Source organism: Oryza brachyantha, chromosome 4, assembly GCF_000231095.2.
Source record: "Oryza brachyantha chromosome 4, ObraRS2, whole genome shotgun sequence".
Lineage (NCBI taxonomy): Eukaryota > Viridiplantae > Streptophyta > Magnoliopsida > Poales > Poaceae > Oryza > Oryza brachyantha.
Genome location: NC_023166.2, coordinates 7,838,907 through 7,910,995, shown reverse-complemented (window position 1 = coordinate 7,910,995; position 72,089 = coordinate 7,838,907). Strand labels below are relative to the sequence as shown.

General features: G+C 37.5%; 5 protein-coding genes and 1 pseudogene across 6 annotated transcripts; all 6 read right to left on the bottom strand.

Moving 5' to 3' along the window:
- Positions 1-19,517: 19,517 nt before the first annotated feature.
- On the bottom strand, positions 19,518-23,250 carry LOC102705249 (protein ALP1-like). 2 transcript variants are annotated; one of them, XM_040523492.1, is made up of 5 exons: positions 23,166-23,250; positions 22,808-22,942; positions 21,969-22,517; positions 21,651-21,876; positions 20,997-21,570 (listed from the first exon to the last, which is right to left on the bottom strand). In XM_040523492.1, exons 2-5 carry the CDS (start codon positions 22,826-22,828, stop codon positions 21,422-21,424), a joined length of 945 nt encoding a protein of 314 aa, XP_040379426.1. In that variant the 5' UTR covers positions 22,829-22,942; positions 23,166-23,250; the 3' UTR covers positions 20,997-21,421. The 2 variants fall into 2 exon arrangements, with proteins under 2 accessions (XP_040379427.1, XP_040379426.1); XM_040523493.1 differs by lacking the exons at positions 20,997-21,570; positions 21,651-21,876; positions 21,969-22,517 and adding exons at positions 19,518-20,383; positions 20,623-20,981.
- A 4,885-nt stretch (positions 23,251-28,135) lies between these two features.
- On the bottom strand, positions 28,136-34,075 carry LOC102704976 (annotated as a pseudogene).
- Positions 34,076-49,264: 15,189 nt separating this feature from the next.
- LOC107303423 (quinone-oxidoreductase QR1, chloroplastic-like) lies at positions 49,265-51,646 on the bottom strand. Its single transcript, XM_015836433.2, has 4 exons — positions 51,566-51,646; positions 50,656-50,794; positions 50,303-50,394; positions 49,265-50,173 (listed from the first exon to the last, which is right to left on the bottom strand). The coding sequence occupies exons 1-4, from the start codon at positions 51,644-51,646 to the stop codon at positions 49,484-49,486; spliced, it is 1,002 nt and encodes a 333-aa protein (XP_015691919.2). The 3' UTR covers positions 49,265-49,483.
- Positions 51,647-53,480: 1,834 nt separating this feature from the next.
- Positions 53,481-55,668, bottom strand: LOC107303408 (quinone-oxidoreductase QR1, chloroplastic-like). Its single transcript, XM_040523054.1, has 4 exons — positions 55,588-55,668; positions 54,821-54,959; positions 54,492-54,583; positions 53,481-54,390 (listed from the first exon to the last, which is right to left on the bottom strand). The coding sequence occupies exons 1-4, from the start codon at positions 55,666-55,668 to the stop codon at positions 53,674-53,676; spliced, it is 1,029 nt and encodes a 342-aa protein (XP_040378988.1). The 3' UTR covers positions 53,481-53,673.
- Positions 55,669-56,517: 849 nt separating this feature from the next.
- Positions 56,518-63,357, bottom strand: LOC102704700 (DNA glycosylase/AP lyase ROS1-like). Its single transcript, XM_040523053.1, has 18 exons — positions 62,755-63,357; positions 62,328-62,718; positions 61,489-61,579; positions 61,166-61,394; positions 60,755-61,036; positions 60,535-60,614; positions 60,288-60,371; positions 60,102-60,194; positions 59,932-60,000; positions 59,804-59,840; positions 59,649-59,731; positions 58,085-58,528; positions 57,619-57,655; positions 57,425-57,511; positions 57,199-57,264; positions 56,955-57,081; positions 56,842-56,880; positions 56,518-56,711 (listed from the first exon to the last, which is right to left on the bottom strand). The coding sequence occupies exons 1-18, from the start codon at positions 63,355-63,357 to the stop codon at positions 56,554-56,556; spliced, it is 3,000 nt and encodes a 999-aa protein (XP_040378987.1). The 3' UTR covers positions 56,518-56,553.
- Positions 63,358-71,118: 7,761 nt separating this feature from the next.
- Positions 71,119-71,737, bottom strand: LOC121054301. Its single transcript, XM_040523711.1, has one exon. The coding sequence runs from the start codon at positions 71,698-71,700 to the stop codon at positions 71,329-71,331; it is 372 nt and encodes a 123-aa protein (XP_040379645.1). The 5' UTR covers positions 71,701-71,737; the 3' UTR covers positions 71,119-71,328.
- Positions 71,738-72,089: the final 352 nt, after the last annotated feature.

Here is a 72,089-nt window from a genome sequence, read left to right as displayed (position 1 = left end):
GAGCCAAATACAGAGCCATCAAACAATGTTCTTGCCACTTCAAATACATTTACTAAAATAAGCCGAAGAAATTACTGTTAACACAACAAATAGGTTTTAGTACTAATTTTGCCGAGTTAATGCAATCTTTTAGGTTGAGTTGTTTTACCGTACTTTTAATATATCATATCACAAATTGAGAATTTTGGGGATTGAACTGTGACATCGAATTAGTATGAAAGATATATATGTGTACATAATACATGTAAAATTGCTCTAATACCCATAGCATGCTTCCGTTCATAGCATGCTGCTCTAACAGCTTGAGCAAGAACGCTTGTTTCATGTAAGGAGAACACACAAAATCAATAAATCCTCCTACTTACCAAATTCCTAATACCTTCCATTCCGAGTTGGTGGTTGCATGTAATTTTTTGTACAAACACATAATGCTTGTATATATACAGTTTGTACTGTGAGCAGTGCCTGTTGTTGCCAAGCCTAGAGAGTGGCTAGGTGCCTGATAGTTTGCTATTTATTCATAGTGATTCTACACTTGCTATTTATGGATCTAGTTCCCATGTAGTTGGTAGTGTTACTGCAACTTAGATGCTGATTGTTTTAGCTTAAAATCTGGATTATGCAAATAATCTAAAACAAACAATTAGCTTATTGTGATAGCTTTTTATAATCTACATAAAAGTTTACTGTAATCTGATAAGCTTATTAAAGATTATTTTTATTTTTAGATTATTGGTTGGCTAAAATAATTATTATAACTAGTGGTATACCCTTGCCGACGTTTCCGCTCAATTTAGTAATACAAATAAGATATTATAAATTCTTCCAAATCTAATCATATAAATTAAACATTTGAAGTTGATTGTCTATCAAAAATTTGTTAATATGATTATCTAAACAATCTTTTATAAAATATTAGCAAACCACTAATTAATTATAGTTTGACACACATTGCAATTATAAGTTTTCAAGTTTAGAATGTGATTGAAGAGCTTGTAAGGCCAAGTTTATATACTAATTTTAGAAACATTGCGATAACAAATTGCTACTGCAATATCAAGTTCGCACGTTGCACGGATAATTTTAGTTAAATAATTTATATACATCATATAATATTATCATAAAATTTAAACTTTATAAAGATGAATTTAATGAAAGTAACTATATATACACATGTGTTGCATGTCATATAACCTTCCTTCATCTTATAATAAATAAAAATTTATTGACGTTTGTATATATCGAATGAACGGAGCAATGGTGCAACTGAAATAACACATAATTTAAATTCTAAATTTTTTATGAGTTCAAAAACAAATTTCATTGTGTGTTCTTTAAGTACATAAATATATATTAAAATCAAATATTAAGTAATCATATAATAGCAAGTAAATATATAATAATGTATAACAAAGTGAATTTACTAATTTTTTTCTTATGTTGGGTTTCCCATTCTTTATAGATTATGAGGTGCACATATCTTTCAATAATTAAAAAATATTTTGTAGTACGATTGTTGTAGGATTAGTAAAGAAAAGGTAAATGAAGCCACTGGGCGACGGACAAAAAAAACTGGCGGAAACGTTATTCCTTTTTTTATAAATAGTAAAGATTAAAAGATTGTTTCCCTTATGCTTATCATCAAACATTTGAATCAAAATAACTCGAGGTACCAAATTTTTCAATGTAAAAGTTTAGTAGCGATCTCCTCCATTCTCATATATATATATATATATATATATATATATATATATATATATATATTGATACATGGATAAATCCAAGCAAATCCAGAAAGTCTTCTAGTATGGAACGGAGGCAGTAGAATTTGGCATTAGATTTTTTAATACCTAAGATAGGTTGGTAGAATAAAACCTTGCTGCATGCATAGCGAGGACTGGAAGCTGAAATACTTAGGAAACCAGCCGGATACATATATTAATCGATGCAGTTTTTCATTAATGTGGCGATCCAAATTAAAATTGCTTTGCGATTCATTCCCTAACTACCAAACAAAATAATGTGAGACCGATGATACGAGAAAGCATGTGAGAATTGTATCATTCTGGTGACTTTCCTTCACTTCATAAACTATTGTCTGCATGTCTGATTTATTAGACTCTTCCACGCTGTGATTTTAGCAAAAACTTAATACATCAGAGTTTCTTTCTAAAAGTCGATTAGTTCATCTGTGCCCTTGAACAATTATCACAAACTCAAAGTCATAAATCATGGTCACATGTCAAGTACGTAGATTGAATAGGCTAAGATCGATATGAACGAAGCCAACCTCTGTACATCCTATTGCATCAGGGCCTTAATTATTTCTGGATACAGCATATTCAGTTATTCATACCATTGGATGGTGCTACGGAAAGATTACCACGAATTGTTTATAGAGCAGGTAAATAATTTCTTTTTCGTTGAACCAGGCACAATTAATCCTTGGAATATTTCCGTGATATTCTCGGGACAATTAAATTTGCCACTTGACAGTTATTCATGCCATCTCTGTATCTCAATTTCACAACAATGAATAATTATCTATCAAATATACTGCAGCCAAGCCAAGTATATTGCATAATGCATATGACCCTTGTGTAGATCTAACAGCAGCCGACGTGATTGAAAATTCAAATAAATCAAAAATCAGCTACAACTGTCTACATAAGTGCCTTTAAAAATACAATTGCCTCATGTTTTCGTTTCTGGTTATGCTTATATGCGAAAATTTGAATTTTTAACTTTAAATTTGTAATTGATTGTGAGGTTTTAATTATCTTAGTTTAATTTTTTTTATTTTTATTTTTATATCACTAAAAACACAAATATAAAATTTTTACTTATAAATTATTTTTCACTATAAATATACCATTTAGTTTTTCTTTTGAAAAAACTGACCGATGAAACCCGGTACCAGTGCCAACTTCCCGGTTGAGACTCAACTGCAACTGACTCGAAACTATGAAGCATATCCTTGCCCGAATTTAGCTATTATGAGCCAAAGGTACTCCTGAATGGTTAGCTAGATTCATGCCATTGCGGAAGCATGGTGTAGCTTCCAATATGACCTTTGTAGATTGAGATTCCATTCAGAGGAAATATGTAAAAACATGCCCTAGAGTTGGAAGACTTGAATTGCCGACACCTCTTATTCCCACTGGTATATATGTATCTACGACCATCATGTTTGTATCATGGCAAAATCGATCCTTACAACCACGCAACTCTCATTCTAGCTGGAAACTACCTAGTAAAATTTAGGTACCTAAGTGCATACTTATAAGTTGTTTTCACTACATCATATGGTTCAACAGGTAAGCAGTAAACTATCATAGGACAGAGAGAGTACTTCTCAACCGCCCAAGAATTGTTTCTCCAAAATTGTAGGTGGAGATGGTTGTATTTTATAATTAATTCTGAATACTAAAAGTTGTTCTATTATGGGACAGAGAGAGTACTTCTCAACTGTCCAAGAATTGTTTCTTGAAAATTGTAGGTGGAGACGGTTATATTTTATAATAAATTCTGAATACTAAAAGTTGTTGTATTATGGGACAGAGAGAGTACTTCTCATCCGTCCAAGAATTATTTCTTCAAAATTACAGTATATCTTAGTAATTTAAAAAAAATGAATTGGAAATATCTTTCATTACCTGTTCATGAAGTGCAATTGATTGGATCCTATACTATATTTGTCATTGTGTGATAATAGTTTTGGTAGTTTTTGTAAGAAGTATTATTTAAAATTCTACAGGTAGATATAGTTTCCATAATTTCTTGCATGGGCTTTAAAACAGATATTTTCTATCATGAATTTATGATTAAAGTGGTTTATAGAACCCTAAAGGTACAGTTGAGATGACCCATAAATTAATATAGAAACCGAAAACACACAACGTGACCAAAATTTTGGCCATCAAAGATCTGAATGGCTCACAAATCCATCTGAAGAAAGGTGGTGAATAGCGGGATGGGGACTCCGGGACCTTGGTAGTACTCAAATCAGTTTGCTTTTCTTATGTATGGCAATGAGAAATACACAAAAAGTTGGATCATTCCCGCAGCAGAAAAATCCCATGTTCTTGAGTTCATCTTCTCTGTTTTAAGTTCCTGGGTTTGTCCAAGTGAAAGCGATCAACAGTTTAAATTTTTATTTTTAAATAATACTTGCATCAAAATTGTGATGTCAGCATGCGTTTTATTTTTCTGTTTTTATCCGATGCTTCACTGTTCGTCTTATTTACATTTTTTTATGATTAATAATTTTATTGTTATTAGATGATAAAATATGAATAATACTCTACTCGTGACTAATTGTTTTGAACTTTTTAAATAAGATGGAGAGTCAAATGCTGAACAGACAATCCGAAAAATTAAACTTTTTTGGGACGGAAAGAGTACCACGTAATTTATTGTTTGAATCCCTAAGCAATTAGATGAAACAAAACAACATAGCTGAAATAACTGACTGTGGCTGACACAAGTCAGCTTCATTGATCGAACGAGCCAAATGCAGTGCCATTAAACAATGTTCTTGCCACTTGAAATACATTTACTAAAATGAGCTCAAGAAATAACTGGTAAAGCAGCAAATAGGTTTTACTATTAATTTTGCTAAGTCAACGCAATCTTATAGATAAGGTGTTTTACCATACTTTTGACATGCCATATCACAAATAACATATACGTGTACATTACACACACAAAATTACTTTAGTACCCATGACACCTACATACACTACGCAAAGCCAACCCTTAGTCGTATTCTCCATGTGAAAAAAAGAAGTGTTTGCCTCAATTCTCTAGAGTCATGCTTGTATTTCTAGCATGCTGCCCTAACAGCTTCAGCATGAATTCTTGTTTCATGTAAGGAGAACACACAAAAGCTATGCATATTTCTGCTTACCAAATTCATGATGCATTCCATTCCGAGTCGGTAGTTGCATGCAATTTTTCATACAAACCCATAATGCTGGTACATATATGATTTATACTATGAGCAGTGCCTGCAGTTGCCAAGCCTAGAGCGTGGCTAGGTGCCTGATGGTTTGCTATTTGTTGATAGTGATTCTACAGCTTCTGCGAAGCATAATCTGAACACCTATTTATGGATCTGGTTCCCATGTAGTTAATTGGTAGTGATACTGCAACTAGATGTTGTTTGTTTAGCTTCAGATACTCTTAATCTGGATTATAGAAATAATCTAAAATAAAAAATTAATTATTATGATAGCTTAATATAATCTATAGATAAGCTTCCTGTAATCTAATAAGTTTCTAAAAGAGAGTTTTTTTTTTCAGATTATTAGGTGGCTAAAAGACTCATTATCACTGGTATATGAAATAATTACATGCCTTGTCATTGATTGCCTCGCTTAGCTTATAATAAGCCAGCTGATAGTATTTTGACTCAATAATCTAGGACAGAGTAATACTAACTGAAACAAACAAAGGCCATGCAATGTAAATCTATCGGGCGACTAAGTTCCTACACCTTTTTTCACAATTGTGATTGTACCTTTTTTTAGACTTTCCGTTTTTTCTCTATTTCATGTTTTAGTTGAAGCAGAGTTAATGCCCTTGTGTATTTGTTCTAATATTATGATCTTGTCAATGCTTTCTCATTAAGCATTTTGACACATTCGGATAGGCATTGTGACACTTTTTCCACCTTAATTCATACGTTTCGGGTAGGATAGATTGCAATATTGGAGAATTTTGACTTGTGTTGAAGACTTGAAGGTATGAGTATGTGTGGTCGTTCCCCTCTCCTTCTAGTTCATTTGATTTCGACCGCTCAGAGATGAATTAGATGCTTAGAGGCCAGACGAATTGTTAATATTTCTAGCATGCTCAGAAGTCTCTATCTCTGCTGGATATGCTATTGTGGGTGGCTAGATTCAATTTCCTGATGGCTTCCATTCCGAGGAGCCCGCACTACAAAGCTTGTGGTTGTGAGCCAGTGGTTTTGCTCGATCACGGACAAATAATTTCCTTATATTAGTAGCCAATTGTGGATTACATATGACTATAAAAGTAGGGTATTAATTGATATCGTAAATATTAGAGCTTTGTCATATGATTTGTTAATTTGAATTTGTTAAGGATAGTATGTGAAACACATATTCCATTTTTTATTAGATCCTGTTGACCTTTACTTATACGTTTAACAATTCGTCTTATTTAAAAAATATGAATTGATTATTTTCAAATGATTTGGTTTGTTTCAAAAGGAGATTTAAGAATGACTTATAATTTTATATATTTGCACAAAAAATTTGAGAAACATAAATGATTAAACATATATCCAAAAGTCGATAAAGTCAGACAAAAAAAACAGAGGGAGTATGTAGAGTCCAAGGTAGGTGCAACTTTATATTACATATTTTTAATTCTCATGTTTGGGATATTAAGATTCTCACGTTTCAGTTGGAGGCTCAATAATCAAGTTTTAGAAATCACCCTATGTTCAAGTAAAACAAGGCGAACAAGACAACACGAACTAGAATTAGAGAAAGCTTCTATTCCGAGTTACCAATCTACCATCATCATTTGAAAAACGCTAGCAGTATGTCCGTTGGGAGGATGGGCTCCCCCTCCCTTTTTCGTCCTCATGCCGACAATCCTGCAAGCAAATTTTTGGTGTGATATTACGCATTTCTTTGTGAGTCTGGCTGAAATAGGCCATTTGTGTAAGCATTGATCTATGGTAAAAGGGGCAGCTTTTTGTTTTGTACAATAAGAGATGCACATGGACTGTGACAAAATACGGTCAAGTTATATTTTGTAGTTGTTTTTTTACCATAACTGTTATAATGTGTGATGAATTTTGTAATGCTAAACGTTATATTTTAGGATAGAGGATGTTTAACTTAGTGGATTAAGAAATGACAAAGTCACGTGACTTTGACTAGAGAGGATCCTGGTACCAACTGATCACTGTCTGATTGTCTGTCCACTGGCTCTGCCACCATTGATTTTGCTGCAATGACAACACTGGCTGCTAAAATAGATGATGCACTGATGAAATATCTCTGCAGTGGCCACACATGATGTCGATGTAAGTTATTTTTTGTCAGGGCAGACTGCATGAAGTTTCCTAAATTTGAAATGAAAAATAGAAACTGAAACTAATTCTGGTTGAATTTAAGTATTTTTGTATGTTTTTTTAGAAAGATATCTTGCGCGGAGTCCGTGAGAATCAAAGATCCACACTTGTAGAATTTCAATCAAAACATAGAAATATGTGGAACTACATGGCATCAACAAATCTGAGTAATTTTTTATATAAACAGCTACTGAATGGACAGCCAATTTCTGGACCCGGTTTCCTGTGCAGCAGCAAGTTAAGCCATCACCAGATGTAAATCTAAGTGGCAATTGTTTTAGTCATATCTTGTTTTAATTGAAGCAGTTTTAATTCCGTAATAAAAAGAAACTTATGCCATTGTTTACTTCCTCTAAGTTTTTGATATTGTCCGTGCTCTTACATCAAGCATTTTGATGCGTGCCAACATGTGTTTTGACATTGTTTCCAGCTTAATTCACATGTTTCGGACATGGCCTTTAGAAAAAAAAAATGATTGAACTTTGTGATAGACATGTCTTTCTTAAATGTATTTTTTAACTCACTGCTCTAGGTTCAACTAATGGACCTAGAAACCATGGGCAAACAAAACCTTCAGTTTAAAGAATGTAATTGCCCCAAAATGTAAAGGCCCAAAATTTTCTTAGCATCATTGGTACGTCAAATTTACTGTAGTGTCACTGTACCATTTGATCTGATTGACTAAATTCAAGGAAGTGCAGTCTAACTCCGGGCTGTTGCAATATGCCACAGAGCCACTGACACTCGTATACAGAATAATCAAAATTCCAAAACTTGTTTACATTTAACCATTGGCATTGGAAATATTCCCCATTGAATCAGAGATGGGCCTCCCAAGCATGCAACTGCTATGGCTCACGAAAGAGGAGCATCATGCCATCTAGAGTTGCAATCTTATATCTTGTACATCAAATCCCAATGTCTTCCATTCCAAATACACACCCAGTGGTGGTTCTATTCAATCGTAGATACATGCCACTAGCTATGCATATATCATGATGTTTGCCTCAGGTTGGGAAAATTCCATCAACCAAGCTCTCATCCTAGCTAGAAATTTAAGCATCTGGTCCTAGAACGGTTGGTCTAGTCTATTGTCGATTTTTGAGCAAGTAAATGGACCCAGGCACCAGCTTTCTAATGTAACATCCAGCTGGCTACATGATATATTGATCGCATGGTAGGTCCAAACAACAAACGGCATTTTTGTTATCACATAGTTGAATTAATTACTATAAGATTAAAAATCTATAAAAATATGAGATGATCACCTTCTATATGTGTTTGTTTTTCAAAAAAAAAAACACTGTTTAGAGTTCAGAAAACTTTTGTGCAAAAATCAAAGGAATAATCTAGCCAAAAGAATATAACTGATAAAACAAAATGTACAAAGAAACATTGCTTTCGATACCATCAGACAATGTTTCCTTTATTTGGCTCTATGTATAAGCTGCAGCTGATTACACTTAACCGGCCTTATCTCATTAGTGGTGGCCATTCAGGTGTTAACATCACGTGTACATAGAGAATCCGTGGATGACACTAAAAACCCCATGTCGCGTGTAATCCCCAATGCCTTCCATTCCAACATTAGTGAATCAGATATGTACCATCATCTCTGTAGAGCACTCATGTATGCATATGGCAACTCTCTGCTCATATAGTAGCCTCAATGCTAATTAACCAGTTAGCTCCAGATGACTTCTATAAAACTTATCAACAAGAATGAGCTTCACGCATCAAATGGTCAGCACACTGAATTTCCTTCACTCATGGACTCATGGACTCATGTACCCAGCCAAATAATGCACCCCCTGCTCGGACAAATATCATAGAGTTTATATAGTATGCTCATTTTGTTTTATTTGAAGCATTTGTGGGTACTTCACAGGTGTATATTTGTTCCATAGGAAAGCGTGTGCGTCCACACATACATGTGTGTTCTATGATGCTCTATATTGGTAATAGAATTAATGTAAATCATTTATTCTTTTGCAATCCAATGAATTTGATCTATTCATACTACCACATCAATGCTGGTAGTAGAATGATATTTTTTATTGGCAGTAGGACTCTAAATCAACTATTAAGATTCTTATACCAACGATAGAGATCCGGTATGGTGCTCTTTTCTATTAGTAGAAATGAATTTCAACCACCGATATAATATTATTGGAGGTTTTAAATATATTTGTACTACCACCTCAATTGGCAGTAAAAATCATAGAGTGGCATAATGGTCAAAAATATGTTTAGGAGGGATAAAATCATACATTTTCCCCCTTTAAAAGGGTGTGTTATCAAGTACGTGCTAGAAAATGATATGGATGAATGTATAAAAAAATCCCTTACGAAGAATTGATAAAATCCAAAATACCAATATCACCCCTAATTATTGAGTTATAAGTCAATAAGATATCGTTATAAGTCAATGATCAAGATCTATTCTATTGGTAGCATAATACTACTAGTAGAGAGCACCATAACATTTCTTTCGATGTTAATGATAGTAGTGAAATACTACCTGTAGCGAGCACCGTAGTCAAGCTCGTATATATATTCACACAGGTATACCTATATATGTATGTATGTGTCTGTTTGTTCCATTGGGAAAAGCTTCTATCTTTATAGGCATTGCTCAATTGAAGATCATAACATTTTTGGTGCACTACCAGTAACTATGGATGCTGCACCCAAAAAAATCACTTGAGTCATTATGGTGCTTGAAACTGGCCTAAAAATATAATGTGAGTGAAATAAAGATATATCCAAATATATGTGAACTTGATTAGTTTTAAACTATGTCATCCTTTCTACGAAAGAGTTGATGTCTAGTCTTTAAAAATTAATTTTCAGGTATGGAGACCTATCAATGTTTCGGCCAGTCTGGAAAACGGCTGGTGTATAGACCATAGGGCTTGTTTGATTTGTGCACCCAAACTACCCAACGATGCGACCATGCTGTCCAGGACGAGGCGCAGGCGGGAAAATAGCCCCATGGACACACCATGCAAACCATGTCCGCTCCGTATTCTAAAAGATGTCACTGCTGACCTTTTTCACACTTTTGATTACTTGTTTTATTTTAAAATATGTAAATACATAAAAAAATATTAAGTTATTAATTGAAATACATTTGGTAATAATTTCAATCTCAGCAAAATAAATAGTAACCATACGAGTTTTTTTAAATAAGATGAATAATTAAACATGTGTCAAGATATCAATGGTGTTATCTATTCAAATACATATAATGTAGCATTGTGTTGGGTTACTTGGGTCGGTTTATTTGGAGTGAGGATTAATTGTTAGATAGTCCAATGTATCAAGAAATATACATCCATTAAAGTGCTCCGAATGCATAATGTTCTTTGTAAAAGTCTACCCCTATTGATTTTGTATAGGTGCATAGAAACAAAATTCAGTGTCTAGAGTGTATGAGTTGGGTCTAGAATTAAGTACTCTCTCGCGACATAGAGAGAATACCCATTAGAGCTTCATTTGTTGCTCACCTGTTCTTTGGTTTTAGCTTCCTCTGTTTGCCCCTGACTTGTTCTGTTTTGTGGGACAGATGAAAACTCTTCTGGAGACAAGGCTGAGCGTGTGTAAACCCAAGTCACATGGCAAGATAAATGCCATATACATGATTACATATGCACACCCTTCATCAAACATAGAGAAATTTATTTTATGTACTTTTGATATATAAGATACACAGGGGTATGAAAAAGATACGAAACAATGAAAATAAAACAAAAAAAAGGTACACATGACATATATTTGCATATATGACATTATGCATCCTAACATGCGCATGTGATGTAGTAATCAAATCCAACGGAGTATGATTTGTCATAATATATCTATTTTGAGCATGATTTACAACAATATATTATTTTGGACATGGTTCGCATGAACCAAAAACTTCATGCACCGTAGTGAGCATTTTACGAGTTTGCATACTAAATTATATCCAGCTGACAAATTTGTGTACAATCATCACAATTAACTCATTTTGATTGCTTGATGTTGCCATAAAAGAGGCAGTGGTATATAAACAAATCAGAGATGTAGAGGAGATAAGTTTTGTTTAGGCTAGGGAAGAACATCCCATCTTATGAAGACAGGGAGTTTCCCCCTTATGACCGGTTTGGTTTGCTGGTGCAGTGTTTTCTAGGACATGATGTCCTTGACCACGATGGAGACACCTAATATGGTGATTTAGTTTCTAAGCTAGTCATAAAAATGAGCCATAATAGCGATAAATAACCACACATGTGGCGGCGATGCAATTTCTTGACTGCTCTTGCATCTACACGTGCCACCTAGGACCAGTTCGCGGGGTGGGTTAGATATCCGGCGTGAAAAACATAGTAATATATTAGTACATCATTAATTAATTATTAACTATTGAAAAAATATAAAATAGATTAATATAATTTTTTAAAACAACTTTTCTTTAGAAATTTTTCATAAAATACACCGTTTAATAATTTAAAAAGCGTGTTCATGAAAAACGAGAGGATAAGATAACTTATGGGTGGCTGCGTTCCATAGACAGCCTGTAAAATAGAAAGTCTGAATTATCGAATTGCCCTGACACAGTAGTATAGAAAGAGTAATTTATCATTTTTTTAATTTTGTACTACAATCTACACCATCTAATTATTAAACAGGTAATATGTACTGCGGGTATATTATACCATAGAAGTGCTCCTAAATTTTATGAAAAATCTGAATCACTGTAATTTGAGTACCAGGTAATCTGAATCATTAACATACCGATGTTTTGAAACATCTAGATAATTTATAATATATTGAAAACTGAAACAGCAATAAATTTATTTTCAAAGACAGTAAAAAGAATTTGATAAATGCAAACTTGAATTTTTCAACAAACCGGATATAAATTTTAAATCCTAAGTTTAACCTCTAATCATTTTAGCGAAATTCACTTTTAATAAGAAAATATGTGTACCTTTAACTTGTTTTTTACATCAAAGTACGCACGTTTAAAACTTAAATTTTAAAATATTCTTTATTACTGTTGAATGCAATATTTCAATTCTCATGCAACATTAATGCAGCAATTTACTGTGTTGCTTTTTTAAGTTCTCACTACAACTATGCGCAAAATATTCCAAGCATAAATATAATTTTGTTGCTAAACTATCCCTAAACAATGGATTACAAGAATTAACGTAAGCAAGCATTAATGTAAGGTCTTACCTCCTGGGAGGTGAGGGAAGCATCATAAAGATTAAAAACTGCCCGTTTTAATTAGATCATGTGATTTGTTCACAGCATGATCGGTTAAGCCAAAATTTCGGTTGCTCTGGAGACTATAATCTATGTGCTGCTCATAAATTCTTTTCCAAGAATGAAAAGTATCCCAGCTCTACTCTGGTAACCTTTACCCATCTCTTCATGGATGACCGCCAGCATGGCATGACGTAGCCTCACTCACCGTCGGGGTGCAGCTGGTGGATTCCAGCCCGAAGCAACTCATCTTCTCCCATTGATTTCTCTCCGCGACAGATTTCCCTATCAACGTGACCCTTGTTGATAATGGATGTCGAGAGCAGTAACAGTGGGGTTAGAAATTGGGTGAAGCTTGGTGCTAAGTCAAATCTCGAATGCCTTCCATTCCGATCGATTCATGCGCACATGGGTCCACTCATACACTTCCAATGATCTAGTAGTAGCATTCTAGATTGCAAATCATAGGACTTGTAAGTTCGTGCAAATCATGTCGCAAGAGCCGCAAATGGCTATTACCATGCTAGTTGACCAAATAAGTTGAGGCTTATATGCCCTTAAGAGGAGCACTTGCCATGTGTTTTTTAAGGTGAATAATGAAAAATTATCTGAACTTTATTATATATTTAGTGGCACAAATGATGGAATTAAATACTACAATGTTAAGGAGAAATGATGAAGTTGTATATAGATATGTTTTATAAAAAAAATATACTATTTAGCAGTACAAACAGTGTTAATGTAAAAGTTAGGGAACAATCTGATAAAAAGAACTCAGCCCTCACAGGTTCGCATCAATGTGTAGCCAATATAAATAAAGTAGTAGACACAAGTGGCATTCAACTAAATATTAACTCTACCATCAATTCCAGTCAGCTACCATGAAGTAATTAAGAGAGCCTGGTCAGTTCGGCTACTAGTTCATCCGTCCAGGATCTCCATCTGTTTGTCCATTTCGTTTCTGCATAATTGACTAGTTAATGTATTACTACACCCATTCCTAAATATTTAACGCCGTTGACATTTTTATGCATGTTTGACCATTCGTCTAATTCAAAATATTTACATAATTATTAATTATTTTTATATTATTTTATTTATTGTTAAGTATAGTTTTATGCATATATATAGCTTTACATGTTTTATAAAAAAAATTAAATAAAATAAATAGTCAAACATATATAAAAAAGTCAATGGTATCAAATATTTAGGGACGGAAGGAGCAGTTGTTACAATAAACTTACAGTAGCGTTATAGATGAACTAGTATTTCAAACAGGTTTCCACTATCTCGCCCTTGCTCTGTTTTTCCTCTGTTTTGCACTTTTGCAGACTAGTTCAACACTCTGCGTGCCTTCCTGAAATCGCTCGTACACAATCAAACCAAACGTGGGTAGAAATCATCTCAAACGGATGATTCTTGGACAGCATGATCCTTTGAGTTTGCACAATAAATGAAGGAAAGAATAGTAATGTCAACTGTCTGTCTAGTGACGAATGACTCTAACTCTGTGTTCCAAAGTTGTGTGATACACCATTGAATAGTAACTTTATTATTATTTTTGTCGCAGAGTAACCATGATGCTCTCTGCTGGTAGTAATATACTATCCGCATAATCGATTTGGATCATTAGTTTGTATGGATATTTTAGTACTTTACTAGATCAATGATTAGAGGTAATATTGGTATTTATGATTTTATTATTTCTTTGTAAGTGGTTTTGTTCATCAGATTGTATTGATACCTACCACATACTGATGTGCATCCTTTCGCACACTTCCAAATAAATGATTTTACCTAAGTCCATATTTTTTGGACAATCATGTCAGTCTATGTTTCTACTGCCATCAAGTGAGCTGTTAGTAAAAATAGATCTGAACCATTCGATAAAAATAAATCAACAATTTATATTTATTTATATTGCCAGCAGAAAACATCATAGTGAGGCTATTTTTGTTATGGTGATTCGTTATAGTGTCCTACCAATTTTTCCTAGTTATGGTTGTTTAACCTTGCTTTTTGAAGTTAGATGACGCAAGCCCATACCACTCAATACATTTATATCGTTGTGGATAACCTAAACAATTGTCAATGACAGAGATCATGGCTGCTTACATCCTTGCAGCTAGTCGATACCAGTGTCTCTCGAGCAATCGACCGCCTACTGATTCCTCTTTGGCCACAATACTTGTGACTGATTTCCAGTGCAACACGACCTGGATACCTCACAGTTTCGGTGGTTTGTAGAGGAGATCTAACTTTGCACAAACTAGCGTAGCAACAGGGTGATCTTTTGTGCTGAATCCTATCCCCAGTGCCTTCCATTCCGAGATCATGCACATGTACACGTGCACGTTCACGCAACCTCTCATGGCTTGTAAGTTTGTATGTCTTGTGTTGTGTCGAGCCTGAAATGGGCATGGATCATAAGTTCTTACGCACTATGCTGAATATATATATATATAAACCTATGTGTATTGCGGCGCTATATATCTACTTGTATTAGAAATAATCTAGATCATTTACTTCTTATAAATCAGCGGATTAAATCTATTTATTGTTTATACTGCCATGTTAAATACTGGTAGTAGGATATTATTTGTATGAGCGTCGTAGTCATACGTTTACGTATGAGGTATTTGTTTTGGTCCTGCTGCACCGAATCAACAGTCTATAATCTATTAGTTTTGTCACTGTCCAAAGGAGTTGATGATTGTCCCTGAATGATCTCACGTAGGTTTCTAGTATTAGTAATAGTTCTCTGCTATGTGAATTAGTAATGTTAAGCTTCTTGTCAAACTTGATAGTAAACCTGCACTGAGTTCGTCTCCTTTTACTTTTGTCTCCTCTTTTCCCATCGTTTCCTCTGTTTCGCCTGTTGTTTTTGTGTTCAATTCTAATTATATACTGAGCTTAACAGCTGCATGCGAAAAGAGCCAAATGCGACTTTTATATACAAAAGTTTAAACTTCAAAACTGGATTTATTTGATTTATAAATAAACTTTTATATTAAAAGTTGCTAGAATAACTGGCAGTCACCCACTCAGGCTAGCTTCAAATTAAGCTTCATGCAACAAAGAGCCAAATGCAGAGCGATCAAAAAAACATCTACCCATCTGAATGACACTTGCAAAAAAACCAGTGAAAGCAGATCTGGTAAGCTAACAAGTAACGGCTCCAGTTTTCGCTGAAATCCTCAAAACCTGCCGATTCACTCCGGTTGATGCTCCACGCCAAACAGGCTTCGGCAAAATATTTGCCAAAAGTATGGCTCTACTGTGTATCTTCCTGCTCTAAGACTGCACCATGCCAAACAAACTAATGGTTATAAAACATCCGATTTTACCGACAGACTACAGTCTCGACAAGAGAAGATGTAGGGTTGTGCTTGTCGAATCGTTGATGCCTCCCATCCCGAGTTTGTCGCAAGTGGTGACATCTTGGAGCTACCGATTTTCTTAGATAATTGAAAAATAGGTTTTAGCTAGTTAGTACTAGCTTGCAACCTAGCTAGGAGAATGTTTATAAGAAAGTTTAATAGTAGAGCCTATTTCTAGCTAGCTATAAGTTTATATCAAAGCTAACATATACAGTAGATTACCTATAAGGTTGATTTTAATATTTTTCTAATTCCTCTTTCTGTCACTAATGTATTTAATGCATATGTGTAGAGCTAGGCCTTATATGAGAGTCAAAAATTTTCATTTTTTTTATCTCACATCCACGAAAACCTATAGTAGACTTGTAGATAGCTATTGTAGTTGTTCTAGCTAACTCGTAAGTTTGTATGGTATGCATAGTGTCGCACCAAGCTGCCAAAGCTTGGAGCATGGCTAAGTGTATGGTACTTAGGCCGCGTTCGTTTGGGAGGCTGTAAGTTAACTTACCCTGTCGTGGAAAACGTAGTAATAGATTAATACATGATTAATTAATTATTAATTATTAAAAAAATATAAAATAGATTAATATGATTTTTCAAAACAACTTTCCTATAGAAAATTTTTGCCAAAAATACACCGTTTAGCAGTTCGGGAAGCGTGCACGCGAAAAACGAGGGTATAAGTTAAGTTAGTGAGGGGAGCTGAACGCGGCCTTATTCACCTGTTGTTCTCCACTTCTACTAAAGGCATCTATCAATTTGATATTGTTATTCTGGTACAAATAGCTGCGTTGGATGAATGATGTTTCATTTCATGTTGTTAACATTGTGCTTCATGAAATTGATTTCCAAGTGCTCAATGCAAACCTAGTATTACAACCTCTCAAATCCTTAAATATCCCAACTCAAAATAATGATAAGCTCTAGATTTAACACCGAGAAGTGTAGAAACCCTAGAAAGCCTATGGCAGTAGGTCTAAAAGTCGTGGCATCCAACGCCTTTAAAATGGGGCAATAGGGAAATAAATACTAACACCCATCGGAAACTAGTCTTTAGTCACATATTCAAACATCGAAACATTCGATGGCACCCATTCAAACTTCCGATCAACACTTAGGAAATTTTTCATAAACCTAGATCGAGATCGGAATCTTCGATCAACACAACCACTTAGCCAAACAAATAACACTGATTAGAACTTCTGGTCACCTTGACCAAAACTTTCGATCACCACTGAATCAGAAAGACCAATTTTCCTTATAAGTGTTGTGTTTTGAATCTCCACTTCAAAAGATCAAGGATATCTTTGAGCACATGCACACAAACGAGGAGGTATGCATGAGCACTTCTAAGTGGATTCCTTACTGAGCATCACATTTACGAGGATTCTTCGCTACAAAATAGGTGATGTATCAAATGAATAGGGTAGTCCCATTCCCTAATTCCCTCACCAATCAAAGGTCCCAAACCCAATAATGTTGTGCTCAACATGTTGGTTCTACATCAGATTATGAATAGTATTTAGGTCATGTAGAAAAGTGTTTATTAGCTGATTTTTTGAATCGTCACATAAGCAAATTTGGTGACGAAAGTTATAGTCATGCATGAAAACGGCTTAGAGTTGACTCTTAGCATATTAAAGGAAACATTGTTGTCTAGGGGTCGACAGAAAATAGCGTAATAAAAAGAATATTTTGTTGTACTAAAGAAGAAACAATACATGAGTCTAACTATATGTATACTACTATAAAATATGTTGTTGTCGCTGATGTGGATTAGGTAAAAGTTTATAGTGGACTATACCTTCGAACATTCCCTTACAATACTAACGAGCTATATTTAATGCATGGAGCCATATTCGGCAGCCAAGTTAAACACCCTCCACACCGGCCACAAACATTGAAACACCTAGACCTCAAATAAAAAGATAAGAATCGCTCCACAAGGAAAATTTATTTTATTGAGATACTAAACAGGTTGGTATATCGGTGCTAGTCTTTAGTACTTTAGCATAGATTTTGCTCCTTATGAGTTATGATGAAAATGTAACAAACTCAACCCTAATATATGCACTTACTTCATGATAGATACAACACATATATGAATAGATTCATCTATCTATGTGTTACACGTGTAATTAATCTATTAGCTCCATTGGAGTTTTTGTAATTTATCTGTGTTATTAAGAGAAAGAAAGTATGTACTATATAAATGGATTTACTGAAGCAGCCCTTTTTTTTTGGGCCAATAATACAATGTGTTCCTAGTTTATTGGTATCGTAGGTGAGTTTTCGACAGATAAACTGTTGTGATCTAACTGAAGGATGAATATAACGATGTTGAAGATATTGACACAGATTGCAAGAAAATAGTTACATCTTTCGATGGCAATAACACAAAGTAAGGGCAGCTCCAATGTATTTGCCAAGGAGGTGCATGGAGGAAAGAGAACACAAAAAGAAGATATGCTATACATCGGAGCATAGGTGCTAGGCTAGAAATTCGAAGCACATATTGCTTATTTGGTCATAGTGCTTAGGTTAAAAAATAATTTTATTTGGAGCATTTGGTTGGTTCATTGGCTCATGTTGAAAAAAGTTGAGAGAGATAATATTTTTTTAACATAGTGGGACCCATCTTAGTATGAGTTATATAGGTCTAAACATTAGGGTATATTTAGCTAAGTTAGAATCTCTTATGATGTGTCAAGACTTTTACATTTCTATAAAAATATACATTGGTGGTGTCCTAATAAGATGAGACAGAAAAGCATGCGGCACCCGATGCCTAAAAGCTCATTGTCATAAGACCAAACGTGGTTATCGATTCATGTGAATGTTTGATGGGTCCTACAACCAGCCATTATCATCATTTTTTATTACTACTAGTGGGTGATTGTCGTGAATGTAATGTTCACGTTTTGTGTACATGCTAGTTCTCCTAAATGTTGCTTCATGATATTATCCATTAAAAGGTTGCCATGCATACCTTTAGGTACGGCTCCAACTGTTCACAATGAAGAACAACCCAGAGAAGAGGAGGGTACCTATTGGCTCTATTGGCGTGTACATCAAATCCCTGATGCCTCAAACTCCTAGTTTATGCACACGCAAGCCATGCTCTAACCAGTTTCTCGCCATCATGCTAGCTTCTCTCGTTCTAGCTAGCTAGCAAACTCCTAAGCTTGTTTATATATGGGTTGCGGATTGTACTATAGCTTTGCCTGCCGAGCTGAGCTGGCATGTTGTTTGACTCTAGAATCTACGGGGTTGTTTGGATAGGTGACTCAAGTTTCCACGCCTATGGTTAGGCATCTGCCGATGTTATGGCATGCCTAACTGTGTGCTAAAATTGAGCTGTTTGGTTGATAGTCCAAAATGTGGCAATTTTGCTGAGGCTGGTGTTTGGATTCTTGTCATAGTTACGTGCCAAAGTTTTGGCAAATTATGTGGCAATTGTTTGGATGGTGCCAAACTTCAATATGGTTACCTCTAATAAATTGGTGGTGAGATTACCACCCTCAAGGTATATGAGCTATATATTATTTTAGCATACATGTTCCACTATATACTTATCCCTCAAATTATTAAGTATTTTTTGTAAAAAATGTTGAAAATCTAATTAAACAAAATGTATTCATATAATAAATAACGAATAGTGATTTCCATTGGACAAGCTAGAAAATCAACTTAGAAAGAAAAGTCTGCAGTACCGATAACCAATAAACCATTGAAGATAAATTCACAACATATTTATAATATAAGCAGAAAGAGCATGCTTCTGCGTCATCAGTTCATAATCATAGTTCTACTGATATCCAAAAGCAATCACAAGGTCCCAATATAGTATATAAAAACGTCTACATCTACTCTAATCTTAACCAAAAGTAACTACTTTGTGCCTAACATGTTAACGAGGTTCCATTATACCCGATTACTTTTTTTCTAACATAGCAAAAGGTCAACAAATACTAAGAAGCATGCAACTAGACCCATCCATCTATCTCAGTGTCCCAGCATCTCGCTTACATAAGAATTGGTATACCCAAGTTTCTAGTGTTGTGTCACTTGAACCAGTGAGAAATCCACGCATTCCCTCATTTTCTTGGCGACCCAGGTATTTTCCAACACTAATTTTATCATTAGTGGTAATGGTAAGGACCTCTACCCTTTTCCACAATGTAGCATGAGGGTCAGAAAGTTGTGGCACTGGGGGTGGAGGAGGAGCACTAGCAAGATTCTTCAACAAATGATCCATTGTGTTGCCAATTTTCTCAGCAGCATCTGTGAGACGACTCTTAGGCTTTGGTTGCTTCTTACTTGGGGACTTTACTCCTCTTGCCCGCTTTGCACCAAGTCGAGAAGTGCTAGGAGAGCAATTATCTGGGCTTGATGTACGCTTACGACCAACAGGAGATGGTAATGTGTCAGAGTCTTCTGCAGCAATGTCAATAGGATGTGGATAACTAGCCATATCATTCATCCCTTCCCAGTCACTGTTATCAGATTTGCTATCAACATCCATGCATGTTTGCTGATCTATGGCAAGAGAACCATCTGCATTGCTGCCTGAGAAAAGCTCTTGCATCTCATGAAAGTATTTGATTGGCTTAGCAAGTAGGCGCCTGTCCCTATCCTACATGTTCATACAATATTACGAGAAAAAGCAAACCATAAAACATTAATAAGCAGCAAATTATAAGCCTAATTGGATATAACTTATATTTCAACAAAATAATTGCAATAGGTTATGATTCATGAGCTCACAGAACTACTCATTTTGCTATAATCACAACTATATATTGTCTAGTAAAATGTCACTAACAAAGCCCATATAATTAATAGAAAAAAGGAGTTTAGACATCAGATACTTACTTTTAGGCAAGCCTTTTCAGACTCTGATATAGTCAATTTGCACTTAGTAGCATCAAACCCATTTCCACTCTTGTTTAATGCCCTCTCAACTATCTTCCAGTTCTCTTTGTAATGTCTGTAGTGACGGGAAACTTGGGCAAATGTTACACCCATAGCAAACTCTTTGTTTAAGGCATCAGCACATTTCAGATGGTGCTAACTCTTCCACACAAACCCTGCATGTTGGTCTTTCTTATACTCAATGAACCAATCAAGCATGAACTTAGTGTGTTCCTCATCCCAGCTAATTGATCTGTCACGGGTAGACCCTTCAACCTCCACCTTCCCCTTTCCTTTCCATTTCCCCATTTTGTATTTGTCTATAAACAAATGAATGCAATATGATATAGCAATGTAATCAATAAGATGGAGTAGCATGAGCAAGCAGCTATGTAATACTGAGCAAACAAAGTATTTATTACATAGATAAGTCCAACATTCACAACATAATAATAAAGAACTAGAAGTACCCATTCACAAATACATGGGACCAATGTTCTCATTTTGACCAACTTTATCTTCCACATAGCATGTGCCATCTGATCTCGTTTAAGCACCCAAGCTTGACACTCATGACGTATATCACGGTATATCCTCTGGCTCCTTGGCAAGGTTCTATACCAAGAAGCATCATCATAGACATATTCATCATCACCATTATATAATATCCAATTGTGAAGCGCACAACAAGCAATCACAGTCTTGACTTGAGTTTTCAAAGGGAGATTTGGTTGACTCTTGAGGATATTAAATCGATTTTTCAGGGTACCAAATGCAGGTTGAACAATTCTTTATCATTTTCAGGTTGCCTAGCATCTTTGTATTCTTTAAGGTGATAACGAACACCGCAGTATGGGGGTAGTATACCAGGTCTTGCTGCATATCCAGCATCAGCGAGGAAAAATTTTCCTATAACATGGACACGTCTTAAAGTTAGTGGCAAACTGAAGTTATGGTTGACATACTTACATGATTTAATTAAAGTTCACCTTCTGGTATTTTTAGTCCACTAGGGCGGCTTAGAGCATCTTGAAGCACATGTGAATCATGGGCTAATCCCTCCCAACCAGCAAGGACATAGATAAACCGCAAATCAAAATCAACAGCCGCAAGGACATTTTGAGTGGGACTGGACTTTCTACCCCAAAATCTATTCTGCATATGTGCAGGGACACATACTGGTACATGAGTACCATCCAACGCTCCTATGCATCCCTAAGAAAAGAAAAGAAATGAATGTCCCATTAGTCTAACATGTAAATCCATTATATGATGAGCATTCTACATATTAATTTTGTGTTGTTTACCTCAAAATACGGGTGGAATCTTCCTGGGCTACTTGTAATCTTTGGATGGGTTTCAGTGCTTCTGAGGTATATTAGTTCTTTAGATATTGAAACAAGTGAATCCAGAACAGCATTGAAGTACCTACTAACTGTTTCACCCGATTGATAAAACTCAAAACCAACAAATCTATTAGACCATTTGTGTCCCACTACATGCATGAACATTGCAACTTGTTCTTCCACTGTCACATGCAGGGTGTCTACTAAAAGACCACATGATCTGAGATGCCCACAAAGCCTATGAAAAATGGCTTTTCGCATGCGGAGCTCGGAAACACAATTAGCCTCGGTACCATTAAATAAACAATTTAACCGTGCATTTCGCTCCACATCTCTAAGAAGCATTGGTGAATATGTTACACCTTCCCGCTGCTTTTTTCTCATGTCAACCAAATATGAGTAACTAGCTAGGCATATAGCAATAGCAACTAGCAACCTTCTCTTCCATATGCAGTATTGGTAGTAGTAGTTGAAGAAATACTGTAAATATAGTTGCTTCCTTTCGTCCATCTAAGCAATTAAAATAGACTAAATTAATAAATGTCAAAAACAAAAAGAAACAACATTCAATCAGAATAATTAATACATAGTAACCGGGATAATTTTTTTCCTTATCATAATTATGGGACTGCTTGCATAACACATCCAGCAATAAAACTCCAGGCCAACAGTATTTTGCAAACTCAGCCCAGACAAGAACAAAACAAATACTATAATTTTTTTCCCAAGTAAAGAAATGTCCAATTAGTACCCAATCTTCAAATCACTAAAAAGAAATCCAAATAGGCACATGTGCTTACCGTGATGGAACCTGCTTTCATGTTAGCGTGGATTGCGGAATGTGAGTGAGGCAGTACGGCCAGTCTACAACTCCACCCACACAAGCAACTTCACCAAAATGAATTGTCATTGCAGCCTACTCCATTTCTTGAACTCTTATGAACGGAACAAGTTAGAATATCAATTTGGAGGAAATGAATATATCAATCTAAATGAGATGGAAGGGATGGAGACAAATTAAAGTAATAATTGGATTACTCCATTTCTTGAGCACCGATCAGATATGGATTTTGAAGAAAAAGTAGGGGATCTCAATGGGATGCATGAGCTAGATGGAAGAAGGCAAAGGAGAAAAGAAAGGGAAAGGGGAATACTAACCTGCTGCTGGTTGGAGTTCACGAGAGAAAGAAGAGAGTGGAGAGAGAAGAGTGAGATAGAGCTGAGGGGATAATAAAGATTGGAGTTGGTGTAGGCTGTCCTAGGAGACTGTGGGCTTCGCGCGTTTTTTTCTTGTTTGACGCCAGAATTTTGGAACCTTCCTGGATTTTCTTTGGTGCTTCGCGCCACACACCATACAGAAGGTGACCATAACATCAGCTTTAACGCTCTCACGCGCTTCACGCCGCAAGCGAGGCGATCGATTTCCTCGCCACAAGTTTGGCCCAAAAAGCTATGACGCTGCCGGACTTTCTTTGGCAACCTAATATGTGGTAGTCTAACAAACAATAGGCTAACAGGTTGTGGCATGACTAAGTTGAGTTGTGGCAACTAGAGTCACCCATCCAAACAACCCCTACATATATATAGCCTACTAGCTATATATTCATGGGTGGTTAGGGAGATGGATTTTAACACACCGGTAGACATCAATCCTTTTATTCCATGTCATCTAAATAATCATTAAAATTATATAAAAAATTTACAAGATATATTAACATAAGATAATATTCATTCCATAGACATGCAAGTTTAAATTCAACTTCTACAAGTTGTAAAAAAACTAAAACTAGTATAAGCGCATGCATAGTTATATTTGTTATTTTATTAGAACTTGTAGAAATCAAATTTGAACTTGAGTGATATCACTCATATTAATCTACCTTATCAAATCTTTACATATTTTTAATGACTATTTAGGTAACACTAAATACATAGGTGGATATCCATCCGTGTGCTAAAAAGGGTTTCATAGTGGATATGCCCTACGCTATAAACAGTCCACCAGGAAAATGAACAATTGATCAAACACATCTACATGTCAAGTTTGGAAAGTTTGCCCAAACTATGCTTTATATTGCCTTGACATGAAACATTATTTTTCATCGTGGACTCAGGTCACATCACTTGTGTCCATGGACAAATTATGATAGCTTACGTATGGTAGTAATAAGCCCTACGATTATAGGCTTTTTTATGTTTTGGTGCGATGAGTCTTCCCTACTTCATGTAACTTTTTTAATCTATACGTGGGCCTGCGTAGACATGGAGATCACATGTAACCACACACAAAGTCAGAGGATAGTAAGTTAGATGATATATTTACGTTCTGACGTTGTTGTCATTAGTATACAACACAGTATAGGCATAAGAAAAAATAAACTTTTATTAATATAAATAAATTAGGCTACATGGTCTTTGAATATAAATACGACATGTGCCCAACATATGAGACATATAAACAAAGCATATATTGTGTTTCTGTCACACACCTGTCACCACCTTAAAAACAGAGCTAGACAAGACGTCCTGATGAGGATAGCTAAGCATTTCCCATGAACTGTGTTTGCTATACGACCTTCATCCTATAAAGATTGTATTTTCACTATTTATTATTGTTCTTTTATAATTTAGTTTATATATCTGAGTTAAACTGATACTTTCATAATTCTTATTGTTTTAAATAAAAACGGCTAAACTTATATAACTTTAACTATTAATAAATTTTTAATATATAATTTGAAATTACTAGGACAATATATATAGATAAATCATAAAGTATAATTTAATAAAAGTAAACATTTATTTATTTATTTATAGTATATACTTTAATAGAAAAACATGGTCAGAGATAGTGTAAAATAACAAGAATTATCAAGGAGTACCAAGAAATCTCTTGACCTGAGCAACCGTTACTCGGACCATGTAAATTTGTGGACACATTTATCAAATATTATTTTATTATCTACAGTCAGGATAATTTGATGTAGTTGATCAATGCATTGGTCAGATCCTTTCATTTAACCTGAGATATTTTAGAATGTCTACATATGTAGACTAGTCTTTATCTTTACTTTTATAAACTAACATTCTTAATGGGCGGTGCCTAGACAGTGAATTTGCAACCCATCACTCTAACTCTTTTTTTTTAAAAAAAAAGACTTACGTGGTAATTAACCACCTTACATCATTATTCAGTGCTAAAAATACTACTCTCTCCCAACATTTTTGAACTAGCCAACGTCAAATATTTTCATATGGAGATAGTATTTATCTTGACGCACAAGCTTTATTTTCGTAGGCAGACGTAAAAGTCAGCTTATAGAAATAACGAAAGGAACAGTGCGGTTCCCGTTGGACCTAACGACAGTAAGTTCTCGGGTTTCCTAAGAACACGCGCACCTACGTAAACGCTACCCTTATTAGCACCTTCAAAGACTGACAAACAAATTCTATAAATTAAGAGTAGATCAAAGACTATTTGCACAGGCTTGCATGATTTGATGCGCTTGCTTGGTTCTGGAACGGGCCGTGATGATTGATGAACGACAAGAAGACCCAGTAAAACGGTAAAGCCCATTAAAATAGTAAAATATGGGCTCTCCTGCGTATTCTGTTATGGCCTGATAAAAATGGCTTCACGTTATCCGTAATCCAGCGCATTCTGGTGGTGTTTGTAGTAATGGGCCTTATGCACTCCACTGTCCACTACCACCAATACGGCCCAGCTACAATCCCATACCGGCCCAATTCTTGCTGATTCCGTTACATCTCGAATGTCCCTGACTCCCTATGTTGCACAATTTTGGTAAGTGAACTCCTGATGCCGTGTTCTCTGCCTATTCCTTTCTTTCAAACCGTTAGACGGTGTGTTACTAAGTGATGATATATCTTAAGAAGCAGGTATCTTACTTAAGTGACGGCGGCGAGGGGCAGAGCTAAGTAACGAGGGAGGGGTTAGATTATGTATTTTTATCATATATGCACACATCTCGATTCAAGCTCAGGCAACCATGAACCACAGTAGTCTAAAAAAGCAAATGACATCTGCGGACAAGGCAAATATGTCCATCTGTTCAGGCTCAATTATGATTCAGGATGACATACACCTTGCAGGTCTAACCTCAACGACAATTTCTGGATTTGATCGTGCAGATTTTACTCGGTGGCATACCTTGGTGGTTTCAAGAGATTGGAGAAACTGGTTTCTACTTCCTCTCGTGTGGGAACCTACATCTTATGCTGCAGGGTTCATCCCAGCAAGTTCTACTGCCTGATTGGACGCCGAGTTTGAAGCACCGAACATGTCCATGGTTGGGACAAAATGGATCGCTTGCATGCGCACGAAATGATGTCTGTGGGTCGACTCGGTGGTCATATATCCCAAGGGGTTTCAGGCTTTCAGCCATGGAGGGTTGTGAGGTCTCAGAAATGTAAATACTGGAAAGGAAACTTACGTTAAGTGTCTAGACAAATGCAGCTTGCATTGGGGCCTAATTATCAGCCACATTTTTTTTCACAGCTTTAAAACTTTTGAATTGTTTACTCTTTGTATTTATTAGACATTGTACTGATTGATTTTTTTTTTTTACAGTTGTTACATGACTTTTTTTTTATGAAAAAAACATACTGCATGAACATTTTTTACATTATTTTAATCGATCATTTAAGCCTTGGTCGCATATGTTGCATCCGACATCTAATTGGAAATGTCAACACTCGAGAAGCGATTTCTTGGCCTCATGTATAATATTTTTCATGGTATAGGGTCTTCATCCTGTTTGCTTTTCTATAAAAATAAAAGAAATGGTTTATTAACTATTAAAAATAATTTATGGCTAAAACAATTATATAAGTATTTTTAACGACTTAAAAGCAAATGCTAAAAATAAGCTACGATAAAACAAATCCTAAAAATTAGCTATAAATTTAAGTTTTAATATTTAAATATAAACGAGAAGATAAAGGTTAGTTAAACACTTTGTACCATAAGAGCATCTCCAATAGTAGACTTATATTAGTCCTAAAAATTAAATATTGGTATTATGCACTAAAATCGTCCCTCCAACAGCTTCCCAAAATCAGATCTAATCTTTGCATTCCCAAGGATTGGTACTTGTGGAGCCAAATTTTGGCATTATAGCCGGACTCCCAGTCCTAAAGAACGCGTCATTTTTTTGTCTCGCGCTAGAAACTACGTCTTTGCATAGTCTTTCCCTCCCTCCTTTCTAGTCGCCCTCCCCATCCACTGCCACGCCGCCCCTCCACCCGTTGCCTCTGCCGTCGTCCCCTCCGTCCACCACCATGCGCCGCCACCTTCCCCACCGTCGGTGTCGTCGCCCCTTCATCCAGTGCCAAGATCCCCTCCATCCAGCGTCGTCGCCCCCCTCCATTACTTGCCTCAATCAGCTACTACTCTGTCCCAGAAAAAACAGATTCCTGAGTCTTGCCTATAGAGCGTTTGACCATCCGTCTTATTTAAAGAGTATATTAAAAAATTGAAAAAAAATAGTCACATGCAAAGTACTATTTATATTTTATCATGTAATAATAATAAAAATATTAATCATAAAAAATTTCAAATAAGACGAAGAGTCAAAAATTCAATCAAAAACGCAGAAATTAGTTTATTTTGGGACGAAGGGTGTACAGGCTAATTTGTTTGGTGACAGTCAGGCAGCAGAGCACCAACCACCTCGGGCCTGCTCCTACCCACTGTGATGCCCTCACAGGAAAAGTTAGTATCTTGTAAATGTCTAGAACTCCATTATATTGATTGTTTAGCCCTGAACTGAATTTACTGCACAATAATTCTGTAATTATGTGTTAAACATATTGCACTGGGATTAGTTGATTCGAAGGATTGTAAGATCCGCATTGTTTTTATTTGAATATGTGTCCCTAGCCTAATAAGTGCACGTTGGTCTGTCCAATTAAAGAATGTTTTTATGGTAGGGATGAACTCTGGATCAAGATGTTATGTTGTGTTCGCACTAAATTTATCTTAGCCAGGCCAACCGTGTTCAAAATATGTTTCAATGGTGCAGAATAAGTGAATTCATCAATTAATTGATGATGTGGCAACTTTTAAAGCTTTTAGGAGTCTATTTTTAGGCACTTCTTGTGGAGAGTTGGGAGATTTTAATGCCCAATATTTTTTGGGGTGAACCTAATACATGAATTCTGGGACTCTAATGACGACATTATGACCATTCCCATTATGCTTTGACGTAGACGTGGGTGAGAAAAGTAGAACATTAATTAGGTTTGTCTCCAAACCGAAATAAATACAATCACAAAACAAAGCAAACGTGTTCTATCGTTCTCAGCACATCACAGCCACACGTTGATCGATCGACGCGCGGTGCCATCCAACTATTCAGTCCGGTTAGCGGGAACGCCGGCGGCGGCGGCGTCTTTCAACGAGCAGACACTCGCCTCCTTGAAGACCTTCCCTGGCCGGCAGTAGTAGCCCAGCTCCGGCGCGCAGCGCGAGTCGTCGGAGCAGACGCACAGCCCCTCCATCGCGCAGCCGTCGCCGAGGACGACGGGGCTTCCCCTGACGCCGAGCACCGGGTCGCTCCACTCGCTGGAGAAGACGCCGCCGGGGTCGTACCGACCCTTCACCTCGAGGAACGCGCCGGCGTTGGGGTACCTGGAGACGGCGCCGGCGAACGCGGAGTTGCGGTTCTTGCCCCAGTGCGGCACGCCGCCGTACTTGCGCAGCGCCATCTGCTCGATCTCGTCGAACACGTCGGCGTGCGCGCGCGGCTCCGGTAGTAGGTGATGTCGAAGTCCACCGAGGCCTCCGCCTTGCCGAGGTAGGCGGAGGACGCCCCGACGTAGCGCATCAGCACGCCCATCTTGGCGTCGAGCTGGCAGAACGCGGCCGGGACGAGGTCCCGGAGCCTGGCCACGTCGGCGACGAACGCCGGCGCCCGGGACAGCGTGACGCTGAAGCCGGAGTTGTAGGCGAAGACGCCGCGTATGCGGTGGTCCCACGGGCAGGAGAAGAGGAGGCCGCCGTCGTCCACGTCCAGGCAGGAGCTGGACGCCTGGACGCGGTGCTGGTAGCCCACCACCGGGTACCCCGTGAAGGCGGCGCCGTCGTTGGTGAAGCCGTACGCCATGAGCTCGAAGGTCGCGGTGACCACACGCGACGCCACGCACCGGGCGCTGTCAGTGAACCTGCCGTTGTTCTCTTCAAGCCACTCATCTGCACCTCCTCCATATAGTGAATTAGTTAGTGAGCTTCTGTAATCTCTATACAGTTAACACCATATATATGTAGACCATGTGTTTTCGAGGTAAGGATAGATACCGCTCTGGATCACATATCTATTTATATTCTACTCCCTCTGTTTCGTAATATAATATGTTTTTTTAATATTTAACCATTCGTCTTATTTAAAAAATTATAAAAATATCATTTATTTATGTTAAAAGTAACTGAAAAATTATACTCTGCCCCAGTCATTATTATATGACGTTTAGGGCATGCAAATATAAATACATTCAAGTTAATTTTGTTGAACGTCGTATATTCAAAACTGGAGGTCGTTGCTCATCAAAATAAAAAAAAATATTTATCCATATGTTATTTACAAAAGAGAATTTCCTAAATTCCTTTGTGAATTTGCTTGATCCATATGATGTTCCTGAATTTTTCATAATTCCTTCTAAGTACATTAGTTCATACATTTGATATTGTTCATACCATCTCCGCAAGTAGACAGTTGGTTGACCGGTAACTTTTCTCAAAGTAGCAATATTGCTCCTCTATCAAAATTACGTGATAGCTTAGTGATAAAAAAATTAATTCAAAGGAAAACACAGATTCATCTGTAAAAAAAGGAGATATAATTTTTGTACCATGACAAGTAAAATTTAAATTTTGGTAAATAAATAAAATTCAAATCAACTTTGATGAAATTTGCTCAAATTTTCACCAAAATTTAAAGTAAAAAAGAAATAATTTTCCTTATGAAAATCTATCTAAAACTCTTCTGTGGATTTAATAAATTCTTACATATTGCAAAAAATACTTACTAAAATAAGCATCGAACAATTATGCCACATAAGTATAAGAACCGCATATTGATTTTAGATTTAAATTTTTTACATAAAAGTAGGTACCACATATGTACAAGAACCCGGCAATATAGTCATTTTAGAACAATTTAAAGGTCAACGGCTGGTTTACAGTGCGAATACAACAAAAACGAAACTTAGAGCTCTCTATAGAATGACACAAAATTCAGGAATATAGAACGGGTCAAGCAGATTCCCAATGGTACGCATGGAATCTTTTTCTTTATACAATCCCAAATCCAAAACCATACGTTTATTATGATCTAGAAATACCCATATCCAAGAAAAAACTATATCCGGAGTTATACCAAACATAGCCATAATTTGACCTCATGAAATACAAAGGAAAAAAATGAATAGATAATTTCGATCACCTATGACCCTGAAGCCGACCATACTTAGCGTCGGCTGTAGCCGGAAACCCAGGTAGTCGTTGAGGCCATCATCGGGTGTGGAGACGTCGACGCGGTCGTCTTCTCGGTAGATGACCTTGCCCTGCCCTGGAAGCTGTACCATGTCGCCAAACTCATGGAGAGACCCCCAAATCGCTACCTTCTCAGCTATGTCTCTGTCGTCGAACTTCACCGACCGCTTGAAAAGTGGCTCCATGGCTAGGGTTACCTGATGCATGCAGTTCAGATAATGTGTCAGCACATCAAATTTTCGATAAAAAAATATAAGAGAATTTGTGTTCCCTCTGTCCTATAATACAACGAACTTTTAGGGGGTGGCTGTTTGGTTTATTCAGGAAAAAAATATTTGAAAACGATAAATAATTTATGAAGGAAATTTTTATGTACTTGTTCATAGTGATCTAAAACCATAGACTGAAAAATAACCTACAATGAGAAAACTAAAAATTAACCCTAAATTTAAGTTTGAAAATTTAAATATTAGCTTATAACCATAAGCATAAGTAAAAATGCGAGGGTGTTAGTATGATCAAAATTTCTTTTCGTCTATATTATACTATAATCTCAACCATGCACCTAACATTCTTTTTGCTTATAAGCTAAAATTCAAATTTAAATATTAAATATGGAGTAGATTTTAGGGTATTTTTCCATCATAATTTATTTTCCAGACTTATGTTTTAGATCGTTAAAAACACATATATAAAATTTTTATTCCTAGATTATTTTTCACTTGGAAATATATCGTTTGGCATTTTCATCAATAAACCAAACGATCATCCCCATGTTTTCAATTCACTGATTGAATTAAATATCCGAGATTATAAACTGTTCAAACTTCAGCTCGACCGTTAGTTCAACAGTGCATTTCTATGATTTGACCCCAACAAAAGGATCACGTACGATGTAGAGTGTTCATATTTATTATGGAAACAAGTTATTCATATATAAGAAATACCCCGACACTTGACAAATAAATGGCACCATCAACTTTAATTAGTTGCTCGAAAATAAATTGCCTGGCACTGCACTATAACACAGGCAATAACCTTATATGTCAACGGCCGGCATAATTTAAGATATTAGGAGTTATAATAAGGCCGGCATGGGCAAAAGTTTACACGATAGAGACATGCTTCTCTTGTTGTTTTTCCCTAATTATTAATTGAGTTCTTATTTTTTTTCGATTACATACATCACTGTGCACACGTGCACAACACTCGCACACGAGTGCATGCCTTCCTACCCAACACACGGTTAAAAGATGGAGACAGGTGGCATATCATTATCCTAACTAGAATTCTCCTTAAACCCATTCATATGTGTAATATTCCTGAGCACTATATTATGAACCCTGAGGGGTGGAGTCTCGTAGTATACGCACGACTCAAGCACCATCCCACATGTGCTTCCTTGCTAGAGTTTTTTTAATGTCTTTGGAAGAAAAGTACCTTAAGTTACCATGTTTTTCAGTACAAAAATTTAGTATCTCAAGATATGTAGCTTAAAGTACTAGAATTTTACGTTAAAATTTTCGGTACCTCAAGTTACTTTTCAAGAATGGTACCTTCTTGCTATTAACTTATCGAGTTTTTATTAGTTCTCGTATACACATACTATATAGTATATTTGTTTTCTATTTCATAACAACTTTTACATCGGCCTAGGCCACGTTCTTTTGCCCCTCGGTAAGTTAACTTACCCCTTGTTTTTCGCGCGCAACCTTCCCGAGCTGCTAAACGATGTATTTTTTGTAAAAATTTTTCTACAGGAAAGTTGTTTTAAAAAATCATATTAATCTATTTTATATTTATTTGATAATTAATAATTAATTAATCATGTACTAATCTATTACTACGTTTTCCGTGCCAGGGATAAGTTAACTTATCATACACAAGCCGATCGCGACCCTAGTCTCCCATAAGTATGCATTACTATATTACTCCATCCATTCTACAATATAAGTCTTTTTTTTGCCTTATGTAAACTCATATGAATTATAATATATAAATTGTGCATGAATCCAGGGAAGGTTAGAAGTCTTACAACATAAAATAGTGGGAGTACTTTCATTAACAACAAGTTAATAGAAATCCTATTACTTTTTCATATATTAATGAGTTAAAATTCCATGTTATGATTGCATGTATTCTAGTGTACAACGTCTTCTAGTACGTTGAGACGGAGGTGCAGCTGTATACAGGTGTTTTCATTTTAATTAATGTTCTTGGTGTTAAAATAATCAAAAAAATACAATTATATGGAGCACCGAAGGGCACAACAAAACTTACCAAGTTTGCTATTTGGCTTAAAATTTCTTAATCTATTTTGTCCAGTAGATTGCATCAAGATTTGTGCTTGTTCTCGTGCTACTTTATTTGATATCCTTTGTTGCTGTTTAATTTCCATCGAACCTCTAACAAAATCGATGCATGGATTTAGTATTTTTAAATGATCGACCAACAGATGTCCTCCTTACCATGAACTAAAAGTAAAAGAATGACAGAGTCCTGAGAGATGTACTCTGACAGGGATCGATCAATAAGTGGTGTCATATACTCTCTATCCTTAAAAAAAACTAATTGTTTGATTTTCATGTACAGCGTTTGATCATCTATTTTATTTAAAAAAATTTAAGAAATTATAAAAAAATTAGTCACACAAAGTATAACTCGTGATTTATCATCCAATAAAAATAAAAATATTAATCGTAAATTTTTTTTAAATAAGACGAATATTACGTAAAAAGTAGGGAGTAGTACTCGTCTGTACTTTATACCTGAGAGATGGCACCAAGGACACCGAGAAAGACCTTGGCCGCGTCGAGGTCAGGGTGGTCGGAGCCGAGCTCCCTCACCACGGCGAACCCCTGGCTCGCCGGCGCCGGCGTCACGATCCTCATCCCAACCACGTACTCGTGCACGGCGCTCCCCTTCCCCCACAGCGAGCTGCCGTGGGCGCCGGTCGCCAGGAGGCCGCCGACCGTGACGCCCGACCAGTACGGCGAGTGCGGCAGCGCGAGCCCCGCCGCCGCGGCGGCCGGAGCAGGTCCCGCAGGAGCATGCCGCTCTCGACCGTCATCCGCCGTCCCGCCGCGTCGACGCTCACCGTCCGGTTCAGCCACCGGGTGCTCACCGCGGTGCCGTCCCGGCCGCCGGGGCACGCGATCCTCGGGAAGCTGTTGGAGTACCTGGTCACGACCTTCACCCTCCGCCCCGCCGCCGCCGCCGCCGCCACGGCCGCGACGAGCTCCTGCTCGGTCCGTGGGTACGTGACGTCCGCCGCGCGGCAAACGGCGCGGTCAGGGAACGAGCCGTAGGTGTTCGTCACCGTGCAGTCCGACGTGCCCCCGCGCTTGCAGACGACCGGCCCCGGTGGGCGGCGGTCGCCGGAGAGGTGGGAGACGACTCCTACGAGGAGAATCACAACGAGACCTCGCAGCACTGCTGTAGCAATGGCAGCGAGGCGTCTGCGTATTCGCAATTCGTATAGAAACGTGAGGTTGATCAAATTCGAGGACACCTTAACTGCAGAATGGGCAGGATGGTCATGGTGCAACTTCGTCATTTCGTGGACTCTGCTGAAGGCAGAGCTAGCAAACTAAGGCTAGATTATGGAGATTGCATGTCTCGCATTGCATATGAGTATATATATAGTACTTGGCGTTAGCAAAGTACGATCGATAATACTGGTGTCGTTTTAGCTAGCTTTTAATAATAGAGTCAGATACTCTCTCTTAATCAATAAATACAATATTTTTTAGTATTGTTTTTTCTTTTTTCATTACTACAAAAGTGATTGTTCTATATGAGGTCCTCTTATTTTTTTTCATGCGGACCACAACTAGTGGCGTCTGCAAAAATCGATGGTCATTTTCCATACGGCTGCTTAAGTGGCCCGTATAGAAAAATCGATTTTCCCATACGGGCCTCTTAAGAGGGCTCCATGCAAAAATGAGCTCATTTTTACATACGGCTCACATAAGCGCCCACATGAAAAAATCGATTGTTCTATGCGGGTTACTTAAGGAGCCGTCTGTAGAAATAAATTTTAAAAAAATTGAGAAATTTGAAACTAATGTATCTCACTCAAATGAACTCCAAATTGGATGATTTTTTTCTAAATGTTTTTAAAATTATGCTCTATCATGTTATTGTGATCTAGCTTGCTGGTATTATTTTGGCTATTTTTTCTTGTGACTTTGTTTTATCAATTAAAAATTTGAATTTCAAAACATCAAATAATATTTTGAAGTAGTAAATAATTTCATCTAAAAAAGTCATCAGTAACAAAGTTGTATAACTCATGAAGATCTATAACTTCTATTTTGGTCATTTCTTCATCCGATAAAGTGATTTGAAAGTTTGTTTATAAAATATACATCCCTTCCCTTATATAGTTTTTATACAACTATATAAGAGATGTATATTTTGTGAACAATATTGCAAATCACTTTGTCTGATGAAGAAATGACCAAAATAAAAGTTATAGATCTTACTGAGTTAAACAACTTTGTTATTGATGACTTTTTTAGTTGAAATCATTTAGTATTTGAAAATATTATTTGAAGTTGTCATAATTTGAAATTAAAATTCAAACTGTTCAAACAAAGTCATATAGAAAAATAACCAAAACAAAAGTTGTAGATCTTGATGAGTTATACAACTTTGTTTTTAATGACTTTCCAATTTGAAATCATTTAATGCTTCAAAGTATTATTTGAATTTCTTATATTTTAAAATTCAAATTTTATATAGTCCAACCAAACTCAGATGAAGAAATGACCAAAAGAAAATTGGTAGATCTCAATGAGTTCTACAACATTGTTTTTGGCAACCTTTTCACATGAGTTAATTCAGTGCTATAAAAATTAAGGGGACCCAAAGTCTATATACCCCACTTCTGGAAAATAATATACTATGAAAAAGCCCAATAAGCCCAACAAACATGAGGTATATATATATCTCTAAACCCTAACTATTATGTCCTCTTCCTCTCCCCGCCACCACCCTCGACTTCGCGCCGGCCTCACCCTCGCCCTCGCCGACCAACCCCGCGTCGAGCGGTTGCACCAGCCAGAGCAAGGACACCCGTGCGTGCCAGCGTTGAGGCGTCAAGGTCCTTCTCTCCATCGGCGGAGGCGACAGCAGCTACGGCCTCTCGTCCCCCGGTGATGCCCGGCAGGTGGCCATGCACGCATGGCCGGCGATTCCTCGGCATCCTCTAGAACATCGAGCCCAGCGGCGCCAAGTTCTCGGACGACCTCGCCAGGCACGTAACCATGCTTGCTCCGGCTAGCTAACTAGCTTACTACACACCGGCCAACCATCGCTAGCAAAGCTAATCACTCTTGGACGCCGGCCGTGCATGCTCAAGGACGTGGCGACGACGACCTCGGGCACGAGGGATCCGGCTTGGGCGAGCTTCGGCGCGGCGGATCTGGCTCGGGCGCGGCGACGATGACCTCGACGACGACAACGATGGTGGATGGTAGCGGCGACCTCGGGCGTGGCGACGACGACCACACCGCGGCAACAACGACCTTGGGCACGATGGATCCGGCTTGGGCAAGCTCGGGCGCGGCGGATCCGGCTCCTTCGTTGTGACGACGACCTCCCCACGGCGGCGATGACCTCGGTGACGACAACGACGGTGGACCGGTGAGCTCGGGCGTGACGACGACGACCACCCCGCGGCGACGATGACCTCAGGCACGACGGATCCGGCTCGGGCGAGGTGGATCTGGCTCGAGCACGGCAACCTCGCCGACGACGACGGTAGGCGGCGGATCTGTTTTTTATTATTTTTGGAATTTTATTTTTTTCGCAATTTTCTCTCTTTGCATGCGGTCGGCTTAAGCATCCACATGTGAAAATCCGATTTAGCATGTGGTTGTGCTGGCCGTATGCAAAGATCACCATCTTTGCAGAAGATTTCACCCATGCGGCTGGCCCAACCGCATGCGAAAATCGGTATGGCCCGTTTGCAAACACTGATTCCGTAGTAGTGTTTATCCATCCTCATAGAACAACATTTGGTGAAATAAAGGCTAACAACCGACTCTAAGCCATTGTCATGCATAACGCCATGTTTTCTTTTTCCTCACATATCTCTCCTCCTTGTTATCATATTTGACAGTGAGAGTCGGTCCATAAACATGTATGTATGTACCATAATAACTTAAAAAAATAGGCGGGGGGTTAGATATGTACTCAGTAATTATGTATTACCCATGTTTCATATTATATGAGGATGTTCAGGCTCTATTCAAACTCATTTGGATACTAATGAATCCGAATACATATAAATAAAACATATATAATATTGATCCATAGTTGAATGCAGATAAGACCAAAATATCTTATAATATAAAACAAAGATAATACTTAACTACAAGGAGCTGACCCTTTCCAACAAACTAGGGCAAAAAGATAAGAACATTGTGCTTTAAAATAGCTACATAGTGGAGCAATGGTTGCGTCGTTTTAGGTTTTAATGTTGTCTTTACTCGAAAATCTTGCTAGTAAAGGACTCTATTAGAAGGTATGGTCTCCTCGTAGCTAAGTGCTTCCGCCAACTAACGAGGACCATTTTTTGTCGTAGTTGGCTTAGGAAAAGACTTTTTAAATTTACAGCATTTTGATTTAGAGTATTTAAAACAATAGTCTAGAAATTGAACATGAAAATCATAGCAGACCAAAAGTATACTGCATGTTTTGGCCTTTGCAACACTTTTGGCTTATCCTTTATAATTTTGTGAAGAGAGAATTAATGTCTAATGCAATATTAAGAAACTCTACAGTTGTGAAATTAGGTTGCTTCCAAAGCAATAAATATAGCGAACAATTTTCAGATAGTTTTCCTAAGTGACTGTCACATATAAGTTGTACTTTCGTGATAAACAATGTAATGAAGGAGATAAGTGTAAGACACGTATGAGTTGTACTGTCATGAGAAACTAACCTTTGGAAGATCTGGTAAGTTAGAACCGGACAAAAATTAACTATTAAGTTGTTCACTCGAGGGGAGTAAATTTAATTCTGCATAAGTGAAGATGCATGCACTCCTAAAATTCATAAGGTAGGCTAGCCATGCTGGTTTTAAATAATGAAAAGGAAAACCATAGTAGTACAAATTATAGGATGTTTCGTTTCTCCCTATATTCATATTAATACTAATGAATCTGGAATCATATAGAAAACATGTATATTGATTTAGATGAATCTCTGTGTAAAGCCAAAACATCTTATAATATGAAATCGATAAAATTGAATATAATTTATTACTTCTAAAGCATGTGCAGATTTTGACACTACCAAAACTATGGTGTGATATAATTGAAAATATTTGTTCGATTACCATATTTGTCTGAATGTGAGATAGATTCTAGGTACAATTAACATTTTTGTACTATAGAGTTTGGATCAAGCACCGACGACGACAAACTATATACAACCAGAGCGACGAGGAGGAGGAAGGAAGCACCGGCGGCAAACTATACCTCACTGAAGAGCAATGGCTAGTGCATGAAGAAGAGGGACAAAGATGGTTCCAGTAGTAGCAGCAAAGCTAATGACGACTCTAGACCTTAAGGTAATTAGCACAAGTCCTTTGATTGTCCAGCAGCCAGAGGTGGCGGCACAAACAACATGTCAAAGATGAAGTGTTTCAACTGCAACGATTATGGACATTTTGTGAAGGAGTGGGAGGAGGAACAGAGTTTGCTTAGGGCACACGTGATAGGAATGTCTCTTGGTGGTGAGTTGACACTCACATTTGCCATGGCGTCCTCACCCTGTGTGTTCCAAATGGCGTACTCCTCTCAACAAAAGTTGAAGGCTGTGTTCCAGATGGCATCCTTACCCTCTTATCAGTGTATGCTGCGATAAGATGCTGCTACTAGTCAAAAGTTGAAGGCTCTTTGTACTGATCGGGATGGAGAATTCACCTCAATAGAGTGCACTGATCATTGCAACAGTGCAAGTTGGAGTGCATCTTCACCCTATGCTCTCTAGCATCCCCTATCTCTAATACTCACCAATAGATCTGGTGGAGCTCGAGCCCTCCAACCTTAATTTTCTAGTCTAGAACCTCCTTGCTCTGTATCTGGAAGTGCGGTGTGGTGGGTTGGTGCTTATTGGGAAAAGGGTGGGTTCTAGTCCATGAAACAACGAGCGGTCCACAACGGCTTCTGGTTCCCTACTTGCAGCATTCAGTGGCGTCCTTTTTCTGCTCCACTAAGTTTTGTGGTTTGGAGCTTTAGCGTTTTGGACTAGAAGACACTGACACAAGTTTTTGATTGGTGGTCATCAATGCAGCTTCTTTTGGTGTCACCTCTCTTCCAATTGGAGCCCCCCCTTCCTTGACAGACCCTTCCCACTCTTCTAGAGCTCACATAGGTAATGGATGGGTTTGCCAGTCTCAGATTACTTGATAGAGTTGGATAGTAGTCGCTTTTAGAGAAGGGACCCTTCTCAATGTGGCTATCATGGTTTAGCTCAATGGGAAGATGAGAGAAGTTATGGTTGTTGGGTCAGATTTTCAAGCTCGACAATGATGACTCAAGTCTCTTAGTTTTGCGTTGCAACAGTAGTGGTGACATGTGTGGTTCATTTTGTTTTGCCAACTATAGTTAGCCTATGGCCTTCCTTTGTGGTCTTACCGAAGTCGAAGATGTTTCGTTGGGGTTACGTGCTAGGCAACAATAATATTCTCTCCTCTGTGTTGTGCAACATAGAGAAACTCATCATGTAGGGTAGGTTGTGAAAGCTTTGTGCGAAAGCCTTGCTCACTCTCTAGTTGACACCGATATGCCAATGCCTGCGAGCGTTGGGTACTTACGTAGGGGCATCGTCGTAGAGTCTTACATTTTTCTCCAAGTGAAAACCTAGTTAAGGTATTCCAAGCTACTGTCAACATCGTCCTTACACATTGTTTACCTCAGCATTGCCTACAAGGTCCTACTATGTGTATGGTTGGTTTTGCCGCTTTGGCTGTTGGTGTCATCTCTAGTCTTGTCTTAGCTAGTGCTTTGTACTCTTCGTTTGTGTTGTTCCCCCTTCTTGCTTTCTTTTTTTGTAAACTTTTACCCCTACTAATACATTATGGCAAACCTTATGCCAACGTTACGCTCAAAAAGATACTTCAACTGTTAGAAATATAGCAGCACACATGTGAAGAGATTAAATTATGTGACAACATTAATAAATTTTAAAGATGCAATATATCGAAACCACTAGAAATATGTAAGATCACTTTGCATAGGGTGAGTTGGTTTTTATCCACTTAAGCATATTTCTAGAAGAGCACTAGAGTAACACAATTACATTCACACCTACCACTCCGGGCTAGGCATGGGTGACAAGCATGAACACACAACATGTGTATAAATAGTCCACCAAATTTATCTCCTGGTTGCTACAAATAACAACAAATTATCTAGTGTATTATTGTGGCATATAGTCCCAATAGGTTATGCATGATTTATCTTGTTCACATAAGACTTATGAAGATCATGTAGTAGTGTTGATCACACATCCTTGTATCTATATAAATACCTAGGCGCCACATCAACGCTAGGTTTCTAGAGTTTTCATCCCCCTATATACTACATCTTCATATATAGTCTACTCCATCCCCCATCATCTGCTAGTGTGAACTAGTGATCAGGAAAAAGGTCTTTGAAATTGTTGCCTCTCATGTCTTACAATAGGAGAGGACGAATAAGGTTTTCAGCAAGCAGTATGGCTGGCAAACAAAAACCAAAAGTGGAGACCTGAGTGAGCCCTCTTTGTTTTTGCCCAGGGTTTAAGATTAAGCACGCCAAATCCAACACAAGAGCTCCTTGGGTTTGAAGCAAACAATAAACAAAGAGTTTATATAGGTTTGGGATGCATTGTGCATATTACCCTACTCTTATGTGTTGTATTGCTTAGTGCTTGGCTAAGGCTGTCAAGTCGCTAGCAATCCAAAGGTCCTTCACTTGGTCCAGGTTGTCCAATTATATACTCTTCTGGGTACCCACAATCTAAGTCAAGTGGGGTGTTTAGTAAGTCAAATCTTGTACGCTGTAGTAGGGGTGGCCAGCAGTGCATCTCTAGACTATGTCCACTGATAGCCTCATCGGGCCAAACAAAACAAGGTGACTCATGACCCAATCCCACCATGTGGAATAGGGAGAGTTAACCATCCATCGTGTATTCTAAAAAGAGCATGTTCATATGTGTGCATCACCTGTTGCTTTCTAGTGCAACCCTATGATCCCGAGGGGAAGGCCAACTTAGAATCCTTGAGTTGACGACCTTCCTAGGTGGGATAGCTTGTGGTAATTTAGATTGGGGTTGAACCCCTAGGGTGACTATCCCCGGGTTATTCGATTGGTTTGATCATCACAAGGCTATGGGGACCCTGTTCCCAATAACACGAAAAACATCACATGATTGCACATTGTTCGCTAGTATGTCATGAACCTTTACCATCTCTCAACTATGTGTTGCGTCATCGGAAACTTCACATAGGACAAGTTTTTGATGTGGTCCATGCAACACCGACTCTTTTAATGAACCCACTAGAATAGAACTTTGTGTAAGCATCAATTATCTCTAATATCTTTTGTCCTATTATTGTCTAGTGTCATCATGTACATTTCTAGATAGTGTATAGTTTAGGTGTCAATCTTAGTTTCCATGTTTAACACCATATTTTATTGAGGGAAAAATAAACCTACAAGTGCTTATGTTTTCAATGGCCTTATATGTCAAACCTCTTCCCACATCAAGCACTGGCAATAGAAATATTCTTGGGTTGCAGTAGGGATAACGGTGGAGCATGATGATACTATGTCTTAGCAGCTTGGAGCGATTAAACAATGATATTATGGCTAAGATGGAGGATGATGCTCGTGCTGCTTAATTTGGTGAAAGTTGAATTCAAAATTAAATGGGAATATTGAAGGAATTGGGTGTCGATTATATTTTTAGCATCTTGAGTTGGATACACTAAAAGGGTACATTGTGTTTTGGCAAATTGAAACATGCCTTTGTTCTTCTTTTGTACCAACTTGAGCGACACAAGTGTGTCAACCCCTATATTAGGATACCCCAGCTCTTCTCAGAATCTTAACCTCTGGCAAACAGACCCACGGACTGTATGTTTTTGTATGGTGCTCGCATATGTACTCCAGGATGGATACATATACTTTGATGACTGGATCAGGAGCAGGCAAACCATAGATCTCTCCATAGTTGAAAATGTTAATTTATGAACATGCAAGGAGGCTTCTTGTTTGCGCTTTTCTTTTTCTTTTTAATGAAAAGTTTTTAAACCAAAAGCTTATTCAGATTCCAATTCAGAATAGAAAGTTAATACATGAAAAAAATTGTATATATGATTTGACATTGAAATCAAAGTTTTCTTTCTCTTTCAAAAATTATATACATACACTTGTAGGGACAATTTTTCACCATTTGAACGCAAGTGAGACGTGACCTTCATTAGCCCTTCATATTTCATTTGCTGACCCTTTGTGAGCCATGTAATAACATCTTCAAGTAACTAGCCATCGAAAAGTTTTTCTAATGGAGCAAAAAATACACTCCAAGAGACTAGCTATTTGGCTTAGCTTGCAATCCCACTTCCCAACCAAATGGTTGCACGGCAAAGTTTAATTGGCCAAACTAACTAGTCATATTCACCTTTACTCATCTACTATTTGGACCCAACAAAAGGTATAGGGTTTATTTGGGGGAGCTTCTTCAACTTCTCACAAAATCTTCCAAAAGTGAGAATCTCTCCCAAACAACACACAACTTGTGAGAATCTAGAGTTACATAGAATCTAGAAGATGAACATAGTTACATAGAATCTAGAGTCTCAAGCTAGAAAACATAGTTTTTCTAGATTCTGAGAGGTTGGCATCTCACCAGCTGCTTCTCATAACCATAAGTTTCTCTAAACCAGCCCATAAACTGCATGTAGTATGATTAATTTAGCTTGCCTCTCTATATATGGTTACGCAATTCTTCTAGCTAGCTATGTATAGGACATTATGGGTTCATCCATGTCCACTCTCCATAATACCCATGGGAGCAAGGTCAAGAGGACAGCCAACTATTAGCTCCTAAAAACTAACACATCATCCATAGGGAATAGTATATCTAATACCTTTATCGTAACTGTATAGCATTTGAAAAAAATAAAATTTTGAAATTTCTACTATAAATTAATAAAGTTCTTTTTGCAAGGACAAAACTCACACATATATCAACGAACATGCGTCCGCCAAACCGCACGTATCTTTGAATTTTGAAATACTTGGTTACTCTCAACAGTTAGATCGAGTTAAAATTTAAACAATAAAACTAAATTTTAGCCTGAATTACCTAAAGGTTTAGAAATTAATATTTCTAGCATAATGTTTACATTTTGTTATGGGATTAAAAGAAAAACAATAGACGATGTTGCTGGGGAATGGAGTATAGCTGAGATGTGGATTGGTTCAGGAATGTGTGATTATTGCGCTGTCTATTTCGCCATAAACATCTCTCTCCTACTCAAATTGGCTAAAAACGTATTTCTGGTTAGGTCACATCGTCAGTAATTTAATTGCCATGACTTAATACTCACAACCATATCCAAGTCCATTGATTTAAGATTCCTAATTGCTGACATATATTCCAGTATAGCACGTGCAAAAGCTGAAATGGCATTGCAATCTTTCCCTTTAATGGACAAGATTGGTACATGTAACAATTACTGCATTTTCAACCATACCATGTCGCTGTAACAGTGATGCTCCACCATCTTTAAATTGGCCAGCGGAATGTGTGAATTTAATAGAATTTAATGTGGTCACCCGTTGTCACTCACTCGCGATCCTATAAAAGCGCTTCGGTTGCGTTTATTCGATAGATAAAAGATAAAAGATTATCTCACTCGCGATCCTATATAAGTATTGGAAAGACTTCGGTTGCGTTTGTTCGATAGATAAAAGATGGGACTGAGATCCTCTACAGTAGCATGTTGCTACTACAGAGAGCAACAATAACGTGAATTTGGTATATCTCGTGACCATTGGATCGAAACGGATGGATGAGATCTAGCACTACAGTATTGCTACAGTAATGAACAATGTTTCAAAATTATTGTTGCTACAGCATTTCGGTATTTTCGGTACGCTGTGCTACTCACATGAACAGTGTTTCTCTGCATTACTGCAGAGGAACCGGATCCTAAAAGATGAAAGATTATTTAATTTTTGTTAGAGCTATTTCTTGGTAACCCTATAAACAATAGAATTAACTACTCCAAAACTGACAATTTACTTTAGAATGATAAGATGATCAAGTTCTACATAAAAACTTTTAGTAAAAAATACACCGTTTACCAGTTTAGAAAACATGCGCATGTAAAAACCGAGAAACAATCTATTTAGAAAACCGCAGACGATGTATGGAAATAAACTATATAATTACTTCACAATGTAAGCAAGCACTATAATATTACGTTAATCCAATTACAGTACCAAATAAAAAATCGAGATGCCATGAACTAATTTCCCTTAACAATTTTAAACTTCAGTCCTCAACGAAAATTTGTTCCCTAATTTCTTAAAATATTCCTGATATGCCACACGAAAGTTTGTATATTTCATGGTCGAGATAGTAATATCGTACAAGAACATCGATTGAGCAGATTTGTATCTACTTTTTGTCCATTCTCATGTTAAGAAATGCATTGAGATAGTCGCGATGCTTCAGTGAAGAAGATTTAACACGAGATACGTCGATACCTTATATACACTTCATTTTATTTCTTGAGAGATTATATATGTTTTTTTTTCGCATGGATGTTGCTGGAGTACGATATTTAATAAAGTAGGGTGTGACCAATGACAAAAAGATATACGCAAGGGCAAGAGGACTTTATATATATATATATATATATGTTTGGGTCTCCTGGGGTTTGTTCCTAGCCCTACTCATATTTATATATATTCAGCGAAAAACACAATGGATATAAGATTTGAGCAAAGTACGTACTCTTCTAGCTGATTCAACTATATATAATACTAAAGCAATGATGATGAGATTGAACTCGATGTCTAGCAATAAGACGGTACCAGATTTTGATTTAATGTAGCTTATGTTTGTCTTGAGTTCGATTTTGTGGTTTTACCATTATCATATACCATGTTGAAAATTTTTGTTGAATTAAGCATATCGTTGTCAATATTAAATAAAATGTGACATTGAAAACACCATATGCTTTTAGTTTCGTTCTTTTCATATTTCATCTATCGATCGAAAACATGTGTGCCTAAGAGTGTTTCGAGAAATTAAATATTAATGTAAATTTTCTAAAATACCCCTCATTAATATATTAGAATTGATGTAATTAAGAATATATAACATGGTTGGGTGCTATGCTCCAGGGACAGCGGGACGATGGACCCACTAAAATATGGGGTGTAATATACTACCCTGTTAAAAAAACTTTATTTATTTGTATGTCCAACATTTGACCATCGGTCTTATTTAAAATATTTATCAAAAAGCTTAAAAAATGTCAGACGTAAAGTACTATTTATATTTTATTATCTAATAACAATAAAAATATTAATCATATTTTTTAATAGAGCGAAGAGTTAAACATTATGTTAAAAACTAAAAATAAACTTATTTTAAGATGGAGGAAGTGGTAGAAACTAAGTTTGACATGTTGTATATAGCTTTTAATCGTGGAATGGAGGGTATATTTGATAGCTTCAAATTTCAATATTAACAAGTGTGAAACTGTAATTATAAGCACCGTAATGTATTTGGTTGGATTAATTTATTTAAAATAAATTGCTGGTACGTTGTAATTGATGTGAACTTCTTTAAATATGAACCTCTGCGATTTGAAAAAGAAATGAATAAAATTCTTCAACACAATATTGAAACTTTCATCTTTAGGACCATTTACTCACTTGATTATGTGATATAAAAGCTATAAACGGCGTGTACTATTCTTTTAACCTAAAGTCAATATGACTCAGAAGCATAACCAACGTATTTAGCATATATTTAAAACTTTAATATTTATTATAATATTGATGGGTTGGTAACCAATTTAATATAATCTGCTCCGTCTGAAAGGAATTGAATGCCCTTGGAGTACAGCAAAATCAGCTTTGAACAGGAAGTTGGCGGTTGCATTGATGGAGTGATATTGGTCGCCCTCGGCACTTTTCTACGTACCGTGGTTATCAACGAGACACTTAAATGCATAAGGCCTTGTTTCATTAATCCTAATCCTAATAGTATTTAAAGAGATTAGAGAGAAATTTATTTCATACCTATTGCGGTGTGAAATTATTTACTCTTAATCGTCTCCAATCCCTTAAGATAGGGAAATTTAAGAAAGCATAAGAGATCAACTTTTCGCTTTTTGGAGGGAAAAGAGAAAAAAGACATATTTGTAAACGAAAATAAATTATAAATAAAAGTTTTATATTCATGTTTATTAGCAATATAAAAACAAAGGCTAGAAATTCAAGTTGAAAATTTAAATTATGCCTTCTAAGCATAAGAAAAATATAAGAAGGCGGGTGGTAATGTTGATGAAATTAATTTTATGATGCATGGCACAGGGTGCCAACACATGTAAAGCACTGTGGAGCAGTCTCACTCAGAGTGCATAACAGCTTTCTAGCTACAGGAGTATGAATGTTGACTTGTCGGATTTCGTTTTTTAGTTACCATTATGCCCCCAAGATGTCGTAAACGCTTAATTATAAACGTTACTTCGAGGAAATTTGTTTAATCCACGAGTTCGGTAATATCATGCTAGTCTCAGTGAGAGTTTTATACGCAATAAAAAGATTGTTATGTAGATATTTTTGATAATGTGACAACGTATCAATGAAGAGAGATGAAACCTATATGCACAGTTATCTAGACAGCCTGTGTCTTGCATGTAATCTAGGAAACAATAATAGATGAAGCTATGTATTGAGAGATGGATGTTTTATTCTAGTTTCAAATATTTGTAGATAACATGTCACTCTAAGTAATCGTGTTTATGAAACTTACATTGATAATGGCCTCAGTCTAATTGTCGTTCCAATCAACAATGGAGCATCGTCATGTATTAGGATGGTTCGTTTCCAATAGCTTGTTTTAAAAGTAAATTAAAAGGATTTTTTTAGTGTACCTTTAAATAAACGTGATTCGTTCATTTAAGTAGATCTAATCGATTAGATTCGTTCCTACTATATTTGTTATATTATGTAGTAGTGTAGTAAAGGGGTATTTGTGAAAAAGATTTGCATGGTATTATTGTAATAAATAATTATTTGATGAAGTTTGCATAGTATTATTGTAATAAATACGTACACTCGATCAACAAAGTCATCTATGCGTGCAATGCAAATGTTCTTCTTAATTACTTGCCTGTGTTGGAGCCGGCGGCGGCAGTGGCCGCAGCAGAACCGCTCGTGCGGCAGCCCATGGTCGCCGCAAATGCAGCAGATCGTGGCGGTGGCCGCGCCGCCAGCGGCGGAGCTGGAGCCAGGAGTCTCCATGGTGATCGGAGTATATATAAGGCCTGGTTTAATTTCTAAATTTTTTTTTTAAAAATATCAAATCAAATTTTTGGACACCTAAATAAAGCTTTAAACATAGATGAAGCGAAAAACTAACTGCATAGTTATGGAAGAAATCTTGAGACGAATCTTTTGAGCCTAATTAGTCCATGATTAGCCATAAATAAATACTGACACAGCTGAATTTCCAGTTTTCTCCCATTCCAAATGAGCCACGATGTTGTTGTTAACCGAAGCACAATTTCTCTGAAACCTTCGCCAACCACCTCACCCATCCATTTTGTGGTCTTTGTTGAATTTTCCTCAAAGAAGTGTGTGCTATTTATGCGCAATTGCTGCATTTATTTGCTGACACTAACTAGCGAGGACTTTAACTATTTGCATTATATTTGCAGCACTAACTTTTAATTGCACATGAGAATTGGTTTATATAGATTTCAAAGCTCAATTAATGTACCACATCTACACTTTTGGTTTTTAAGAAGAAATGGCAAACAATGAAAAATATATGTGTTCATAAAGACCTAAAAGCCATGTATGAAAAATAAACTATAATAAAATAGTTCGTAATTAACTTTAAATTGAAGGTTTAAAATTTAAACTTTGGTTGATAAGTATAACTGTATAAGTAAAAGCCAAAAGATATGGGATGCATCGTATGTCTGCTAGTGACTTCACTAGCACACAATGTACTTAAAAAATAATTAATAATCTAACTTTAGAAAAGAGAGGGACATCCCTAACAGAGTAGTTTTTATATACATATCACATGCCTTGAGCCAGAGAAAAACTATATGAATGTGGCCCAAGCTTTCTGTCTCCATCGTTATACTTAAAATTTTGATACATTGAGTGTAGAGAAATACCAAATCGTATACTACAAAATGTACTACCTCCTGATATATTTTCAATGATGCTTAAATTGATCCATGGCAAAACACGAATAGCTCAGCTATAACTCTTCACCTGTACGTCTTTTTCTGAACTGATAAGCTGTAGAGCCATGTTTTTTTACCCAAGTTAAGTAACTCAGATTCTCTCGTTTTTTCATTTGTATACTTCCTACCGTGAACGGTGTGTTTTTGTGAAAATTTTATATAAAAAAATGTGATTTAAAAATTATATTAATTCATTTCTGAAGTTTCTTATAGCTAATAAATAATTAGCCATATGCTAATATGTTGTTATGTTTTACACACCGGTTACCTAATCAACTAAAGAATGCGGCACATTCTTTCATTTGCTTTGCTAACACAAATTCGATCGTTTTGTATGAGCACGCTTCTCAAACCGCTAATCGATATGTATTTTGCAAAAATTTTCTATAGAAAAATTATTTTAAAAATCATATTAATATATTTTTCATATTTTTTATAAATAACAATTAATCAAAGATATCATAATTCTCTGCTATATTTTTCACGCCGGCTACTGTACCCACACAAGAACGGGACTACCTCTTCTGAAACTGCAACTGGAACTGGAACTGGAACTCGAATATATCCTGCACCAGTATCTGAGACGGAAACCGGATGCCGGACACTGCTCCCGGTCGATGCAAAACGATTCTGATCTCGCTGAAGCCCTCTGTCCTGCTCGTTCCAGCAGGAGTGCTGTGTTTTCTTACGATAGGTCCATCCATCGTATATCTGTGGAAAACACAAGTGTTCCTGCAAAAGTGACGCTCCCACAGTGCAGCCATACCATGGAACAGCGGCAATCCCTAGTGCTTCCCATTCCGCTCTTCCACATTTGTTTCAGACCGGCCGGCTGTTGAGACAAAGTGTAAAATATTAGTTTCGAGACTTTCCGATGCTTTCCTTTTTGCATTGAAAGAAATGTGTACCTGATATATATATATATAGACCCTTCTTCCGCAAAAAAAAAATATGGACAAATAGATAGATTCCATTTTAGAAATTCGTTTTTTTCTGTGACGGATAGAGTAGATAGGTAGCTCAGCCGTCATCATCAGCGCACCAGCCACCCTTAAAAACTTCCGAGGCATCTATACAGATTAGTCCTTCGTTTGTTTTTATTGTAAAACTTTTTTAGATTTATATATTGCTGCTAATGAATTTATACGTAAAAAAACATATATATATATATATAGATTATTAAATAATTCTATATACGATCAGAAAGTGTGATACAGAACAGAGTTACCCTTTCATTTTTCACATCTAATTAATGCACACAAAATCAAAACAAATCTTCTAGACAGAATTGACGACATAACAATTTGGGATGATATTTTACTTGTATTCCTTGTTTATACATAGAGTATACACTGTCAGAATATCTTATGGTTCATCTGATGTTCTAAAAGTTTGCAATATTTTGCTGAATGTTTTGCTTCTTTTTCACCAGAAATGAACCTATCATCGCTTTCACATCTCCACGATGATCTTCCCGGTGGCATGGCCGCCCATGCTCTTCTCCCACGCCTCCGCCGCCTTCTCCAGCGGATGCCGCGAGTCGACCACCGTCGCGAGCCTCCCTTCTCCGACGAGCTCCATCAGAAACCTCAGCTCCGCCTTGCCCAGCGACACCAGGGCCATCATGGCGATCTTCTTCCGAGCGAACATGGTCAGCGCCGCCGCGACGTAGTTCCGCGGGTTGGGCGTGATGTCCACCGCCCTCCCGTGGCTGCGCAGCGCCGGCTTCATCGCCGACCAGTCGACGGTCACGGCGGTGTTGATGATGTAGTCGTACTTCTCGCCGGTGGGCGAGCTCGTGGACAGGGCGGCGCCCTCCGGCGTCTTGTAGTCGATGACCACGTCGGCGCCGAGGCTGCGGACGAGGTCCATGTTGCGCGCGCCGCAGGTGGCGGTGACGTGGTGGCCGCCGAGCTTGGCGAGCTGGACGGCGTAAGTGCCGACGCCGCCGGACGCCGCGGTCACCAGCACGTTGGCGCCGGTTCCTGTGCCGTCAAACTTGGTCCCGATGGAGAGCAGGGCCCGGAGAGCCGTGAGGCCGGCGATGGGCAGCCCCGCGGCGTCGGCGGCGGAAACTCCGGCGGGGCGAACGGCGGTGAGGCTCTCGGGCGCCGCGACGTACTCGGCGAGGCCGCCTCCTTTCTGCCATCGCATTTTGCAGCTCAGATTAATTGATGATTTCTTTTATAGAGAAACAAAATTTGTCAAATTCATGTACGATGTGAGACGAATTCATGTCGATTAATTAAGATCTGGAATGTTTGAAATTACCCAAAAATTTAGTCTGCACAAAACTTTGTCACCGACTTTGAGCTCATGTACTCCAGAACCAACCTGAACGATCTCCCCGGCAACATCACTTGCTGTTTCATAAATTGAGAAAACAATAATTATATTGGTAGGATTGGCTTAATTCGTTTGCAATCAAGTGCACATAAATATATGTGTTTCAAGGCCTATAAAGACTACTCTATGTGCTTTTAAAGTGAGTAACTTTAAAGTTATATATTCTTTTTAAAAGTTCTAAATTTTTAACTTTAGCATTGTCGAAAACAATGTAGTATGAAATCAGAGAGAATATCTAATTTCATAAATAAATGGTGCTTACAGACGTGTAAATATACCTGGAATAAATGGAAACTTGGGAAGAAACGGGCGTAGCATCCCTTTCTGAATAATCCAGTCAACAGGGTTAATGCTTGCAGCTTCGACCTTAATAAGAACTTCATGTTTCTTCACTGAAGGAACAGGGATTTTCACATGCTGAAGGAAAAGAACTATTTTCTTTTAAAAATTCACAATCATTTGACAGATCGCAGCCACAAAAAGGCATGACTCTATAATAAACCATATACGTTCCAAAATGATATATCATTTTCGCGACTTCATTTTTATCCAAAAACAGAGGCTTTTTCATAGACAGTAATTACTATCAATGAAATTATATGATCCGAGAAAACATCAGTTGTTTTGTGTCTAGAATTCTATTTCGATTACAGAACCGGCACCAGCCCTGTTAGAACAAACTAATGTGCATTTATAAAAGGAATAAGTCGTCGAGATGCATGCAGGCTGAGTCAAGGACCCACGGTCTGTTGGTTGATCCGTGCCTATCCCTTACCTCTCGATAATCCTTATGACCACCGTATCTTTTCGCTTATATTGATAATTATAAGTAAATTTTGAATATTCAATCTTAAATTTAGAGTTGATTTTGAGAAAAAATTTTTACCAAAGTTTATTTTTTCAAACTTGGCTTATAAATCGCTAAGAATACATGCATAATTTTTTTATTACAAATTTTTTCCCGTTTACAGATATGCTGTTTGGTTTTTTTTTTTTATAAAACACCCAAACGGTTACCCTAACACCTGTGAACAAAGATATTGAGATTCGAACGAAGATAAACCGGTGAACTCATTTCACCTGCCTCACAGGGTCAAATCCTCTGTCCTTATGCTGAAAACTACCAGAACGTACTATGGAATCACTCGCCCCTCTCCTTTCACTGAAGAGCTAGAAGTAGAGCCGAACCTTGAGGGCGCCGGCGCCGGCGCCGTAGCCGCTGTACTGCACCGCGCGCATGGTCGCCGGCGTCCCGCCGGCAGCCGCCATGATTCCCGAGCAGAATGCTTCTCTTGTCTGAACACGTAGAGGGATCAGGAGCCAGTGGTGCATTTTTTGTACTGCAGTCTTGTGACTTGGGCGCGAAGGGTTTGACTGGGATTCGATTCAATAATCATTACTTTTGTTGGGCTAATCACTGGACGCTCGCCCAAGCGCTGATATCATTAACAAGCATAGATAATTAATCCTTCGAGATATCTTTGATGGTTTTTGACTGCTGCTTCTCCTGTTCCACAAGCAAATATATATATAAATATATAGATGCAAGTTAGCATAGTACGTAGTATATGTCACTATGAGCTGAGTATAAAAAAAATACCTTATCCGAACAGGAGAGATGCGCTGTTAGTGGGGTTTACAGCACAAAATTGTAATATACATTTCAAAATCAACCCGACATCGAACGGAAACGCGACTCCTGTTATTGTCGTACCTCGGCGTTGTGCGACACTTTTACGCCCCCCTTTATTTTCGCTTTTACTTATTGTTAGCTTTTATTTATTCTTACGAACCAAAATTTAAATTTTTAATCTTAAATTTAGAGTTAATTTTAACATTTTTATCATAGTTTATTATTCAGTCATTACTTTTAGATCGCTAAGAACGTACATATAAAAGTTTTTTTATAATAACTTTTTGTTCGTAAATATATCATTTGTCTTTTTTTAATTTTCTACAGGAAAGTTAAATGATGTTAGCCTTAATTTAAAGACTTGACGTTTGAATATGGAAAGAATAGGTAGGTAATAGTAACTAGTTGTCAACCCGTGCGTTGCGTGTGACAGTGAATATTATTTTTTGAAATTTTTTCGAATGGGTTATATAGATTAACCGATATTAATTTAACTTGATTTTGCTTTGTTTTTGTTTCTTCAATATATCCAATGTATGATGATGATAGGCCAACAAAATATACAAAAGGAAAATTAGGGGTTAATAACTTAATATATAGGAAAACCATACTTAATATAAATTAAACAATAGCGATGGCAGTAGATAATGATCCAAATCATTATTTTCTTCTTTCTCTCGTAACTATAACTCCCTTTCTTAATATATATACAGTGGAGGTTTCCTGCACGGTGTTTCCATAAAAAAAAACTGATCCAAATCAATATCTTACCGGATAAGTATTTAGCGTTATCTATTCTTTTGCAGATATTTTCGGTGATTGAAAAATTTAAAGGTTTGTTCTAGTTTTGATATGTTCTCTTCGGTCTTGATCTTCTCAGTGGTTATGTGTTCAGCATGTTTAGCAGCAACTGGCGTTGACTCTGATAGCAGCAGCCATGAGCTAATAAAAAATTCAAAATGTCTAATGGTAAGTTTAATGAAGCATGGATATTACACTCGGCAAGTTCTAATCATGTGACAACGAAGCAGTAGTGTTCTGTTGATATAAATTTAGTGAGTTTAGTCTTATTCATTTAGAATGTGTTTGGTTTTAGAAATGGGATGTGTCATGATACAGCCAATCTATCTCTAGTCATGTTTGGTTGTTGCATGGATGGGATAGATTGGATCTCCATCTGAGAGGATAGGTTCAACCCATCTCACCAAATAGGCTGGAATGATCTATTTCAGAACGAAAACGACGTACAGAGGAGTGTTTATTTTATTTATTAAATTTATTTAAAATATATTATTTATATAAATATAAATTAATTACTTTAGGTTATTCATATATTAATCCTAGTATGTAATATTTTATTTTGGATATGAGAGGTAATCTCTATCCCATCTCATCCCTTTAACAAAAAAACATATCCAACCCATCTCATCTCATCTCATCTTTTTCACCAAACAAAAAATAGGATCCAACTTATTTTTCCAAGTAAAAAAAAATAAAATTAACATATGCTACAATTCAGGGATGAATCCAATCCAACCCGACGAATCACCACTTGGACGACGACACAACTTACTGTGTACGTTGTACGAATAACAAAAGATGATTGCTGCGGAGAGAGACAGTGGCCGGTGGGCCATGGTGGGTAGCTAGTCAGGAACGCAGCTCACATCTCGATGATGACCTTCCCGGTGGCATGCCCGCTGAGGCTCCGCTCCCACGCCTCCGCCGCCTTCTCGAACGGATGCCGCGAGTCCACCACCGTCTTCAGCTTCCCCGCTGCCATCAGCTCCAGCAGGAACGCCATGTCCTTCTTCCCCAGCGTCAGGACCACCAGCGACAGCTTCTTCCTCCGGGAGAAGAGCGTCAGCACCGACGCCACGAAGTTGCCCGGGTTGGGGGACACGTCGACGACCCTGCCGCCGCGGCCGCTCAGCCGCGGCTTGAACGCCGACCACCTGCCGCGGTCGGTGATGTTGACGATGTAGTCGTAGTACTTCTTGCCGGAGCCGGAGGGGCTCGCCGTCGCCGCGAGGGCGGCGCCCTCCGGCGTGGCGTAGTCGAGGACCTCGTCGGCGCCGAGGCTGCCGACGACGTCCAGGTTGCGCGCGCCGCAGGTGGCGGTGACGCGGTGGTTGCCGAGCTTGGCGAGCTGCACGGCGTACGTGCCGACGCCGCTGGAGGCCGCGGTGATCAGCACGTCGGCGCCACCGCCGCCGCTGCCCGGGCCGCCGTCGAACCTGGTGCCGATGGCCCTCAGCGCCTGGAGAGCCGTCAGGCCGGCGACGGGCAGCCCTGCCGCGTCGGCGGCGGAGATGCCGGCGGGGCGCGCGACGGTGTCGCTCTCCGGTGCCGCCACGTACTCAGCGAGGCCACCTGCTTTCTGTGATTGCAGATTTTTTTAATTTCAGTGAATTTTGAATCGAAGGATTTTCAGATATTTCAATTTCGAGACAAGATGTTTGGAGTTTGGAAACAAATTACCCATAAGTTTAGTTTGGAGACAACTTTGTCACCAACTTTGAATTCGCGAACTGCAGAGCCAACCTCAATGATCTCCCCAGAAACATCGGTTACTGCTTCCAAAATTAAAGAGTGGTTAAATCTCAAGGGTTTAATTTCTGCAGCTGCAATTTAATTTCATTTGACACTAATTAATACAACGGCCTTGTTCTCTTCTTATGAAAATTTAAGATTATCTGGACAATCAAATTCTGTGGCAGTTGTTTCGGACTTAAATTACTGAATTATGTAATTGTGACTATGATAATTTTATAATTGATAATGAGAAAAAAAAAGAACAGTAAACTTACCTGGAATGAATGGAAATTTTGGGTGAAAGGGGCGCATCAACCCTTTCTGAATCCTGCAATCGGCTTGATTGAGGCTTGCAGCTTCTACTTTTATAAGAACTGCATCCTTTCTCAGGGAAGGAACAGGGATTTCCACAAACTGATAAACAAAACAACACATAAAAAGTTTGTATTCTTCGAAATTTCCTGTGAACGAAAACATAATTCGAAACAAATTGGAAGTTTGCAAAAGGATTAGACGAATTCAAGGGCCTGGGTTCGTTCTTGGGCTACATGACCCAAACAATTTCACCGTGCTAAGATTCATATGGGCCAAAATAGGATGGGCTTGTCCAGGCCTTAGCCCAGGATGAAGACAGCTCGAGGCAGAAAATATATACATTGGTTTGTGTACTTTTCTTCCAAGCAAAATAGATTAGATTAGATTAGATATCAGAAAATATATTCCAAACCTGCCAAGTCAACTCCATTGCCACTACATAAAATCATAGATCACCTAATCCCCAATCCCTATCCACAACCTGTTTATCTCTAAGCATCAGATTATACGAAAAAAAATCCTGCTTTTTATTTTTTTTTCACGGAACCTATCCCAAATTCCCAATCAAGATTGATGAACATGCAAATGATAAATTATGTTCTGAAACATACAAGTGTTTGAGACGTAAAGCACCATAAAACTCATCCAGAATTCCGGACGAAAATCCCATGCTCGATCCGAGCAAGACCAGTGACAAGAACACCCAGCCCTGAGGTCCCTGACTGACCTTGAGGGCGGCGGCGCCGCCGCCGTAGCCGCTGTACTGGACGGCGCGCATGGTGGCCGGCCTCCCGGCGGCGGCGGCCATGTCCTTGAGCTAAGTGAGCTGGTGAGCCGAAGCTGGGAGGAAGAGGAGAGCTAGCTTTGGACTAGAAGAACAGCTCATCTGGCAGTTGGGCTGTGTATCTGTCCAGCTTGTGTTGTTGGCTTGTGCACAGAGGATTTGACCAGGATTGATTTATTTACAGTTCTTGGATAACTTATGGGATTAGTTTATCTTGTTAGTAAATTACACCAGCAAAGAATCTTTGCCATGGGACGGCAATATGCTTCAGAGCGAGCAAAGCATCTTTGTCTGATCTTGTGCACACTAACTAAGAAATGTTACCGAAATTCTTTTAGAAAAATGTATACATCTATTTTAAATGGGAAGCTCATGTTCGTAGCGTACATGTCCGTAGCTTACTATAATTATTTTTTTAATGTTGTGGCAATGATATTTTGGTTTATTTATACATATTTTACTAATTTATGATGGTTATATATTAAAAATAATATAAATTAAATTAAATATTAATAAGTAAACACTGCAGTTCGACCGGTGCTGCAGACTACAAATAGGAGGATCGAAATCCAAGATCATCATTTCTGCTGGTGCTGCAAAGTTTGGTGACAACGAAATTTGACAAGCTTAAAACACTGAAATCATCGTTCCTGGCCAAGGTATTGTCTGTCTGCAAAGACGGTTATAGATTTCTCTTTGTCAATGCAAAAGCCAACTTAGAGAAATTTTACAAACAATTAGTATCCCAGTTCTGATGTAAGATTTTCTAGTATTGGCTAAATTCATATGGAAGCTAATAATTATAGACATATATATAAACAATATACATTGATCAATAGATTATATATGAATCTAGGTTTAGGAAATGGAGGGAGTAAATAATCTGTTGAGATGTCATAAAAAAAAAGTTCACCAGTCCTCTTCACTATCTTCCTCTGAATAAAATTTTGATTTAGATCTAGCTCTTTTCTTGGAAATATCTTTGTTTACGTTGGTGGCATGTATATTTACAGATAATGGTTTTGGAGCCTTTGTTCTGCGGTCAAATTCTCTTGTACAGATGTATCCTGCAGATATCATAACACAATAAATAAAGTTATTAGTAAGAAAAGTTACATGTAATTCTGACAATTTCGTCCCTCTTTTAAAATTATGACAACACGAGAAAGAATATTAAGACAACAAAAGAAAATGTACCTCGATTATAGAAGTGATGAAGTCCCTCCATTGTTTGACCTGATCATGTCATTAGTTAGTTACTGCCTGTAACAATTGTTCATCATATTATTTCAGATTAAATGATGAGATACCTTTGGTGACTGAATGTATTGAAGCACCGAAGTGTACGGTACATGTCTGAAACTGAAGCTGAAGCTGCACTATCAAATCCCTACTTATTTCTATGGGTGAACGGCTGGACGAATGATCTGAAAAAACCTACAAAAAAAAAGAGATAATGGTGTATTTGATTCATCAGTATCAAGAAACTTTATTATGTGAGCGTCAGTATCAGCAAAAGAAAATTATTGTGGTAACAGGAAGAAAATGATGCACCTCGTTCTCTTGAAAATAGGTTCCATTCAATGGGAATATCCCTCTGTTTGCCGTTCGACTAGGTATCTGTTCATCAACAGAAATTGAAAAGAAATTATTTCAAACGAAAGAAAATATTTGGAATTTCTATTAGCCCTCACGAATTTCTAATGAACCAATTGGTATTTTTTTCATCAAGACTCTACAATTATCAAGTGTCAAAGAAAATGGGATCACAAATACTTACCAGAATTGTAACCTTCGCGTAACGATCATCGAAACTACGAACTACCAGTAGATAAGGATTTCGGTCATCAGGGTCCCTTGGATCGAACTAGAAAAAATATCATCAAAGTTTAACCAAGTTTAGTTTGATAAGAGAGTAAAAACTTACTTCACTGCTCAATATAAAAATATAAAATGTTGTAAGCAATTCCTAACCTTGCTCAAGATAAGATGGTCGTCTGGAATGACATATCTGTAAAAAAAGCAATAATGCAAAACCAGAATATCAGAGCCCAGCCATTAAAAATATCCTAGTGTAATCAAGTGAAGTATTTTACATCACAAAGAAAAGGAGGCAATGTTACCTCACACTACTAGCAGTAGCAGCAGTAATAGTATCGTAAATTTAAATCTATGTATTTTTTAATAAGTACATATAAAAAATTATTTAAAACTTTGGTAATATATATTTACCAATTCATCTATTTTAACATGATATATAACACACAAATTTATCGCAATGTTATATATTTTAATTCTTATTTTACCCCTATAAAATTTATAGGACATCTACTAGTATAATATAATCAGAGCATTTGGATCTTAAGTAACGAACGACTCACAATTATTTGGGGTATGTTAAAAAAAATCCCAAAAAAAGGAGCAAAATTTTTCATCGTACGCAGTGTACTCTGTTCGCAGAGAGAATTTCCTCTGGTTTGGAGTTGGCTTGGCCTGAGGATTGATTCGAATGATCTCATTCCCAGGTGTAGCTCCTGCTTGCCTTGTGTTCGAGGTGAGATTCAGAGAGCGAAGGTCTACCTCCATGTCGTAATCTCGGGCTACATCTTCGATATCATCACCATCATCATCGTCATCGAAGAAATTGAGCTCATCCTCGTCATCTTCATCGCTGATTTCTCCCTGCACATTCAGCGGACTTGGTGGAATCTCAACAGTGGGTTCAGAGCAATGCCTGCCCTGTGTATTTTGGCCGTTTTCGATCAGGAATTGCTGCATCTGTTCTGAACTTGTTCTGAAAATCAGGTCACCTAGCTTTGCTGGGTCCATGCCTGCTTCCTTTGCTGCGTACTGCTGGCTGAACTCTGGGAGAGCAAGCACGGCCCTAGGAAAATAAAAACATATCGCTGTGTGATCTTTTTGAAGAGAACAAAAAAACACTGATGAACAGCAAGTTCAGATGCTAATAACCATTCCCTCCGTTTCGCAATGTAAGACTTTCTAGCTCTGTCTAAATTCATATGGATGCTAATAAATTTAGACATATATATAAATTATATACATTCATCGATCGATGAATTTAGGAAAGTCTTACGATATGAAACGGGATCGTAAAACGGGGTAGTAGAATAGAAAGAAGCAAACTCTCTGCTACACTGCTTCGAATGTTGTTTAATCATAATGAAACATGCTAGCTCTTTTCTATGTAAATTAGAGAGAACACGACATGGAAATTTCTGTGGTCCTTGAGATATTACTAAACAAAATTCTTATAGTATAAAATATACTAGACTAATTTTTAGCCCAAAATGTTGGTCCCTGGAGAGAACTGGTAATTGGAGGTACTAAATTTTTATATTGTTGGAAAAAAAGGATGGAAAAATGCTCTTGGATATACTAAACATCTTATTTGTGTACACCCAGTTTGGATGTGTAGGCTAGAATTATATACTCGTTTCATTCTATATTATAAGATTTTTTGAGTTTGTCTAGATTCATGCATGTATTAATGTATATGTTTTATATATGTGTCTAAATTTATTAGCACATGAAATATCAGAAAAGGTTTATAATGCGGAGCGGGGGGAATATAATCTATTTTCAGAAAAGAAATGTAAACTTTTGTGGTGCTTGGTGTTACACATATATCAAACATGACATTTCTCATATTTAGGTCAGCTTGTTTTCACTTAGAATTATTAGAGTATGGATTATTGAGCTAGATTACTGTAAACTGGATTATTAGAAGCTAAAGTATGTAATAGATGACAAGGTGGTAATTATTTTTAAAGTATAGAAGGGTATTAGGTATTTACCTACCCAATAATAAGCTGGTCAATAGATTATAATAATCTATCATAATAATTTATTTATTTGTTTCACGTTATTTATGATAATCTAGATTGTAATAGTTGAAACATCTGTTTGGTTAACTTCTCGACCAAAATGCAACTACATATCACCAGCACATGGTTCATAGATCTTATATATTAGAACAACCATACCTTCCTAACTGACTTTTGTAGTATTTGCAGTCAGAGGTGAATGGGCAGGCTCCACAATTTGGTTTTACTTTTTTACATATTGCCTGCCATGACAAATAAACCACCACCATCAAAATACTGAGAAACAAAATTAAGAATAAATTTTTTCTCCATACCTTTCCAAAAGTTATCATCTGACAATGCAACTCGTACCTGTTTGTGTGGTGGTATGTTAGACAAATTTGATAAAAAAAATACTACAAATGATATACACTCAGGCATCACCCTAATGTAGAGAACTTACTCTTTTTCTGAAGAAATATTACACATCAAGGGATCAAGATATGTCTGGATATCGGCCATGACAGGGTAACTTCAAACCAGGAGATGATGAAGTTCATTAGGGCAAAAAATTAATTTGGAATATACATGTAAATGTGCCTCAAGAAAATCAACACAAGGAATGAATCTTACTGTGCCACCCTATGGAACTCCTCAGAATTAGGTAGAGGTTGGAGTGGCACCCATCCTAGCCTTGTCACTATGCGAGCAACGTTTGTATCCACCAGAAAAAATTATAGGAAGCTGTTAAAACTTTTCGATCATAATTGCAGATTAACAGGAGGAGAAACCATGTGATTTCAGATGAGGTAGCTTGCCGGGAATGTTCTGTGTCTCAGAGATAAGAGGCGGATGCAGCCATCACTTTTAGTTCCAAGGCCATTTATACTAAGTAGGTATCTCCTGAAGGACCAACAAGAAACTGTGAATAATTGTCACCAAATTTCACAGACAAAAACAAAAGAATGTGTGTTTATTCGTTAGTTTGTTTCACTGATTATATAATAGAACCCCTACAGTATATAATGTTTATAGTATAGCAAAGTATTCAGACATTTATCCTTACCTGGCCTTTGCACGAGGGATGAATCTCAGCCATTCAAGGTCAATGCATCCATGATCTCTTTTTAAACGAATTAGGAAAGCCTGCATGAAAAAAAAGGAAAATTTGAAAGATCAGAGCAGTGCTTCCATGTAGTCTGAATATACACAAAGTGCACTCTAGATGAAAATAAGGAGAAAGAACAAGTATGCTGAAATCATTCAGCTGGGACAGAGTACCATACCATGATTCTGAATGCAATCAGGGAATGCTGTCCCCTGTCCTTGACGCAGTCTAGAACACCGGCCATGGGCGCGTTCATCAGGGCCTCCCAATCGACCATGTCAGGAGCATCGTCGTCAACCTTGCTGTACCCTCGATCGACGGCTTCCTGACGGAGAGAGTCCCACTCGGAGGTGTCCTTGAGGAAGAATGCGGTGAACGACCCCTCCTTCTCTTTCTTCCCGCGGATCTTCTCGGCCGTCGACTGTCCGAAGCTGTTGCTCATCACCTCCATCACGTCATTCTGGGTCCATTTCGATATCTCGCCGCTTCGTAATGCCGACAGGAGCGCGTCGAGATCATCGTCCTTCTTCTTCTGCTTTTCATCCTTCTTCTTCTTCTTCTTCTTCTTCTTTTCAGATTGTTGGCTAGCATCAGATTGGTGTTCGATAGCATCACCTGCAGGTTCAGGTTCAGGTTCAGGTTCAGCCACACATGTTTCAGAACAGCCACTGCATGGTGATGGTGTTGTGCTCTGAAGATGAGCGTGGCATTGCTCGTGGTGACCGTCAGTTAGCAGCAGAGGAGCACTATCTGCATTTCGAGCGACATTGCTGCTGTTCTTGGGAGGGAACTTGGAAGCCATGGTCATGAAAACGTTGCTGCAAACGTACAGGAAGGCAATTAGGGAATGTTCAGACCGAATTGAACAGATTTGGGTAACCTTTCATTTTGGATTTTTTTTGGTTTTGGTACCTCGACATGTTGTCTGTGACATTCTGGGTCAGAAACGTGCCGACTACAGAAGTCACCACCGATCCTCCCCATTCAGAAAACTTTCTGTCACCTGTGCAATGCAACAAATTGAACCATTTTTGTCATTTACAAAAAAATTACCTTGTATTTCATTCCTAAAATGCGTCAAATTACAAAGTAACAAATTTTAAACAGAGGCGAAACTTTCTCTTATAATTCATTCTAAAAATGCATCAAATCACATAAATAACTGCAGGTACAACTGTCATTAATAACGGGTCTTAGGGGAGAAAAGACAGGAGAGATTAACGCCCTTGCGACGGTTAAACAGGCTACAAGAGGGTGGAAAAAGTTGATAAAAATAATTGTAATGGTTAGAATCCTTGTTGTACATAACTGTCAATAAATGAATACGGTCTCAGAAACTATTCCAGCCACTATATTTGAACGTGCTCTAGCAAACTACTCTCTCCTTTTTTTTTTACTTAACATCATTAACTTTTTTACAGTATATAACCATTCGTTTTATTTAAAAATTTTATACAAATATATAAAACTATAAGTCATATTTAAAACTTAAAGTGTATTAGTAAAACATGAAATTATAATAACTTAAATTATAATTATGTATGTTTTTAATCAAAAGAATGGTAAAATATAGATAAAAAATAAACGGCGTCAAATAAAACCAACCTGACGGAGTATAAAAAGAGACCAAATTTTGACTTATATTTTATTAAAAAAATGCGTCAAATCAAAAATTTTATATGGAAGTTAAGAAATTAAATCGAATGGTACGAAACGAAAGATGATGAGAGGAGGTCCAGATGCATGGTTACCGATAATGATACGCACGTTGCGCATGAAGTGATCGACCTTCGCCTCGAACTCCCGGCGGCGCTCGTCCCACTCGGGGCCGCCGGGGACGTCGTCGGGCTTCTCGGCGCCGACGAGCGTCTCCTCCCACCGCATCAGCTCGCCATGCGCCGCCCTCCACCCGGCGTCGAGGCCGACCACGAGGCTGACGCCGGGAGGCACCCTGCTGAGCACGAGCCGCTCGGTGGCCCACCGCGGCACGTACAGCCGCACCGCCGCCGTTGCGGGGTCGCGGACGACCAGCGCCCCCGGGAGGGCCTCGTCGGCGGCGGCGGAGCCGGAGGCACGCTTCGGCCTGTACGGCACCAGGATGAGCTTGTCCACCGTCGTCGGTTTCTTGGGCTTCTTCTTGACCTGGGTAGCGCCGGCGCCGCTGAGGTTGTGGCCGACGGCGACGATGGCGGTGGAGGTGGGCGGTGGGTTTTCCGGCGTCGGCGGTGGCGTGCTGCCGGGGAGTTCTGCCGTCTGTTCTTGTTGCACCGGTGGCGTGCTGGGTGGTTCTTGTTTCACCTGCGGTTCTTCGGACAGTTCGCCGGCCAAGTTGAGCTCGATGAGGTATCTTAGGTTATCCATCAGATTGGCTCTGCAGGAGTTGGGCGGGTCCTCGCGTTCCGGCGGCCCGCGCTCGCCGTCGACGTCGAGCCTACGCCGCACCGGCCTCCCACCGACGACGCCGCCTCCGCCGTCGACGGCTTTCCGCTTCTTCCGCGCTGCTGCAGCCGCCGCCTTCGCGAGGGCCCTCTGCTTTCTCCGGGCGACTCTCTCGAGGGCCTTCTGCCTCCTCCGCGCGGCCCTCTCGCCGGCCTTCTGCTTCCTCCGGGCGGCTCTCTCCGCCGCCGCGGCCACCCGCTTGACTACCCTTGCGGCGGCGCTCGCCCGCTGCGTCGTGGCAGCATGCTTGGCCAGCCGCAGCCGCGGCTTGCCCTTCTGCGAAGGGCGCTTCCTCCACGTGGACCGAGGACGCGTCGGTTCCGTCTCCGTCTCCGCCGCCATCATCGGAGGCGTCGCCGGAGGCGGAGGTGGCGGTGTCGTCGTCGTCGCAGCGGCAGATGTATCGTGGGACATGGTGGTTCGGTTGAAAAAGAGTGCGTGGAAAGCGACAGATGAGAAAAGAGGATGCGGATGGATGATCGCCGGCAACGACGGCGCCGGAGACGGCCGGAGAAGCCCGGGAGTACGAGATTGATCTAGTTGGAAGCAGTTTTTTAAGCATACCGGTCGACATCCATCCGTTGTTTGCATATCATCTAAATACTCATTAGAAATATAAAAGTAAATTAATAATATAGATTAATATGAGTTATATCTTTTTACAAACATGTAAGTTTAAATTCAATTTCTACAAGTTGTAACAAAAATAACAAAAATAATTATGAATATACGTATATTTAGTTTCAGTTTAGTTTGTTTTTTTTGCTACAACTCGTAGAAGTTAAATTTAAAATTGCATGTATGTGAAGTGATATAAATAATATTAATTTATCTTATCAATTTTTTTCATATTTTTTATAACTATTTAGATGACATACAAGTACACGGGTGAACATCTATCCGTGTGCTAAAAAAATATATAGAAAAGGATGGGGGGATTTATTCTTTCCAGGTGGCTGAAAAGTTCTTCCAGTTGACGTTGGAACTAGTTCGGTGAAAACAAAATATCCGTTCGTACTTTAGTCGACCATACCATTGATTTACTATCACCTGATTTTTGACTATTTGTCTAATTAAAAACTTCCATAATTATTATTTATTTTGTTACCATTGAATTTATTACTAAATTTATTGTAGTTATGATTCATACACATATATTTGCATAAAGTTTTCAAATACTATCTCCGTCCCTAAATATTTGATGCCATTGACTTTTTTATAAACGTTTGACTATTCGTCTTATTCTATTTTTTTTTGTCAAATATGTAAAACTATATATATACATAAAAGTATATTTAACAATAAATAAAATGATATAAAAATAAATAATAATTATGTAAATTTTTGAATAAGACAAATAGTCAAACGTGTATAAAAAAGTCAACGTCGTTAAATATTTAGGGAAGGAGGGAGTACTAAGTATTGACAAATGTGTGTCAAAAATCAATGGTATATCTATTAAACCTCAGAGGGAGTACTATGTCACGAAGTTCTAATTCTATGTGTCTTGATACCACAAATGAATCGTCATTATGGTCTGGTCATGTTGAAAAAATTGAAAATTATCATATAAATCTATAAGACATAAAGTGTATGATATAAAAGTGATAATATAAGTTTTGATTATTTTCTTAAATAATAAAGTAAATTCTACATAACCACATGTATTATGACTTATGTCACTGACATAACACAAATATTGTGATCTTAAGATTTTACAGAAATCGTTCCCCTATGTATGTTGAATACACATTTGCCTCAAGAAATTTCATCCTATATAGTGTCCATGGAATTTTTAATTACTAATTTCTTAATATAAGTTGTTACTTAAATTATTGACAATGCATAATATTATTTTAAATGTTCAATTTACGTGATATTTAGATAAAGTGGGTTATGTGAAACCTGTGGACCATAAAACTTGTGGTCACATGCTAAACAATATAATAGTTGTTGTCAGCTAATGCCTAATGGTTATTCTTTGGTTAGTTCGAAGGACTATGGAGCCCTACCTGATCAATGTACGTCACCCAAATCTAGTTAGTTCGGCTGCAAAGTTATTTGTATTTAGAATAGTAAAAAAACTAATTTCTATGCATTAACAGAGTTTTTCACTTAGGTTGATTAGAAATTATGCTTGAAGTAGGAATATATTAAGTTAAACTGAACCAAAACAGAAAAGATTTAGTCGTATATTCAGTGCTACATCAATTATTTTATCTCGTATATACTGCAATTAATTAGTTGCATAACTTTTCATATTTTACTATTTGTTGTTTCCACACTACATAAGTATTTTTTTTAAAATACAACCCTCCTATTTCCATTGGTACATACTCGACGCGTATAGATCACCTACTCACGTTCTTTAGATAAACTCATACCAATTACAGTTAAACATGGGAAGATAGAAAAGATTGAACATAATACAAAGTAGTCGACAATATTACGAGTATAGATGAGCGAAGTCGGCGGCGAGAGGAGAAGCCCGACCGGTTGTCCCTGTCGTGTACGAGAGAGGGAGAGAAAGAAGAAAGGAAAGATACTATGTTTACGAGATTGATCTCATTACATTATTACATTCAACAAAGAAGGGTGGGGCCATTTGCTCTTTTCAGTTGGCTCAAAAGTTCTTGTAGATGACATTGGAACTACTTCGTTCAAAACAAAATATCCGTCTTTATTTTAATAGATGATTTGTCTTATTAAAAACTTACATAATTATTATTTAGTTTACTGTGATTGTGTTTTTTACTAAATTCATTTTAATTATGATTTATATTTATGTATATTTACATAAAATTTTTAAATAAAAAGAAATTGTAAAATGTGTGTTGACGCTGAAAATAACAACAATGTGTCACACATGTAGGCCTGGGAGTTACTCTAAGACCACTACAGTGCAAGACTTAATTCTTAGATTCGCTGTGCGTGCCAGTCAATTTGATACTGTAATTGACAAAATATAACATGGAGAAACAGTTAAACCCAAAATCACTATCGGCTGGATAGCCATACCATTTCAAAACCCTAGCCGATGAACTAAACGATCGGCTTTACAGGAATTTCACAGTAATGGATAATAATATGCCCAATCGACTGAATCAGAAGTATATAGGATAATCAACAGATAGCCTAATCAACCAGCTAATCTTGAGAGATCGGACCTAACCAAGACGGTATTAAGATTAACTAGCCAATCGGACCAATCTAGTTCTTATCGCACACATAGTCATCACCCGATAGGGAGCTAAACATGAATTCAAGGTAAATTGAACTGATACAGTAATTACTAGTACAAAATAATAATAACCAAGCATACATATACTCACGCTAGACCTAGAAGATCGGACCTAACGAAGATAGTTCAAGTCTAAACGTGATTATGCATAAAAATAGTAAAGTATTGCAGCAGACGTGCGATTAGATATCAAACCGATATAATCCGCCGATCGGACGAGTTCCTATAACCAGATCGAACTAAACATACGTAGATCGGACTTAACCAAGACAGTATGCAGTCGAGCACGATATAGTTATAGAAAACATGAAGATCAACAAGTTTAATAAGTAAACCGACGAACTACTTAGGATAATGCTGGCTAGAGCTCCAGCAATAAGCTTCTCATGAGCACTCAATCCAATCTGATGATAGAAGCTCATATTAACAGATCGAATAAAGGAACTCGCAAATATTGAGGACTAACTAAAATAAAATTTCAAATTTTAATCGCCAATATTGAGGGTGATTGGTTTCATTTTTATCAACAAATATCTTGAACAACAGATTATAAATTCTAATACCCAATCTTATAATGACATAAATAAATTTTGATAACATAGTAATAATGGTTTTATGGTAAATTTTTATTTTTAATTTATAAAGAAAGTTTATGGATATATATTTTTTATTTATGTAGGAAGTCTAGCTATTAAGTCTACTTTTCATGTATAAAATTTATGAATAGAATATTTTGTATGTATAGGGTCCCTGATTATCACCTTTTAATTAACTTTTAAGTAGATATCTATCCTATAGTGCACCAACAGGATTTACCCATTGAACAAATCCAACAGCTAATATCATCTACTTCAGATCGAAAGGTTCATGTTCAATCAACCCTCCTCTCTTTTGCGGGTTCCGCAAATCATGCCTACATTGCGTTAAACTCTCTTTCTATGTACCCTATAGAGTGCACCAACAGGATTTACTCATTGGACAAATCCAACGGTTGATATCATCTGCTTCAGATCGAACGATTCACGTTCAATCAACCCTCCTTCCTTTTGTGGGTTCCACAAATCACGCCTATATTGCGTTAAACTCTCCTTCTATTTACCGACTCATAAAATCATGCGACTATCCATCTATCCTCCCTATATCAAACTTAACGCATTAAATCTCGGTCAAATATAGATCCAAAATTCAACGTGTCATAAAAAGGCTGGATATAGATTTCTTATAGTCCATTTACTAATAATGAATCAAATAAATAAATAAATATATATATATATATATATATATATATATATATATATATATATAAACACGAATGGTCAACCTTAGACCCCTAAATCAACGGGGTTAAATAAAAATAGGCCGGATATGAACTAAATGTTATATCATATATATATATATATCCTATAGAAAGTAGTGTGTAGTGTGCTTAAAAAAGCAAGCTTAAATATAACCCGCAAAAATGAAAGCTCGCTTTGATTGAGTACTCTTGTTGGCTTGTTCAGTTCTTCTCATCTGCCTCGGTAACTAGGTGCTTTTAAGCTACTCTTGTTGACAATTTCCTTTCGTTTGATAGTCGGATCTTTTTTTTTTTTTTAAGAAATCAAGCCTTCCTCCTTAGCCTTGAACAGCGGCATCTCCTCTGTAAACTGGATCTCTTCACTTAGGTTAAACAACCGAATCTCCTAGCTCTCGATCAAACCCATATCCCAATCGACATCCGGATATATATATATATATATATTTGAGTTTACAGTACTAAATAATGAGAGATATTTTTTACACAGCGGTATCTGTAATACTTTATTTTATATGAATTAGAAAATAGATCCTAATTGTTGAGGTCCTATGAGATATGTCTTAATAGCATGTTGGATGGTACACATATACTATGAAATTTATTTGGTTGAATATGACTATAGGTAGATAACATTGTGTAATGTCTTAAACATAAACTTTATTTCAATCCTTTAATTTTTATTATTAAATACCACCATACGTTAGCACTTGTATGTTTGATATGACTTGAATCGAGTTAAGATATGTAATTAGACCTATTTTGAGAAAATTAGTTTAACTAACAAAATTAAATAATGTAAGAATGAAAATATTATAACACCGTGACGTTAGTACGGGTGTATTGCTAGTTGTTTTAACTGTCTTAGGATTATATAAATATAACATTAAACATTGAGTAAAAATTGTTGGTTAGAGGGTATGTTGCTATCAAATAGAAAATTGATTTCCTTATAATATTTTTACTATTTGAATTTTTAAGCATGTAAGGTCACTTCCTATTGTAGTCTTAACGAAACCTAATTAGACATGCTAATTGCCTAATTACGTGACGCTATCATGCTAGCCATATTTTACAGGTTGCAAGATATATATGTCAATATGTTTCTGTAGTTGTTCAGCTAGCTCTCGTGGATAATCTTATACTGCATATTTTTCAGCATGCGAACATTCGCGTAGTATATCCAAGTGATTAACCAACGTAAAGTATAGTTTGTGAACGCTCACGCTTCAGTAAGACGTGCGAATCTGCAGGACCAGACGAACAGGCATTGTTTCTTTGTGTGAGACATGGCACATAAATTCAGGAAATTGTTTGTTTTATTTTGCATCTCCATGTAGATGAGAGTTTGTGGATACCAAGTTTACACAAATAAAGTTTGTGCACACAAAATTACACACATAAAGTTTTTATGTATAAACTATATATTATGTTTATACATAAAAAGATATATGTCGATATATTTTGGTGGGTTTCTATTAAAATACAATTTTTATTACAAAAGAAATAATTTTTTTATTTACTAGCTGAAATATCTGTGCTTTGCAAAGAATAAAAACATATTATGTTATTTCTAGAATAAATAGAAAAATATTTTTCATGAAATATGTGACCATATTTTTTATACAGAAAATATCCATATTTCCATCTAGATTTGATTGATTTTTAATATTATGTAGTTAAGAGGGTAAATTGTAAAAATGCAATGAGAGTAGGTGGTGGCACCACTAGAGGCTTGTATAGTATTCTCCTGTTTCATAATGTAAGATATTTGACTTTTTGTTTGTAATGTTTGATCATTTGTCTTATTTAAAAAATTATAGAAAATATCATTTATTTTGCTTGTGACTTACTTTATTATCAAAAACTTTAAACACAACTTGTTATATTTTATATTTATACTAAATTTTTAAATAAGACGAATGGTCAAACATTGCAAAAAAAAATCAAACATATTGTATTATGAAACGAAGGTAGTAGTAAAGAATATAATCTAGTAAATATTTTTTTAATAAAACATTTGGAATACAAAACATAAATAAATACATGCATCCTAGCCTACGACGTCATATATCTTTCTTTGACCGTAGTTCGCAGGAAAGATAATGGAAAAAAGCCGTTCCAATTCTCGAGGATAAGTGACGTGACCATCCACGTAGGGGTGGGACTCGGGCCGTGCTATCATGAAAGCTTCCGAGCTTGGGCGACGCTTGGACTCGAACTCAGCTCATTTGTCAGCTTTATTCGTATCTTTGCACATTTTTGCTTATTCGTACCGTTGTTCTTTGCAAATACTAAGCCCATGCAAGCATTTCACATCATTTACGGTTCAAAATATTATGTTGGAGGTCAGCTATACGAGTATATTATATCATCATCAAATAGACGAGTATATTATATCATCATCAAATATTATTTTCACAATATATTCATATCTCTACAATATGTAAATATACTCGTACATCACGCAGTAAAGTGCAGTCTACTCCCTCCATTTTAACTTAGATTCATCTATGTATTAATGTATATATTTTATATATGTGCCTAGATTTATTAACACACATATAAATTTAGGTAAGGTTAAAAAGTTATATACTGTGGAACAAAGAGAATAGTATTTATATATTGTTTCTAACAGGGACCATTGATGGAAGATCCAGTAGCAAAAACCTGGTGACTGAAATTTGTCTCTTTTTTGTGCTGGTTATTTTAAAGTACCCGCATATTATTATTGTTCACATCTTTTTTAAAAGAAAAATTTCTAGAGGACCAAACCAATCTATCTTTTGTCTACGAATTGAACTGTGAAAAATTAGCCAATAGCCATACCTGCACGGCGTGTAGAAATAGCTTTCGAAAATTTCAAAAGGCTGTCCATGCATGACGTATTGCATACGTGGTTGCAAGTCAGCTAAACTCGATCACAAGAGCATGCGCATTAAATTCGTCACTTTGATTGATTGCAATATTGTGTTCGAAAAAGTCGTCTGAATGACGCCGACAAACAAAGCAGGATGGCTGGTCAGATGGCACCACCCCAGTCCCATAGCTTGAGATTATTAGTGCGTACCCATCATAACTAGGAGTACGGCGGTGTTATTTACTCTATAAAATAAAATAAATTATCTAATTTCTTTATAACTAGCTAATAATATAATCGGTAAAATGAAATATAGAATTAAAAATCTATTATACTTTATTACTGAATATTTTTGCAAAAAATTACTTCACTAGTCATTCAGAAAAAGTATGTGTAAAAGACAAAGAAATAATGTAGAACATAACATTATACCATCTTTTATATTTCGGTGTAGTTTACACGAAGGAAGAAATAAGTGGAGCATAGGTATGTTTTGATTAACACTGAATTAAATTTGGTTGGCAGCAATCGTATTCACTCAAGAATACGATTACTAAACTATGGTAAGCACATATCGACTCATGTATTCTCACTCGTATATTTTTGGTGAGCTCCGCTTCAAATTTAATAAAGTAAATTTTATTTATAAGATTTCAAAATTAACAATTATTTATTTAGTTTTAACTAGAGTCAGGCATAAATTATCCTTGAACCAGGGGACATCCATCCCTTATTTAAATAATTTTGAACGTGCACTCGATCGCTAATTATTATTTACAATATAATATAACACCAACCAGTGACTACAAAGAAGAAATGGCCTTACCGATTGAAATTTTCTATTCGAATTAAGGTAAAAGAAAAAAAAATAAAGAACACCAGCGGGGCCATTTCGCACGCGGTGGTTTGCGCGGCCGTCTAGCCGCCGCCATTGTTGCACCGGTACACCGACTTGCAGCCCCTGCCGGTGTACGATCCCCCGCGTGCCGGGCACGCCTGGGGGCAGGCCGCCCGGTCGGGCTTGAGCGCCGCCGCGCCGACGGTGGCGGCGAGGATGCGCCGGTGCAGCTCCATGTCCACCCCGAGCTCCGCCGCGACGGCGTCCTCCACCCTCGTCGTCGACGTCATCAGGTGCCGCACGGCGTCGTCGACGTTGCCGCGGTGGCCTCCTCCCTTGCTGCCGGCGAGAACGACGACCCTCATGTCGCCGGCGACCGGGGTGGCGGCGAGCGCAGTCGCGGCGGCGAGGAGGAGGAGGAGAAGAGAGGTGAGCATCCTCGTGTGATCCATGCTCTCTGACTCTCCGTTTCCTGATGCCTGTGGGTTGGTATTGTTGCGGTGGAATCCCAGTAAGATGAAGCAGCAGCTTATAAAAGTTGGAGGTTTGGTACATTGGCCGGTAAATTCGATGGACCCACTTGGATATATTTGTCTCGCTGTGTACACCGCTCCCGTTTCCGTTTATGCTTATAAATCAAATTTTAAATTTTAAATATTAAATTTAAAGTTGACTTTAGTGTTTTCATTGATGTTTGTAATTTTTCAGCCTTCACTTTAATATCGGTAAGGGTATGAATATAAAGTTTTAGCAATGAGTTTTTTTTTTGCTTATAAACGTATCATTTGACCAAGCAATCACCCTATAGACTCTCCACGTTCTAAGGTATATTAGGACAATA

Excerpts from the sequence above, each read along its gene's own strand:
- LOC102705249 (XM_040523492.1), bottom strand. The coding sequence starts at position 22,828 with ATGAAAGCAGGTTCCATCACG. Across the intron at positions 22,518-22,807 it reads TGAAAGCAGGTTCCATCACG|ATGGACGAAAGGAAGCAACT; the intron begins GTAAGCACATGT and ends TTAATTGCTTAG. Across the intron at positions 21,571-21,650 it reads TGGACTAAAAATACCAGAAG|GAAAATTTTTCCTCGCTGAT; the intron begins GTGAACTTTAAT and ends TCCATGTTATAG.
- LOC107303423 (XM_015836433.2), bottom strand. The coding sequence starts at position 51,646 with ATGGCGGCTGCCGGCGGGACGCCGGCGACCATGCGCGCGGTGCAGTAC. Across the intron at positions 50,395-50,655 it reads CAAGTTTCCATTTATTCCAG|CAAGTGATGTTGCCGGGGAG; the intron begins GTATATTTACAC and ends TTTATGAAACAG. Across the intron at positions 50,174-50,302 it reads TGTGCAGACTAAATTTTTGG|AAAGGAGGCGGCCTCGCCGA; the intron begins GTAATTTCAAAC and ends ATGCGATGGCAG.
- LOC107303408 (XM_040523054.1), bottom strand. The coding sequence starts at position 55,668 with ATGGCCGCCGCCGCCGGGAGGCCGGCCACCATGCGCGCCGTCCAGTAC. Across the intron at positions 54,584-54,820 it reads AAAATTTCCATTCATTCCAG|TAACCGATGTTTCTGGGGAG; the intron begins GTAAGTTTACTG and ends TTTTGGAAGCAG. Across the intron at positions 54,391-54,491 it reads TCTCCAAACTAAACTTATGG|AAAGCAGGTGGCCTCGCTGA; the intron begins GTAATTTGTTTC and ends CTGCAATCACAG.
- LOC102704700 (XM_040523053.1), bottom strand. The coding sequence starts at position 63,357 with ATGGCGGCGGAGACGGAGACGGAACCGACGCGTCCTCGGTCCACGTGG. Across the intron at positions 60,372-60,534 it reads ATCCCTCGTGCAAAGGCCAG|GAGATACCTACTTAGTATAA; the intron begins GTAAGGATAAAT and ends TTGGTCCTTCAG. Across the intron at positions 60,195-60,287 it reads CTGAGACACAGAACATTCCC|GGTGGATACAAACGTTGCTC; the intron begins GGCAAGCTACCT and ends ATAATTTTTTCT.
- LOC121054301 (XM_040523711.1), bottom strand. The coding sequence starts at position 71,700 with ATGGATCACACGAGGATGCTCACCTCTCTTCTCCTCCTCCTCCTCGCC.